The sequence below is a fragment of the Lactuca virosa genome, chromosome 9 (assembly GCF_052849685.1).
Source record: "Lactuca virosa cultivar CGN04683 chromosome 9, Lactuca_virosa_CGN04683_v6, whole genome shotgun sequence".
NCBI classification, from domain to species: domain Eukaryota; kingdom Viridiplantae; phylum Streptophyta; class Magnoliopsida; order Asterales; family Asteraceae; genus Lactuca; species Lactuca virosa.
The window spans coordinates 63378493-63450581 of record NC_136434.1 but is presented as its reverse complement, the minus strand read 5'-3'; the positions used below and the strand labels follow the sequence as shown (position 1 = coordinate 63450581).

The following is a 72089-nucleotide window of genomic DNA, read 5'->3' as shown; positions in this document are numbered from 1 at the left end:
TTGTGGTGTTTATATGTCAAATTCCTTGTCAATTGAAGATTATGGTTGTCAATTCTCTTCCTAATTGATGATCATAATCTCATCTTCATCTTCTTAGGAACCTTTGAAGGTTCATATGGTGAAATTTCACTTGTGTTGGGTGTTTATGATGGCTCAATTGCTGTCAAAATTTCTTACGAACACCTTCAACAATGTATCTTGTTATTCCACCAAATGCTATGTACTTTGAAGCATGAGGTGTGGTTGGAATTGTCATTTTTATTTCTTGACATGTTACTTCTATTAAGAAGTTATTTTTTATCTTTTTGGGTACTTTTGGTTATGACTTAATAGGTTAACTGGTCAAAAAGTCACTGAAATCCAAAGCTGTAAAATTCAGCAAAACTTACAAATCTGTCCCTGTATTGGAAAAATTATAGAAAAATCACCAGGAGTCGGATTAAAGATCCGTAAATTCTCAAAGTTTTAGATTTGAGTCTAGTTTTTCCATGAATTTTTCCAGGACCTGTTGTTGCGTCCAACTTAGGTTAAAATCGCCTTTATCACCAGCTGGTCAGAATTTAGCTTCATTGATAAGCAGTTTTGTAAAAATCATATAAAATTGTAGAAAAATCTTTTGGAACTTTAAAAGTACTTTTTGAAAAGCTAAAAATCTGATCTTCTGAATATGAAATAAAAATTGAAATTATACAGGTCCCAAAGGTTCTAAAACAGCTCTAAACAAGTGGTTGTTTTTGGTCCAAATCTGGGAACTTTGCTTGTTAGTTGATTTATGTGTTTGGGTTATGGATTTGTCATCTTTGGCGTTGTAGAACTCCAATAACCTTTTGTTTGTATTGTAATAGGGGCAAGGGCGATATTTCAACCCTTACAATACTTGAAGTGTGAGTTGGTCACATCTTTGGCAAAGGTGAGTCAACTTCTTAGTTTTTAAAAGTATATTGTTAAGAGTATCCCATAACTTAGATGGAATGGGATGAACCTAGTAATCTAGGATGTATGTTCCCTTTTGATGATTGAGTATTGTGCCATGAATGTTGAAATACCTTATGTGTAATTGTATTTAGGATGTTACAAGCTAGATTCCTCTTTTTTTTATGTGAGATATGAGCTAGGGTCATGCTAGATTGAGTGATGTGTATGAATATTATATGATGTGAGGATGTTAATTCTTATTGAAAATATTTGTTTAAAATATTTTAGGACAAACATGCTAGTGTTGTATTATCTTTATAGAAGTTTTGTGAATGAAAGTAGTGCGTGATGTAAAATGTAATAACTATATAAAATTACATGTTTGCATGGAATAAACCCTTAAAGAGATAATGTGTTAATAAAAGTAAAGTCATAAAACTTACATGATTACTTGAAAGGGTAAAAGTGTAACTCCTTATTTAATTAATCATTAATAAATTAATTAAAATGGGAATACACTAGCAGGGCGAAGGGTAGTGTTGGCTCCACGAGGAAAGCCAATTAGGGTTGGCTCCTCGGGGTAGCCAACTAAGGTTGGCTCTACGAGGAAAGCCAATAGGTGTTGGCACTACTAGGTTATCCAAGTGGTGTCGGCTCAACAAGGATAGTCGGTTAGGGATTAGTCGACGAGGAAAGTCAGTTAATGTTTGCTCTACGATGAAAGCCAGTCGGATGGTTATTCTAGGCGACCAGTCTGACACATGGTTCACCTAAAGATAGGTAAAACTGGAGTGATGTTGGCTCTACGAGGAAAGTCGGCACAGAACATTACGTGGGAATTGGGAGGTGTAACTTGATGGAATTGGCACCGCTCGTACCAATCTCTAACGACAACGCATGTATACGTATGTGCAAAGTCGGAGTAGCGAACGCAACACACCGGGAGCAATGATTACGGGTGAGAGTCGTGCCTCATCTAGTGAATTGGGTCGTGACGGTCACGTTAGTAGCGGGGTTCTTGCTTTGGGCGTTTGCGGTGAATAAATAGACCCTAAGTAGGAGGTATTACTTTAATAATTACAGCGATGGTAAGCGGTGAGTAATTATTAATGTAAAGCAGAGAAACAAAATATTATATATTAATATTTAAGCGGTGAATCGATAAAATAAAATTAGTTACAGCGGCGTTGAGGAGAGTAACTAATAAAAGAAGCGCTAAAAGAAGAACTAAAATAAATTAAGCTAAATGTGTGTTTGTGATACGGTGTGATGTTATATGTATTGCTTGTGAGTCTTTGACTGTGTGTGGATGATTTGTGTGAATCCATCTATGATATGTGTGTTCTCTTAACACTGTACTATATTGACTCACTTAGCTTATACTAACATTTGTTCTTTGCTTGTTGGTTTTTGTGCATTGGAACAGGTAGCTTGACATGATGCCTTGGTGAGGATGTGAACCACTGGGTAGTTTTATTTAGTATCTTTAGTTAAGATACCATATGGACATGTTGGGTTTTCATCATTATGTTTTTGTGAACTTTAAATTTTGATGGGTTTGTTTTAACATGAAAGAAACATTGGTGATGTTTTTGAAATAATCACAATAAGTCTTCCGCAACGTATTCTATTAAATAAATGTTTTAAAAATAAAAAAAATTGGGTGAAAAATCACGATGTTACATCTGAGGATCGTGGGAAGGCAAAGGTCTGATTGAACATACTCGTTGGGAGATTTGTTACTGAGCATTTTGTGGCACTCTGATATTTTGTGATGATGATTTGTATTTAATACTTGTGTTTTTCTGATGACTTGGTTTATGAACAATATTTTGGGTAATTTAAAAATGAAAATTTTTGTTTGAAATTTGAGGCATTACAATTTGGCATCAGAGCCCTGGTTTGTGGGATTTGGATGAACTCTAGAATAATTCCAAACTCAAACTAAGGATCTAAAGATTTTCACAAAAACTTTTCAAAGAAATAGAGATTTTTATAGGAGAAAAACCTAGTGAAGCAGTGTGTACAATCAATTAGAGCTCGAGCGACAGTTTCCAAAAATATCTCAATTTGTATTATGATTAATGTAGAGTTGATATTTTATGAGTTGATTGAACTACATGCTAGTTATTGTTAGGATATGGATCCTGCAGGAATGGTGTGATAGGGTTGCCTGATTTGTGATGCCTTTATCCTAGAAGTTTGTTCTTATGAGATTGAATATGTCATTGCTATTTGCTTGGTGTATGTTGTATAATTGTACATAGTTAGGATTTTATAGCCTTAGAAGGCGTGATTTAGCATTTCTTCTTGTTCCTTGTTTGGTTGTGGATTTGAGGTAGAATCATTTATTCGAATGTCTATCGAGTCTCGGATTGTGTACGATTGTCATGCACAAATCAAATGGCAAGGACTAGGGAGATCTTATGAGGCGGAGCAGTGCTAGGGAGCAGTCTAGAATGAGTGCCTAAATGCTTAGTAGTGGTTTTGAGGAACCTGCAGGGTGAGTGTATAGCTGATCTTGAGAAATAGAGTCCTTGTGACTTAGAGTCTTGAGAGGACGACTTGAGACAAATACGGGTTGGTGTGGAAGGTAGTAGTGGGCCCGAACTACTGAAAGCACCGGATCTATACACGACTCAAGAAGGAATCTTAAGGAACTAAGGAGCTTGGAGGAGTGTGTGGATGTTTTTGTATGCGCTTTACCCTGATCCTAATGGTTTTCTTGTGCGTTTCAGTATGGTGGTTACCCGAGGTTCAGGCTCATGCGACCCCGAGAGGTCGAGTGCCAGTAATGATGTGATCCGTAGGATTGTTCCTGCCGAGGTGGTCGCAGTAATCAGAGGTGCTATTCCAGAGATGTTTGGGGCTATTAAGACCATGCTGACTGAGACTTTTGATGAGTGCTATGCCGCCATCACTGAGGCTGCTGCTGCCGCAGCCACCACAGCTATTGCTGCTGCGAAACCGCAAGGGGGTGATTCATTGTGGTCCAAGATTTCAACAACATGAAGCCACCCGAGTTTGATGGGACCTAGGATCCGATTGCTGCGATGAGATGGATTTCTGATGTTGAGGTTTGTTTTTACACTTGCTCTTATCTGGAGAATATGAGGGTTCGTTTCGTACTGAATCTGCTTTGCTTAGGAGCGAAGGATTGGTGTAAATTTATGACAGCTGATTATACCCTTGTAGAGCATTCTGCGGTGACCTGGGAGAGATTAATGAGATGTTTAGAAATGAGTTTGTACTGGTGTTTGAGAAACAGAGGTTGGCCCAAGAGTTCATGTCTCTCAAGCAGAAGATGGAGACAGTGACTGAGATCACCAGGATGTTTCATGAGAGGGCCTTGTTTTGTCTTGAGCACGTGCCTACTAAGAAGGCACATGTGAGTCGGTATCTGAGTATTTTGAGGATGGATATCCGTGAGTTCGTGGTGAACACTTCGTATCGGCAATTGGCTGAGCTGCAGACCAATGCCAAGAGGAGAGAGACTGAGCAGGAGAACCAGGATAGAGAGGAGAGGGAGATCCAGATGAGAGAAAGGAGGCAGTGTAGTTGCAATTTGCGACTAAGAGTTCTAAGCCTGATAACTCGAGAGCTGGAGGCCAGAAAAGCCGCACTTGCGGTAAGTGCGACAAAGGGCGTGAGGGACCTTGTCAGTCAGGGACTGCTTGCAACATGTGTGGCAAGGAATGGAATTTGGCTTGGGATTGCCCGGATAGATTCCGGGTTTGATTCAATTGCAACCAGATGGGTCATTTGAGGACCGGGTGTCCTCAGCTTGCATCTAGGACAGTTCAGACTCCGGCTCCTGCAACCTTACGTATTACTGACGGCCGGCAGGGGAAGGCCGAGGCTTCGAGGGCTCAAGGAAGAGCATTTTAGTTGACAGTAGAGGAGGCCAAAGCATCTCCAGACATCATGGCTAGTATGTGTTCTTTATTTTTCTGCTAATTTATTTATGTTTCTTATGATATTGTTCATGTTAGGTACTTTCCTTATGAATTCCGTACATGCACTTGTGTTGTTTGACTCGGGTCTGAGTCGGTCTTTTGTGTAATCATCTTTTTTTCATGGATTTAGTATTGCACGGGAGGTATTGAGCAGGCCATTGAGAGTCTCTATACCTGATGAGCATCTGGTATCCACTACTTATATATATCAGGGTTGTGTACTTATTGTGGGCAAGGATTGGTTGAGCTGATTTGGGGATCTGATTGACTGTGAGAGGTAGTTGGTGACGATTCAAGATCCTAGTGTTGACCATCTACGGTGAGGGTACTTGAAGGTTTTTATCGATCGGATACACTTAAAGTATGAATAACAAACATAAAACTAATCTAAGCAAAATAATAAACAGAAATTAAATAACAAAAAGTTCTCCAAATTGTTCTTTCACCAAGAAAGAGTTTTGTCTTCACCAAGAAGACGAGTTTGTCACAAAGACTATTGACACAAAGCCACGATCACAACATTAGGGTTTTCCCTAATGTTGTATATATACTATTCTATACATTTATATCCCTTGATTGAAGGGATTGCATCTAATCTATACTAACAATCGATCTTATCACAAAGATACCAGATCTGTGATCTATTCTATGCTTATCTATATCATTACCTAATATACAAAAGATTACAATCGGATAACTGAACTGTAAGCTGACGCTGATAAGCTTGATACGCTGGCGCTATAGATATAGTAGACGCTGACGCTGATTTATCAGTGTGTCATGTGTTTGACTCATCAGATCATAAGGTGTGACCTTACAATCTCCCATATTTTATGATGTCAAGACTAAACTTCTTTTTTATATAAGCGAAATGATTTTCGCTCGTGCTCCCCCTGAGAGTAAGAATGAAATATTGTCTCTTGTAGTTTTAACAAATGCCCCCCTGAGAAGACGAATGACTTATCAAACATTTATGAATTGCAGCAGAAGATAGACAAATAGATAATGAGCTTGAGTTGAGCTGAGAACGTTGGCATCAGCTTGACTCGACTCCCCCTTAGAATGTGCTTTTTATGGTTCTAGCAATGAGATTGTCAGCTTCACCAAGATTTTCTTGCCCTTTTTGACATCAATAGTCAAGCAGAATAGAGTTTCAACTTGTAGTCTAATAAGATTGTAATGTCTCCTGATAACATGGGCTTAAACTACCATTCACTGACATAGTATTACGAGCTCTCATCAGCATATGGTTTCATACGCTGAATCATAAATCTCTTTTATTAGAAGAAAAATGGCAAGAGTGGATAGGTGCGTGTAATATATCACGGACAATGATATACCCATCGGCACATATTTGTCAAGTTCTCATTAGTGTATGGTACATTACGCTGAATCATAAAACTTTAAAGAAGAATGTAAGGGCAAGAATGGATTGGTGTGTGTGATAGCCTACGATACATATACTAACCATCAGCACAGACTTTCGAACTTTTATCAGTGTGTGGTTTTACACAGTGAATCATCAAGTTCTGTATTAGAAGACATGTGGAGAGAATGGATTGTTTTAGTCATACTGAGGTGAATTTGCGTGAATCATTAACAGTTTAACTCATCAACAAGAAGTGGTTTAAACTTTCGTATCATGGAGTAAGTTGCAATATAGATTCAAAGATTCACGGTTAAATCATAATGGTACCATGTCATACCTCAGACTAGGAGGTTAGGGACATGAACAACCCTTTGTCATTTAAGGACCTGACAAGTATCTCTTACGGTGATCACTATGCAATCAGGGTAAGCCATTGGGCTTTTGCTCAATGTTTCAGCTGAACATGAGACTTGATGCATACGGAAAGCATGCTTCCAAAGACAGGGTCAAGTAAAGATGATTAAATTAAAAATAAACACCCCAACCTTTTTATCAATATTTTTTTATTTGGACCAGGCAATCTCACTTTGAGAGTTTATACAATGCTAGACAATCAGCATGCACTACAAGAAAAAGACCCATTTACGACGCGCAAACCACGACACTCATTGATTTATGTTACGCAAAAGAGAGTGACATTAAAAAAGTGTCATCTCTTCAAAAAATTTAAGGATTTATGTCACGCATTATTGTGTGCCCTTAAATTAGTGTCTCTAGAAAAGAAACTAAAAACACGAAGGGTGCTTTATTTTAATCGTGCGTCCTCTATACATGTCGCTTTATAATTTTAATAAAACGCGCATTTAGTAGAGGGGGAAACGAAATCCCCAAAATTTTGAAAACTCGTCTTCTACCTTCATTCTATCTTTCATCTTCGCAGTCTACTCTCCCCTCTCCCTCCTTCGCTCTTCTCTCCGATCCACTTCTCCGCCACTCCTTAATACCTTGGAGGAATCTAAAAACTAGAAAACCCCGTCCTCACAAAGTCTAGGAAACTACGGTTTTTTTCATCCCTCAAAGAACGACCCACATCCTCCATAGATCGATCTCTATCGCTTCATTTCTCACAAGATATCGAACACTTTACATTCACAGGGCCACAAAATCGACTATTGCTTGAACTAGGGTTTCAAGTCCGTATCACATAACCCTCCCTCAATCTGTTCTCCCTGTTCAATCGATTCACTGGTTTTGCTCGACTCCCGCTCACGTCGACCATCGATGTTCAATCGTCGACCATCACCGCAACTATAAGTCTTTATCTTCAAGTATTTATCGAAGGTTTAATCAAAGGTTCATCTGTTATGTAAGTCTTTATTGATGTCCAATCGTCGCTCATGCCGACCATCGATGTTCAATCGATTTGTGTGTACTCAGAACTCAGGAAGACTGTAGACGCGGGTGAAGGCGGAGAGAAAGAGAGAGAGAGAGAGAGAGAGAGAGAGAGAGAGAGAGAGAGAGAGAGAGAGAGAGAGAGAGAGAGAGAGAGAGAGAGAGAGAGAGAGAGAGAGAGAGAGAGAGAGAGAGAGAGAGAGAGAGAGAGAGAGAGAGAGAGAGAGAGAGAGAGAGAGAGAGAGAGAGAGAGAGAGAGAGAGAGAGAGAGAGAGAGAGAGAGAGAGAGAGAGAGAGAGAGAGAGAGAGGGAGAGAGAGAGAGAGAGAGAGAGAGACTCTGCACTTCTCCATCGATGACGTCCGATGAAACTGAGTAAGTCTTACATCTTGTTTTCTCTTTTGAGTTCCATTTTGGTTTACACATGAAAAGAAATTAACAATATGATATTTTCATTATTGTTAGGTATTATGATTCTTCTGTTTGGATTACCAGTTCATACCTGAAGTGTGGATATGCAATTCATGTGTTTGTATATACTGTTGGGTTTTGAGCATTCTAACACTCCTAAGTGTACATGCAACCCTAAATACCTTGGATCTATGTTTTCTCTATTATACATGCAAATATGATTATCCAAGGTATTATCCTAACTAGCATATCAAAACATTGATACTAGGATACTTAAAATAGATAGAATACATACCTTGTTGTTGTTGCTTGACTCCATGAAGCTTGAGAGCCTAGTGCCCCAAGTGTGACACCTCAAATGGTTCACACAACATCATGAACTCTTGGAATAACCATGAGAAGAAGACATACATGTTCAAATTGGCTAGCCCTCTTACATATGTATCACTAGTGCCAATTTCTTGAACTAAAAGGGTTCTTATATAGTGTGGCTATTAGGGTTACACCATGTAACTCATGACTTTACCCATTCCTTATGCTCCATGGGTTTTAACCTCCATGGAGTATCCATGGATCACCACATGGGTTAAACCCAACATAAAGGAATCTTGGATCATAAGCCCACATATATAAGAATGAATGATTTACACAATCAATCCCCATATATTTAATTAGTCTCTTTTTGATCACTAAATTAAGTCCAAATTAATTCTTGATCAATACTAATTAAATAACATGATTTCATATTAATATATTAGAACTTATAATATATTAATATGTCACAAAATGTCTTTTCCTCATAAACGGTCTATCCAAATGTTCCGATGCCATGCAACCCAAATGGACCATGCCGAGTTGGGTCAAGTACATACCAATTATAGTTATGGACTTAGACACTAATCCAACAGTCTCCCACTTGGATAAGTCTAAAACTATTATTGCGTATGACTTCAGGAACCAACTGGCAATCGTAGCTCTCAAAAGCCGCTGTCGAACTCTGATCTTGTAGATGATCTCTGACCTTTATCAATGACTTGTCCATTAGATAAGGGATCATATATTCCTCCATTCTAGATATCATATGGACTGAGACATGGATTATAATCATTCTCTCTGTCCATTTGTTGTTTCCCGATTTCCGATTTATGACGATTGACTAATTGAACAAATCAAATCAGTCCAGGCCCGGCCGAGCACTTACATTTGTCATCACCAAATCATCGAGGGGCCCACAGATATCGCTTTTATCCCAAAGGTAAAAGGAATGGATAAACTTCGACTCATATGGCTTGTTCTACTACTTGTTGAATCATACACAAAGGCACGTTTTATAACACCGAGTTACCGAATGCGTTTTCGTGCAATCAATGTACAACCAACTCATAGTAACAACTCATATCTCTAGGTTTGAAGAATATAAGATATTATCGTCTCATGATCACTCGTGACAAAATCCATGAAGTGATTCTAATGAGCGCGGGTTGAATCCAATACTCAGAACTTATGAGCACTCATGAATGTTGTAGCAACTCTTGCTATGTCTAATGCACATTAGACAAATCATACAAGCCAAATTCATGACAGTCTTGATTCATATCTACTTCCAACATATGACTGACTGTGGATGGTTTGAATAACTTAGTCATTCAGGGAGAACGACCAAGTTATTCTGGAAGTCAAAACATGCAAAGTGAAACACAAAATAATACTAATCCTATATGGCCCCAACACTTTGAGTGTAAATAAAACATCTTTTATCTAAGCACCATATTGATTACTCATTATTCATGTTTCGATTAATCAACTTAATACTTGAATTGAAACAATAGTCATGCCATGCTCCAAGCATGCACACTATGTTTTCTAAACACTAGTCATGCCATACACCAAGTATGCATACTATGTTTGTCTATGATCTTCACTTTGTGAATTAGATCAATTGAACATAACTCCAATGATCCTCTTTCACAGTCCCAAATCCTTACTGCAAATGCAAGAATTCCAAATTCATGCCATTTACTGAAATCTGTTAGATTCAAAACTTATATGCATTGATCCTCCTGTAATGATTATGCACAGAGTCAGAAAGACTTGACAACAACCATTACAGAGCATTCCAAGGAGATCAACTCCTTGGAAACATCCTTCTTGCATTAAGTTTCCTAATCTTACACAGATTGAATAATTTGAAACATTTCCTTATTCCATTTTGACTATCACCTCTGAACAAGAGTTGCATCCTTACAGATTATGTCAATATGGTCCTTCCAGAATTAACACTATACTTCCAACTGTCCTTGAGCAATCAATCTTTGGTAAACCTTAGATTGTCCTCGACAATTGCTTAATCCTTTTAGTCATATCCAGTTCTAGACCTTTTCCGTTCTTAATGCCCCAGGCATTTGGAAAATTTTAGAAAGGATAAATATAGCACATGTAATCGATCCTATATCCGAAGCATATGGGACACGAGTCATGATGTCTCACATAAAGACTAAACCAGTCTTTTGCTATAACATTTCCATTTCTATTTGCCAAGTTCTCATAATTCAGATTATGAAAAGGGATGCCGTAATCATAATCGAATTTTAGAACGCAAATAATGGACCCATATATAGAATTTCCTTATGTTGAGCCATTCCAACATGAAATTCATATATATATCCTTGACTAAATACGATTAAAATCTCAATCTAAGCTTTTAGAATTGAAATGAAGTATAATTTTCTCTCCCTTAATTATAGCAAAACAACTCTTTCAACCCCTGCAGCCTCACGAATTGAAACTTTTGTTTTCTATAATTAACATTGCTAACTTGCAACCTTTATCATAATTATCATGCTCCCACTAACATGATGATTATTAGCATAACACTTATGCTCCCACTAGCTTTGACATGTAATCAGAAATCAGCTGGACTTCTAGAAATCAATACTTTATTGACTTTCTTACCAAAGTTCAGATTTCTGATACTAGATTGCTTTGATAAAACTTTATCAATATCATACACCTTATCTTAGATAGCTCACAGGTGTGTCTAAACAATTTTAAGAACTATGAAAAGGGATGCCGTAATCATAGTCTCGATTGTTTAGACCTTTACCACTTCTCACAAGTCCATGTTAGTGTGCCGGTTAACCATACACGCTCCACTAACGACTTTGAGAATGCAAATATCACAATTGCTATCTAGCTCAAATCTACTTAGTGAAAGTGTTTCCTCACCATCATTTTCATGAATCGGAGAGAAACCTTATGACACTTAGATTTTATGGTGTATGAGTTCCTATCCATATGAATTTTTTGTCAAAACCATAATCACAAGACAAGGTTACTGACAAATCAACACTTATATGGATTAAACTTGTGCAATCTTAAATCCTTGCCATTTGGCAGCTCAAGGGCCTGCCATTGCTTCCAAGTAGCTGTGCAACCAGTTGAGAACTCTCAGAACTCCTATGCAAAGCCAACTTGAATAGGCACATACATGTCGACACGATAGGTTATAAACCTCAAGTCGTGTGCTAGTGAAGAACTTCAGGTTTTATTCTTGATTAGTTCTTGAGACTTTCAAGACCTTTAAGACTCCCACTGTCCTCTTGACATATAAGACTTTCTTGTCAGATATTCAAGAGATAGTGTGGATTCTAATCAAGACAAACACTTCACACAATTGGCCTTAGTTGGTCTTTGTTTTATCCAAAACATCATAACTTACCAATTCCAAATGTACAAGAGTAGAAAACTTTTACTCTTACATTTGACAAGTGTTTTAAACCTTCTTTAAGACATGTCACTCAAGTTACAATCTTAGAGTATAACTCTAAGAATTGTTTTTGGAACGAAGTATGACTCATCTTCTTGATTTAACCATTTCAACAATTCAAGATTCCTCTTCTTAGTCATAAGAATGCACTAAGATTTCCTTAGAGAACTAATTGTGCCATGGTTTCTAAATCATTAAGATGATCACAAAAACTGATACTAAAGTACTCTCCCATCTTTTCGGATTTGAGAAACTTTTATCTTTCTGCCTAATTTGATTCTTCTTATTCGCTCTGCCATACATTGGATCTTTTCTAATGTTTCAGAACTACACTTTAGCTTGTAAGTGTAACCATATTTACTAAACTTTAGTAAATAATGACGAATAGTCTTAACGATCTTTTGTGGTGGACTTGACCAGTGCACAAGAATGTGTACTCGATCCCTTAGTCCTTCACTTGACTCACATATACATGTGAACAAGGAACTAGTCTTAATTTTCCAAAGATGAAAAATTCTCATCCATCATACTATACAACTTGCATGATTCCAAGTTTCGGTCCAATTGAAACTTGGGTGGTGAGGATCTTTCCTTATTTGGTAAATTTAGACACTACCACAAATGAAAGAATCAAATTCATATTTCCACTCTTCCCCTTAATGGAATCTTATAAGCAACAAAAATTTTCACAAATGCCATTGTAAGGATATTTTAAAATAAATAAAATCAAAATTTTTTTTCTTTTATTTTAAAACTTTGCGGAAAAACTATCCTTACAATGTAAAAGCACATGAAAACTTTGTTGTTATTTATTCCTAAGCAATATATCATAACTCTTAAGAAGTAGCTCAAGAATCCGATCTTCAAACTATGCGATAGAAATCCATCTATGCCATCAGATTCAGCATATTCTTTCTTTAAGTTTCTTCACTTTTCCTTTGATTCTTAAAACATCAACATGTGACCCAGTCACATCATGTATCAAGAATCTCAGAATAGAAACTTAGCAGAGTTAGATAGTGGACTTTACCCGAAGTAGAGTCAAACTTATTGACTTTAATATCCTTAGGTAAATTTGGCAGCTTCGCAACCAATGCCCCTTTCTTTGGCAATGGACCATTGATAATGGGACTATCTCAGACTTAGCCTTTCTCTTTACCATTTGGTCAACCGAGTTGACTATGGCCGATCCCTTTCCATTGGGAAGAGAGAGCTTTACTGGATATCTAATGTCATCATTGTCAAGGTCCATAAAGTTTTAGGAAGTTGATCTTAGCAAATAGATAAGATCATTAAGGGTCTTGTCATAGTCTGTTTCATAGGAGTCCTAAAGGAACTCACTATGTGACTTAGAAAGTGATTGATCATCAGCTTCCTCTAGACTTTGACACCCAACTCTCCCGGCTTGTCAATATGTGACTACATCTCCAAGATGTGATCACACATAGACCTTTGCTTGCCAATAGGGCTTGAGTGACCTTAAACTTTTCAGGGACTTGTGGGTTAGGGAGAATAATTGGAGGAGGTGAAAGAAGTATGATTTCCATGGGACATCATCTTCATTTAGGAAAGCTTGTTTCAAGAGATTTGGGAAGATCATAGATGTCTGAACTCAGACATCTCTTGGGAGATATTCAAGTTAGTTGATTTAGAGTCCTTAATATAACACCCAATATGAAATATTAAGGCTAGGACCCAATAACCTATTTATAACTGGAAGAGGGATGCCGTAATCCAAGTTATAAAATAGTTAAAGGTAGGTAAATGACGATTTACCAATTTCCACCATAGAAAAACGAAATATAATTAAGTTTTAATTGGATTTGAAACTCCTAGATCTTTTGAGATACATTGAACTTTCAATGGCATGTTTGAATCTCGATTGTGCCCTCTCAAGTTTGTGACTGGGATGCCGAGGATCACAAACAAGGTGTGAATAACCATACAAATTGACTTGGTACCCTCAACAATATTACCTAATCGATGTGCCGGTTAACCACACACGCTCCACCGATCTATAATAAAGTTAAGTTACCCTTTTCCACTCTTACTAGTCCATGTTAGTGTGCCGGTTAATCACACACGCTCCACTAACGACTTGGTAAGGTACAAAGTGTAATTTTATGGGCTAGCACCAATTTCACATTTTCCTAAGTAACTAAGAATTGGGAATTTATAAATGTTTAGTTACTTAGTATTTATCATTAATACTTTTAATGAAGGGAGAATTATAGTCCTTTCCTACCCGTTCGGCTAACGACCCTCCACCGGTCAAGGAAGCGGTGGGTGAGAGTGGACACCCATTAAACTGCCATTTTATAGGCAGTAACCTTATACCCCCCTTATAGACCGGCTTCGTGAATGAGGCCTACTAACGGTAAGATTGACTTTATCTTATACATATCTATCTAATTAAAATTATAATAATAGTATAAGGGTTTGAATTTTAACTTTTAAAATTCTAAGGGCTAACTTGGAATTAAAGTATTCATAAGTGAAACTTTTCAAATTCCAAAACTTGAGGGCAAGTTTGGAAACTATTCAAAACTAATTAATTCCATGACTTATATGTTTAAAGCAGTTTTAATTAAAAGACTCTTCAAGTTCCATAACTTGAGGACAAGTTATGGAAGACTTTAAACTAATAAAAGAATGTAACTTTTCTTTATTTTATAACTTATGGAATTAATTAAGGTTACACATTTTATTACTTAATGAAGTGACTCTTGAACCTCCATAACTTGAGGACAAGACTCTTCATTTTTGTAACCATTGCCAACTTTTATGAGTTTTATGAAACTTAAATGTGACTTTTCATATAACTTGAGGACAAGTTACAAAAACACATTTTAGAATCAACTCTTAGATTAAAATGGATTGAAAACACATAATCAATTAACTTTTCTATTAATCTAAGCAACTCATAAGAACAAGATAATTCAAATCAAACTTTTTCATGTAATTAGCCTAATCACTAAACTAATACAAAACATGAATCTATTGACAATTATCTTTGAAATTGGATTAGCATGAACATTACCACATCAAAAACAAGTTTATAAGTCCAAAAACAGCTTAGGGTAATGTTCCTAGTCCATTTCTAGCCAAAAACCTCGAAAATATGCTGTCTGGGGCTCCTACTCGTCGAGTGTATCAACCTACTCGCCGAGTAGGATGATTTTCTTCATGTACTCGGCGAGTTCATCAGTGGACTCGGCGAGTATAGTGCCCAGAATGCCCGAAATTCGACTTTTTCAGCATTTTTCAGCAATTTGCATCAAGTATAATTGAAAACAAACCTGGCTCTGATACCACTGTTGGGTTTTGAGCATTCTAACACTCCTAAGTGTACATGCAACCCTAAATACCTTGGATCTATGTTTTCTCTATTATACATGCAAATATGATTATCCAAGGTATTATCCTAACTATCATATCAAAACATTGATACTAGGATACTTAAAATAGATAGAATACATACCTTGTTGTTGTTGCTTGACTCCATGAAGCTTGAGAGCCTAGTGCCCCAAGTGTGACACCTCAAATGGTTCACACAACATCATGAACTCTTGGAATAACCATGAGAAGAAGACATACATGTTCAAATTGGCTAGCCCTCTTACATATGTATCACTAGTGCCAATTTCTTGAACTAAAGGGGTTCTTATATAGTGTGGCTATTAGGGTTACACCATGTAACTCATGACTTTACCCATTCCTTATGCTCCATGGGTTTTAACCTCCATGGAGTATCCATGGATCACCACATGGGTTAAACCCAACATAAAGGAATCTTGGATCATAAGCCCACATATATAAGAATGAATGATTTACACAATCAATCCCCATATATTTAATTAGTCTCTTTTTGATCACTAAATTAAGTCCAAATTAATTCTTGATCAATACTAATTAAATAACATGATTTCATATTAATATATTAGAACTTATAATATATTAATATGTCACAAAATGTCTTTTCCTCATAAACGGTCTATCCAAATGTTCCGATGCCATGCAACCCAAATGGACCATGCCGAGTCGGGTCAAGTACATACCAATTATAGTTATGGACTTAGACACTAATCCAACATATACATACTGACATTTAGGAGTTGTACTAGGTTGGACATGTAACCAGGGAAGAGAAGATGATTGCAGCATATCATTTGATCGGAAACAGCTACACAAACTAAGAAAAAGAGAACCGTTTATTATAAAACCATACGCTGGAGGATGTTTTGCCCCTTTTGCATGCAACCATAAGCTGGAGGATGTTGTATCTCTTGAAGATGCAGTCAATGTTTGATTTTGAGGATTGGATGTGAAATTGTGTATGATGAAGATGGTGAACCACAAATACAAACAGATGGAACCGGATTCATATCTGAAGATCTATCTGGCTTAATCCCATGTGACTTAATCCCATGGGTCCCGCCAAAATTTACAATAAAACCTGCTTTTCTTTTTGTCTTAGGTTCCTGAGCTGTTTTACCTTCCAGAGATATTATTAAATGAGAATTCAATTGATTTTGGTACCACACAACTTGGAGATAAGCTAGGTATGGACTATGAACTTTAATTATTTTTTTTCTGTTTTTAAAGGGTTGTAATTTGATTCTATTGCTTACTTTTCAGATTGTGTTAAGTTTCCTCCTTAGATCGAAAATCCTGTTGATTTTGTGCATAAGCATCGCATGGCTCTTGAGAGTGAGCATGTCCCTGCACATTTACATGAATGGATAGATCTCATATTCGAGTGAGCCCTAATTCATTCATATTCTAATATCGGTGGGTTTTAATTATTTTGTTTTGATGCTTTTGACTTTGTAAAAGGTTGAAATAAACCAATTTGGATGATAATCAGAATTTTTCCCGAAACACATCATAACTGATTATTTAGTTTAAATGCATATCCAAACGCCCTGTAAATACTGTGTAGACAACATGACATTTACATAAATTTTTTGTATGTCAGGTATAAGCAGCGAGGAAAAGAAGCTATTTCAACAAACAATGTATTCTTTTACATCACATATGAAGGGACTGTAGATATAGATAAAATCACTTATCCAGTAAATCTTCTTGTTATTTGATTAATTAAGTTCTTTTTTTATGTTTCTTTTCTTGATTCTTTTATTTTTTATCATGAAAAGGTCCAATAACGCACTATGCAAGATCAAATTGCTTACTTTGGACAAACCCCGTCACAACTTTTAACTACTCCTCACATAAAAAAGATGCCACATCCAAATGTTCTTCAAATGCAGGTAAAGTTATTAATGTTGTCACTAATATAATTTCCATAACCTTTGTATATTCCTAAGGACATGCATTTGTTTATTACACTTCTACTTTTTCCTATTACAGTATTATAGAAAAATCTACAAAATTGACATATTTTGTTTTTGCAGGATAAAGTAACTTCTGGAAAACAGGGACTTGGTATTAGCAGGCGTTCGTTTTCAAGGGACAAAAACGACTTTTAGTGATAGTGAGAGGGAGGAAAATAGCAGGGGTTACGTTTGCCAGTGATTTGATTAAGCAGATGAATGAGATTGAGCAACAGATAAGTGGGGTTACAAATGGAATGGTTGTTTCCAAAGCTGAGGGTCCGGTCAGTAAAGCGAATAAAAGGAAGGGAATCATAGGTGGGAGTCCGAGATTGGCAAGACGGAATCAGAGGCGGGAGTCCGGGGTTACGGGATTTGCCTTCGGCTTTGAGGTCTTCCATGTTGTTTTGTTTACAGTTGTTGTTAAGACTGTTTCCTGTAATCTGTGCTGATGGGTAAGTTTTTTATTTTATTTATTTATTTATAACTTAAATATGTTGATTGCATCTCATCTCATGTGTTTGAATATGTAGGGATCCATCATCTCGTAGCATGGGGCACATGCTAGCTTTAGTGATCCTTCGTCTACTTGGAAACATAGTTGTACATGAAGATGCAGATCTTTCTAGCCCAGCTTCAAGATTTTCCATCAAGAGAGAAGTGGAGTCCATGATTGAATCATCTGGGACCGTTGATCTTGATGGAAGTCTTTTTGACCGTTTATTATTGGTGCTGCATGCACTCTTGAGTGGGTGTCAGCCACACTGGATGAAACCCAAAACTCTCTCCAAGTCCACCATTGAAGCCACCACCACCACAAATTTATATGACAGTGAATTCTCCGAAAGCTTCCAGGTATAAATAAATCTATAAACAAAAATAGCAACCTACTTTTGTTTATTTACTTGCTATAACTAATAAATAAATATTAATATATTGATAAAAAATGGTGCAAAATGAGCTGGACAATATGCAACTTTGGGAAGTGGTGAGGTGGCGTCTTCCTGTTGTGGTGAGCAAAACGGTGGAGTAACTTACATAGATTGTACAACTGGACTTGGAAGAGCTCCTGCAACTGTTGTATGCTGAAAAATCTGATCTTAAGTTACATTTATGCCCTTTTACCTACTTTTGCATTATGTATAAATTATAATGATGAAATTATTGATGTGGTTTCTACTCATATGATAGTTGGCATACATGTTTTGGGTTCACGGTTATAAGCTCAATGATGCACTCAGTCTACTCTTGGTAATTTATGACCATTTTGATATGTGCAGAAAGAACATTGTGCTTCTCATGCTACTCTGACTGTTGATATGTGTAACTACTTATGTTATTTCTTATTTTATCAATTGTTTTTCATCAGATCCATTTCATGAAGTTGAGAGGAAAAGAGATAAAAAGAAGGAGGTTTGTATTCCTAACTTTTCATATTCATGCTTTCTTTCTGAAAATAAAGAAGTGAAGTCTAATTCTTGAATTGTTTTGATATCAACGTTGGATGTTTGTGTACGAGATCATTTAAATTAGATAATGTGGACCACCAACCCACCTCTTGCATGAATTTAGGTATCTTTTTGGCATGACATATCCATCTTACAATACAAAACAAAATCACAATAGAGGTTAGAATAATGTCTTTTTAATAATAATATATAGATTTGTACTACTACAAGTAACAAAATTGAGACACAATATTATATATTTTATTCATTCTGTTTACAAAGTGTTCAATTATTATTTCATCATGAATTATAAAATGTGTTTTTATATTTATTTATTTATTTTGGGTGTATTTACATTTTACACTGGATTGGAGGTGTCTAAAAAGATGAAAAATCATACATGCTTATTGTTTTAATATTTTATACAGGTATGGGATGTATTGAAGCCTAGATTCTTGGAAAAAGGTATTTTAGTACATGTGTATTAAATTTTAATATTTTATAACATAGATTGATGAGGCTTAAAGCCTTTCTGAATACTAATGTGTTGATGATGAAAACAAGTATCATGTGGAAATAGAAGCATAACATTAAGAAGTAGAAACAAGAAGGTGTTCCTTAATAGCAATATAGTATTAGGTTATATAGTTAGGAAAACCCTCTTAATAACAATGTACAATCAGATCCCCTTAATACCAATGTATTACAATTTTTTGACATGATGTTATTGGATGAAATTGATTGTTTTGGTATATATTTGTTTCCATATTTTTGTATTATGCGTAAATGAGTATCGTAAAGACGCATTGTAAATGTATATCGTAAATGGTTGTTGAAGTTTATGACACGTAAATGCGTGTAATCTTCATTTATGACAGGGGCTTTAATGATACGCAATGCGTGTCCTAAATGCGCGTCGTAAGGTTACGACACGCAAATGCGTGTCATCTTCCTTTATGGCAGGGCCTTCCTTGATACGGATTACGTGTCATAAATGAGCGTCATAAATGCGTGTCGTAAATGCGCATCGTAAATGCGCGTCGTAAATAGAAGACGCGCAAAAGCGTGTCGTCTCTCATTAAGAAAGGGCCTTCCTTGACACGTATTGCGCGTCGTAAAAGGTTGTTTTTCTAGTAGTGATGAGAGGGTGACTTAATGTTCTCAGCAGATGGTCTCCCTGATGAGAAACGTAGAGAGATTTTGTCACATACGACAACATGCTTCTAGGGATGATGATGTGTCAAAAGTTGCATACTAGGCTCAAAATTGCCACTGTCGGATTCCTTTACAAAATGGTATAAAAGAATAAACAATATAAGAATACAAACAAAAGAATTAGTCAAACAAGAAAATAGTTTAAACAGGGAAAAATGTGAAGCTTTTTTAGAAAGGTGATAAAGACTAGTTCCATCAAATCTATGGAATTGAACGGTCATTAATGCATTTCCATTCTCTAAGATATCTACCCCTTGAATTTTTTGGCTATAGAAGAGAACACAGCTGGTAAAGATAATCTAATCAGTATAACACACATCTTACTTCAAATCAAGAGTGATGAAGCCATTTATCATTGAAGTGTTTACAGATGGACACTAAGCTTCATATTCATCAAGAACAGGAGAGAAGCAGAGATCGGTCTTTGTAACCAACGAGTTAACTGGCTTAAATCCATAAAACCATCATCTCTTCAAGATCAACATGAGGGCATTGAAGGTTTTATAGGATCATAATTCAGTAGATGAAAAGAAGACTTATTGCATTGATGGTTGCTCTTTGCATCCATAACAGTAAGTGAAGGAGAAAGAAGGTATCTCAAGAAGAAGAGGACATGATGCCACTCTTTTTCTTAACACCAAGAGCATTGAGATCCTTCAAGAAAGCTCCAGTCCTTACAAATTTTGAAGCAATAAGATGTAGATAAATCTTAGATAGGCTTGAATGAAGATAAATGTAAATACTAAATGTAAGATTTTGCATTCATAATAAAAGAATCACTTGTTTTTGAGTTTTTCATAAGTAAGATAACAGTTAGAAAATGATTAAGACATTAAAATCATGCCAAGATCTACATATAATTTGTTCAAACTATTTTTGTCCAAGCCTTCCTGAAGATGTCAGCCAACTGATCAGTGGATGGAATGTAGAACAATTCCACTTTTCCCTTTTGAACTATGTCCCTGATGAAATGATGACGGGTGTCGATGTGCTTGATCTTGGAATGTTGCACTGGATTTTGTATCATATGAATGGCATTGGTGTTGTCACAACAGATGGGTGTCTTTGAGAGGTTTAGACAATAATCCAAGAGTTGATTCTGAATCCATAGAATCTGAGCACAACACCTTCCAGCGGCAACATATTCAGCCTCAACAGTAGAATAAGCCACTAATGTCTGCTTTTTGCTGGACCAGCTTACCAATCTATTTCCAAGAATTTGAGCTCCTCCTAAAGTGCTTTTATGATCAATGCCACAACCTCCATGATCAGAGTCAGTGTATCCCACCAACATGAAATTAGAGTCATGAGGATACCATACCCAAATATTGGGTGTATGTTTTAAGTACCATAAAATCCTTTTGCTAGCATGAAGATGAGATTCCTTAGGACTGGCTTGATAGAGAGCACACAATATGGTGGAAAACATAATGTCAGGGCGACTAGCTCTAAGAGAGAGTAGAGATCCTATCATTCCTCGAAACAGAGTTGCATTAACATCAGTGCCACTTGGATCAGTGCCGATAGACGCTGATGAACACATCAGAGTATTTGTCGGTTTGCAATCAGAGAGATCATACTTCTTCAGCATATCTGCAATATATTTAGCTTGATAAACAAAAATACCATCAGTTAGTTGTTTGACCTGCAAGCCCAAAAAGAAAGTTAGTTCACCCATCATGCTCATCTTGAATTTCTTGGCCATGACCTCCGCAAATTCTGAGCTTAGCTTTTTCATCAGTGGATCCGAAGATAATATCATCCACATAAATTTGAGCAAGAATGATATGAGATCATGATTGCTTTATGAACAGAGTGTTATCGATCTTTCCTTGTTTGTATCCACTTGAGAGAAATAGCTTGCCAACGTGTCATACCATGTCCTAGGAGCCTGCTTTAAGCCATAGACAACTTTATAAAGACAATACACATGATCTGGAAACTATTTATTTTAAAACCATGGAGGTTTTTTTAGAAAGACTTCTTCTTAAAGATCTCCATGTAGAAAGGCGGTCTTGATGTCCATTTGGAAGACTTTGAAGTTTTTGAAAGAGGCAAAAGCTAGAAATAGACGAATTGCTTCAAGTCTTGCAGCTGGAGCAAATGTTTCATCATATTATAACCCTTCAAGCTGATAGAATCCTTGAGCTACAAGCTAATCATTGTTTCTTATGATGATTCCATCTTCATCCATTTTGTTCCCGAAAACCCAGCGAGTTCCACTGATAGTCTTTCCTTGATATTTAGGAACAAGAGTCCACACACGATGACGTTCGAATTCATTTAGCTCATCCTGCATGGCCTTAATCCAGTCAGCTTCTTTCAAGGCATCAACAATATTCTTTGGTTCGATTATTGAGACGGAGTTTAAAAACAGGCAGAAGTTGCTACTGACTCTGCTGCGAGTGAGAATCCCAAAATTTACATCTCCAATGATTTGAGATTCAGGATGATCTTGAAGGATTCTTGGATTAGAACTTTCATTTGTATTGCTATGGGCAGAGACTTCCTGATTTGATGATTTAGCTTCTTCAGGGATATCAAGCTGATCTTTAGAGATAGGTTGAGAACTGATTAATTGATCAACATTGGGAACAATGGGACTAGAATCATTTGACAAGAGCTTAGGAACAGGGTCTGAAGAACTGTAAGTAAGTTTATTTAGAAATGACGAGGGGTGATCAACTCGATCATGAATGAATGAGTCCTCATCAAAGGTGACATGAATTTTTTCTTCAATAATTTGCCTTGAAAGATTAAATACTCTTAAAGCCTTAGATATACTGGAGTATCCTAGGAACACTCCTTCATCAAATTTAGCCTCAAACTTCGAACGTTGATCTATTTGATTCAAGATGTAACAAACACATCCAAACACATGAAAATAAGAGATGTCTGGTTTCCTTCCTTTCAGTAGCTCATAACCAGTTTTCCCATGACGTTTAACAATAATAGACTAGTTTTAGGTATAACACGCTGTATTGAGAGCTTCAGCCCAAAATGACAATGAAAGACCAGCTTCAACAACCGTAGTTCTTCTAGCTTCAATGAGAGTTTTGTTTCTTCTTTCTGTAATACCATTTTTTTGGGGAGTTCTAACTGCCAAAAAGTTCTAACATATTCCTGAGACTGAGCAAAAATCTTCCAGAGAGGTGTTTCTGAATTCAGTTCCATGATCACTATATAATTGCCTTACATTGTGATCATAGAGGACTTCCCACTGCTTAATGAGAGCAATGACTTCATCAGCGGCATGACTCTTCTTTCTTGAAAAGACTACCAACGTAAACCTAGAAAATTCATCCACAATGACAAGAGTATATTTCTTCCCAACTCTTGACTTAATTGGAACTTGTCCAAAATGGTCAATATGAAGGAGATGAAGAGGTTTGATGATTGAAGAACAAGAATTTGGCTTGAATGAAGACTTGGTTTTCTTCCTTTTTCCACACATTGAGCCCCGTTTGTCCTTAACAAATTGCATCTTAGGAATTCTAATGTGTGCTTATTTAGTTATATATCTCATACATTATCTTTATATTTTATGCTACATTTTGTGTTAATTCTAGAAAAAAGATACTTATTATGTTTGAAATATGTTTTGTAGCAGTGAAGACATGATCGGGACAAAAAGGAAGCATGCGAGAAGCTGGAAGTAGGAAAACGGGAGATAAAGCAAAAAGAAGAGAAAGAATGATGTTGTTGGACAACTTGACCCCTCGTTAGTGTTTTGGCCATATTTCATGACTCGTAACTCTGATTAACAAGATTCAAAATGTTCTGAAAACTAGATGAAATTTCGGACGACTTTCATGTTTTGAGAAAATGATGATTCATAACAAACAAGCCGTGTTTATCAACAAAACGCCATGGTGAATAGAAGCTTCGCGGTTCTTAATGCTGACTTGGGGAGTACGGGCTTTTAATGACAAACACGCCGTGTTGGCCAGATTTTAGGTAAGTATATATATCCAAGCATTAGGTCGAATTGGGGGACTTCCAGCCGACTTTCTGGAGAAATATTGTGACATAAACCCTCTGGAAAACCCTTGGAAGAGTAGAAATCGTTTGGAGCTCAAGCGTTGAAGAGATCTAGAAGAAAACAACATTGATTATTTTTGTTTGCTAGTTTTAATCATGTCTATTCTTATTTGCATTGATTCTTTGTGTGTTTCTTTCTTAATTATGGGCTAATCACCCTAAACTTATGTTAGGGATTATGAACCTCGACCCTATGTGTTGATTTTATGCTTCTATGGCAATTTATTTGGCTTTTCTTGTGTTTGATGAATTATAAACCTAGCATGTTAAAGTTTTAGCTTTCATTGCCTTCCATTCAAGTTATGTGTAGTAGATGAACATTATTGCTGCATTAACTTGGTTCTAGTTGTTTATGACCATTAAATAATTAGATCTTGTGATTGACCAAATCATAGAGTTAGGTAAATTAATTTGATAGCTTTGACTGTGTTAGAGAGCATTAATTATCCATGTTAAGTGCTTGAATTATTGTCTTGACCACATATTAGTAATTCTCGATTTCATCATTCATATTCCAATCCATCTTATTATCAGTTGTGTGTTTCACCCGTGCTTGACCATTGCATGGTAATTCATAAATTGATATATCTAGGTATTTGATCATAATAACTAGTAAATAAATTGGAAGCCAACATAATTTGTCTATTATATATCATCCAAAGGAGAAAACGGATTCGGAACTAACGGAAGTGCTCTTTAATCTTGAAGTAAAATTCGTTTTCTTTGCTTGTTTAATTGTTTGGTTACTTGTTATTTGATTTAAGTTCTTCTGATCTTGCAAAATCAGTAAAACAAACCCCCAATTTACTTTTTTATTTAGTTTAGCTATTAGTAGTTATATTATTAAATAGAATTTCGTTCCCTGTGATCGACACCTGACTTACCAAGCTATTGTATAATCCGACTAGGTACAGTGGTACACTGCATATAGGTGCATAGTTAGTTTAATTAGTTAGGTTTATAAATTTAAAACTAATAGTTACATATATGCACATCATGTTTTTGGCACCGTTGCCGGGGAACGGCTTATCTTATTATTTAGTTTAATTGTTTTTAGCTATTTGATCCTTTTTATGGGGTAAAAACCACAGGAAGTTATTTTTCAGCATTACTTAAATTTTTATATCTGAACAGTAAACACGACGTGGTCATCTTCACCAAGTCGTGGTCACGGTGCAGTTAGTTTATCGTTTAACTTGTTTTTTTTGTTTTACGCGTTTTTGTTTTTGTTCCAGTGTTTATGACCAGGGGATCCACTTTCAATATCGTGCCATCACTTAAGGATCCAAAATCTGCATTTCACAAGAAGAAGGATACAAAGTTCGGGGAATCAAGTAGCAAATTCCAAAAAGACAAATTTGAAAGCTTCGAAAAAACTCACGACAAGGAAGCGGATCACGAGCCCGAGACACCTAAATCTGAAATGAAGGGTGAACCCGAACCAGAAATAGTAATGGCAGTCATTGGAGACATACCAATGGAGACATACAAGAAGCGGATACGTGACGATATTGGGCCAGGTCTTGTGTAACCCGCAATTCCAGAAACAACAAACTTCAAACTAAAAGGTCACATACTCGCCCAACTGAAGGATATCCCATTCTACGGGAAAGATCACGAGGATGCCTACAAGCACATTGATGAGGTCAATGATATCGCCAACTATTTCAACATTCCAAATGTGCCACACGAGACAGTGCTACTACACATGCTACCGGTTACATTCAGAGGAGTCGCAAAAGATTGGTTAAAGTCACTCCCTCAATAATCAATAACAACATGGCCACCATTGCGTGAAGATTTCATACAACAATTTTGCCCATCATCGAAAGTCACAAAGTTAAAGAAAGCAATTACAAATTTTGAACACTGGGAGGCAAATCACTTTATGAGGCATGGGAGAGATACAAGGGCTTGCTGAGAAATTGCCCCCAGAATGACATTAATGTACAACAAGAGGTCTCCATTTTCTATGATGGGGTAAAGGTAACAACCAGGAAGCTCCTTGATTCCAAAGGACCACTCACGAAGAAAGCACCAGCTATAATAAAGGGATTGATTGAAGAATTCTCTAAACATTCAAGAGAATATCATAATCCTCGTAATGACACAACTAAAGGAACGGTGAACGCAGCTTATGATGATATGGCAGCAGTAATGGCCAAGTTGGATAGCATGGATCATAGGATGACAAAGATTGACCAATCCATCCATGCCATTCGTGTGGGGTGTGATAATTGTAGCGGTCCACATCTAACAAAGGATTGCGACCTTGATGAGAATGGAAATCGGAAAGCTCAAGCATGTTTCTCAAGTGGGGATTGTTATGATGAAGATTATAGGAAATCCAAAAAGGAATGGTTACCCTATGATGAGTACAAGAAGGCCATGGAGGAGAAGTACAATCAAAATGCAAGAGGGTTCTATAAAAAAGAAGAACTGACACCCGAAAAGAAAACGGATTTTGAAGCAATGCTCGCCCATTTTGTAGCCGCATTAGAAAAGAGGCATGATGAAACCGATGCAACAATGAGATATCAGCAAGATTTAATGAGAAATAAGCAAGTTTCAATCCATCACATCGAGACTCAATTGGGTCTATTGGCTAAAGTCGTAAATGAGAGATTACTTCCTAAAAATCTCGATCCTCAACCACAACCTAATGTTATGGCAATATACATCGAGAATGAGGAAGACTTTGAGCCTTTGGAGATGCACGTTACAAGTACCGAAAGCGTCGGTCCGTATTTGGAAGGAGAAAAGATAAAAAGAATATCATAATTGGATTCTGCCCAGTCACCACGTCGCGGTGATCTCACCACGACGTGTTCACCGGAGGAAATTAAACCTTCATTTTTGAAAACTTATCAGCCTCCTCTACCATTCTCATCTAGAGCTTTTAAGCATAATCTGGAGCCAGAACAGAACAAGTTCTCTCTATCTCTCTCGCTCTCTCTCTCTCCATTAATTCCCCATTCCTCAAATCCATGGCTAAAATTCCAAATTTTGCTAAGGATGTGATGGCAAACCGCAAGGAGTTGAAAAAAAGCATCTACAATCGTGCTTAGTGAGCTATGTTCAATTGCAATCATCAGTGGGTTACCAATCAAGATGGGAGATTCGGGACGATTGACTTTTCGTTGTGAATTTGGAAATTTTACTTCTATTAATGTTTTAGCCGATTAGGGGGATAACATTAATCTTATGCCATATTCTTTCTACAAGAAGCTCGGTTTACCAAGGCTCCAATACACAAAGATGACACTTAGAATGGTGGATCACACAATCACTAAACCACATGGAATCATTAAAGACTTATTGGTAAATGTGGAAAAATTTGTTTTTCCAGTTGATTTTGTGGTATTAGATATTAAGGAGGATGAAGAGCTTCCCATTATTTTGGGAAGACCATTTTTGAGTACCGCAAGAGATCTTGTTGACATCCATGACTCCAAGCTCACCCTTCGTGTAGAAGATGACGAAATAACTTTTGACATGAACCAAAAAGTGGAAGTAAACGAGCCAAGAGATGAAGTGTCAAAGATGGATGTTATAGAAGAAAATGTTGATGAGTTAAATGAAATAGAGAAGCTAATAGATGAAGAGTTGAAGACTTGGGAGAAGCCTCACGTAGAGAAAGTAGAACGTACCAAGCCTCGCGCCTCAGCTCCAATAATTTTTGAAGTTTTCGCCTTTACAAAACCAAAGTCTCAAGTGAATGAAGAAAGTGAAGAAGAAAAATTGATTTCAAGTGATGATGAAGAAGTGAATAAAAAGGAGATCAACATTGACACGATGGAAGTGGAAACCAAGGGACAAGAAAAAGAAGAAATGAAGACAAAACCTATTGGAAGAAGCAAGGGGACGAAATGAAAACATGAAGAAAGCACCACTCAAAAGAAAAAGGAAAACTCGAAAAAGGCATACAAAATAAGAGTACAAGCTTACAAGAGAAGATGGAAGGAACAAAAGGTGAAAATGTAGATCACAATCCCAACCGGCACAACGTAGAATGGGAAGGAGTCCGGCTCACGACTCCATAAAACGAAGCGCTTCTCGGGAGGCAACCCGATGTTTATAGTTTGCATTTTCTTTTCTTATTAATTTCATTTTAGTTTTAGTTTTTATTTCTAGTTTTATTTTAGTTTAGCCAAATGATCATGTGTTTCTCTAGATTTTGATCTTATTTTTGTAGTGTTGAAAGAAAGTAAAGCAATGAAGGAGCTTAATTGGAAAAGGCCGAGAGATCTTAGAAGACTAGAACCCATGAGCCGCATTTTTGAATAAGCGTGGGGTACATATTGGGAAGAGTTTGGAAGAAGACTATTTTGTAAAGATACCATGGGGTGGTCATCATCACCACGCCGTTGCAATTTAGATTTCCGCGATCAAACACATCCAGACTCAACACCACAGCATGGTCATCTTTTACCACGACGTGGTATTTCCACTTTTCGCGACCAGATTTTTCCATCAACTACACTACGACATGGCATTACATTATCACGCCGTGGTCGGACGTGAGTACACTGTTTTGACGTTTTCTGCACCATACTTTTCGAAGATGCTAGTCTTCTGTTCACATTTTTTCCGTAACATTTTCAAGCAGTTGTTTGGGTCCAGTTTCATGTTACATATTACGAGATGTACAAGTCTTCCAACACATTTAGAGGCAACATTCTAGTTTCCAGTCTTCCAACAATTTTCGGAGAAACTTTTAGCAGCCCCATTCGATCTCGCCACTACTATCCCAGGGGAGTCTGTTCCAATTCTCTATCTTTAATTTTATGTTCTTTATTTGTTTTAGCATGCAATGGGAACATTGCATCATTTAAGTGTGGGGTAAGGGGTCGAATATAGGAATACAAGCTTACTGATAAATTAAAATTTTGAAAAATGACTAGGATTTAAAATTATTAGAAAGATTTGAAACAATAATCTAAAACAGAGTCTAGTGAAAAAAAAATTATTGTGTTGAGATTTAGGTTGCTAGCGTTGTTTGGGACGATTCGATGCGAGTTTTAATGTTTATTTGAGCCAATATATGTTATAGTGTATTTGTGGCTTCCCTATCCTAGTGAAATTATGTAACAAAAACGCGACCTTGCTTAGTTTGGGGGACACAATATGTTTAGCATCGTGTACCAGAAATGTATGGTGGAGAGAAAAGAAAAAAATTGAAAATAATAATAATAATAATAATAATAATAATAATAAGGTTGAAAAAAAAAGAGAAAGTTGAAACTTTTGAAAGAGTCTACAAAGCTATTAAGACGAAGAAATATCAACATCAAAGATTCAAAGGCGAAAGTTGTTAAGTTAGTTATTGTATTTTTTATTTTCTAGGTTATTTTTCCATATGTATTTTGGGGGTTTAACCAAAAATACCGTGAGGTTAAGAAAGTTTTTTGGGGATAGATTCAGAGGGATGCATAAAACGAGCGTTGCTCAAAAGAAGTGGGCAAGTGTTTATGAAGATTATGAGTATTTAGGATTGGGGAGGTTCTTAGGAAAAATTAGACACAAATACATGCAATGCGGTCTTGGAGTAATGGAGAGGCTCAAAATGGATTGTCTTGTGCGATGTTGGTAGCTAAAGTCTTGATATGATAAAAATAAAATCAGTTTTGCTTAGGGGCAAACAAAAGTCAAGTGTGGGGTATTTTTATTGTGTGCTTATTTAGTTATATATCCCATACATTATCTTTATATTTTATGCTACATTTTGTGTTAATTCTAGAAAAAAATGTACTTATTATGTTTGATATATGTTTTGTAGCAGCGAAGACATGCTCGGGACAAATAGGAAGCATACGCGTAGCTGGAAGTAGGAAAACGGGAGATAAAGCAAATAGAAAACAAAGAAGGATGTTGCTGGAGAGCTTGACCCCTCATAAGTGTTTTGGCCATATATCATGACTCGTAAGTCCAATTGACGAGATTCAAAATGTTCTGAAAACTAGACACAATTTCGGACGACTTTCGTGTTTTGAGAAAATGTTGATTCGTAACAAACACTCCGTGTTTATCGCCAACACACCGTGCTGAATAGAAATTTTGTGGTTCTTGACGCTGACTTGGGGGATACGGGATTTTAATGACAAAAACGTTGTGTTGGCCAGATTTCACGCAAGTATATATATCCGAACATTAGGTCAAATTGGGAGACTTCCAGCTGACGTTCTGGAGAAGTATTGCGAAAACAACCCTCTGTAAAACCCTTGGAAGAGAAGAAATCATTTGGAGCTCAGGAGTAGAAGAGATCTAGAAGAAAAAAACATTGATTATTTCGGTTTGCTGGTTCTAATCATGTCTAGTCTTATTTGCATTGATTCTTTGTGTGTTTCTTTCTTAGTTATGGGCTAATCACCCTAAACTTTTGTTAGGGATGATGAACCTCGACCCTATGTGTTGATTTTATGCTTCTATGACAATTTATTTGGCTTTTCTTGTGTTTGATGAATTATAAACCTAGCATGTTAAAGTTTTAGCTTTTATTGCCTTCCATTCAAGTTATGTGTAGTAGATGAACATTATTGTTGCATTAACTTGGTTCTAGATGTTTATGACCATTAAATAATTAGATCTTGTGATTGACCAAATCATAGAGTTAGGTAAATAAAGTTGATAGCTTTGACTGTGTTAGAGTGAATTACTTATCCATGTTAAGTGGTTGAATTATTGTCTTGACCACAAATTAGTAATTCTCGATTTCATCATTCATAATCCAATCTATCTTATTATCAGTTGTGTGTTTCACATATGCTTGACCATTGCATGGTAATTCATAAATTGATATATCTAGGTATTTGATCATAATAACTAGTAAATAAATTGGAAGCCAACATAATTTGTCTAGTATAAATCATCCATAGGAGAAAAGGGATTCGGAACTAATGGAAGTGCTCTTTAATCTTGAAGTAAAATTCGTTTTCTTTGTTTGTTTAATTGTTTGCTTACTTGTTATTTCAGTAGAAAACATATCCAGAACATAGATGTCGTTTTGTCGATTTGCAGTAAAAATAGTGATGCTCTTTTTATCAACAACTTTTCATTCTCTCTTGTTAAAGAGAACTTCATAGCCAGTGTCACACAGTTGACTGATAGAAATGAGATTATGCTGAAGACCTTTCACATAAGAGACATTTTTTTAAAACAACAAAATTGCACTTTATGGATCCATATTCATTTGTAGCTCCATTGACATTATCTCTATATGTAACTGACTGACCATCCTTCTTTATGAAAACCTCCAGCAGAGAATTGAATCTTGTCACAGTCTTGAGCAACTACTGTCTAAATACCAAATATTCTTTTTACCCTGAAACTAAAATGTACAATAACTCCAAAAAAATACACTGACCCACTTGCAAAGGATCACTAAAACATGTTATAACAATCATCAGGGAGATAGTTCAACGAGTTTCCCTTTTTGATCCACTTATCATTTCGAGTCGTGATATTATCAGTGTGAATGGTGTTCTTTTCAAAACTGCCCTCATTGATTTTGTGAGAGGCGTCACCACATCGATAACAAATTTTAATTCTAGGATTCCTTCCTTTAACATTATATTTTGATTTCTTTCTAACTGCTGAATCTGAAGAACTTTGATCATTTGACTTAAGAGTTCTTGATTTAGTTCTGGAACAAGGAATGTTATCAATGGCATGCTCATATACTACCTTTTCATGAGACTTATGATCCTTTGAAGAGTTATCAGGAGTCGAAGGCTTTGATTGATCTTCAGGTTCAGAATTGCTAACTGAGCACTGAGGAAACATGCTAAGAATTTTTCTTTGAGAATATTTAGCTCAAGACTGAGAGAAAATTTTTCTTTATTTGAGATCAATAAATTGAAACTTAAGAGGTCGATTATGTCATCTTTTTCGATATTATCAATAGAGGAAAGATTAACATGATTTTTTACCTGATACGCTAACGTACCGTCCCATTATGACTTGAGGTCTTTAGCAATGTGAAGAGAATCAACGTTAAGGATCCAAACGTTGTCATGTGAAGTGTTAGCGTGAGATTCAACAATATGAGCCATGAGACACTTAACTTCATCGCCTGAAGAGTTTTCCTTTTCAAAAGCAGATGATAGAGCGGTCATCATCTCTTAAGCAGTTGAGCAGTTTTGGACCAAATGATAGACATAAAAATGGAGTGAGTTTCAAATAGCAATTCTAGCCTTTACATCGAGATTCAGCATCATTTTCTCTTCCTTGTTGTAACCAGAAACAAATTTCCCTTTCAGCTTACTGCCAGATGCACCATCATTGGATCATTGATGCATAACAGCTATAGGACCTTTGTTGACGACGTCGTGCATATCGAAATCCATGAACTGTAGAACTTCCATGGCCTTTGATTTTCAATCAGAGAAACTGTGTTTGTCAAACGGAGGGATCTTGTTACAGACAGTTGACTTTGGAATGAAAGAAGTCGACGTGATTAGTTGAGTGTATCACAAACCCGCTCTGATACCAATTAAAGGTTTGTATCGATCATATACACTTCAAGTATGAATAACAAACATAAAAATAACCTAGCAAAATAATAAACAAAAAGTAAATAACACAGAAGTTCTCCAAATTGTTCTTTCACCAATAAAGAGTTTTGTCTTCACCAAGAAGATGATTGAAACAAAGCCACGATCACAACATTAGGGTTTTCTCCAATGTTGTATATATAATAATCTATACATGTATATCCCTTGATTGATGGGATTACGTATAACCTATACTAAGAACCGATCTTATCACAAAGATACCGGATTTCTGATCTACTCTATACTTATCTATATCATTACCTAATATACAAAAGATTACAATCGGATAACTAAACTGTAAGCTGAAGATGATAAGATTGATATGTTGGCGCTATAGATGTAGTAGACGTTGATGCTGATCTATCAGTGTGTCATGTGTTTGACTCATCAGATCATAAGGTGCAACCTTACAGTATGCAGGAGTTATCCTCTCAGCTTCAGGAGCTGTTAGGAAAAGGGTTTATTCGGCCGAGCAATTCTCCTTGGGGAGCACCGATTCTTTTTTCCAGAAAGAAGGATGGTTCACACCAGATGTGTATTGAATTACCAGGAGTTGAACAAGCTGACGGTGAAGAACCGTTATCCATTTTCGAGGATTGATGATCTCTTCGATCAGTTGCAGGGGGCATCTTGGTTTTCCAAGATCAATTTGAGGTTTGGCTATCATCAAATGAGGGTGCGAGAGGAGGATATTCAGAAGACAGCCTTCCAAACTCATTATGGGCATTACGAGTTTGTGGTGATGCCTTTTGGAGTCACCAATGTGCCGACGATGTTCATGGATCTCATGAATCGGGTGTGTAGGCCTATGTTGGATCAGTTAGTGATTGTCTTCATCGATGACATCTTGGTCTATTCAAAGACAAGAGAGAAGCATAAGGAGCATTTTCATGAGATTATTGGGGTTTTTTGAGGATGGAGAGGTTGTACGTCAAGTTCTCCAAGTGTGATTTCTGGTTGTGTGAGGTTCAGTTTCTGGGACACCTCGTTAACCAGAATGGTATCTTGGTCGACCCAGCCAAGATAGAGGCGGTGATACAGTGGGAAGTGTCGAAGTCTCCATCAAAGATTCAGAGCTTCCTCGATTTGGTGGGATATTATCGAAGATTCATTCGAGACTTCTCCAAGATTGTTGTTCCTCTCACTAAGTTGAAGAGGAAGGATGTTGTGTTCAGTTGGGGGCCTGAGTAGTAGGCACCATTCGAGACTCTTCGCCAGAGACTGTGTGAGGCACCAGTACTTGCCCTTCCTGAGGGAGTTGAGGATTTTGTGGTCTACTGCAATTCATCCATTTCAAGGTTGGGTGTTGTGTTGATGCAGAGGGAGCATGTGATTGCATACGATTCGAGACAGCTCATGAAGCGAAGTATCCCACTCATGATTTGGAGTTGGGGGCGGTGGTTTTCGCTCTCAAGATTTGTTGCCACTATCTTTATGGTGTTCGGTGTACCATCTACACTGACCATAAGATCTTGAGATATCTTATGGATCAGCCTAACCTGAACATGAGGCAGAGGAGGTGGTTGGATGTAGTGAAAGATTATGACTGTGAGATTTTGTATCATTCGGGCAAGGCTAATGTGGTGGCCGACGCCTTGAGCCGGAGGGCGGTCAGTACCCTAATTCAGGATGTGTGTATGAGGATGACTTTGATGACCCTAGTGTTGGAAACGATCAAAGAAGCACAGTCGGTGGCCATAAAGGAAGAAAGTCAGAAAAGTGAGCAGGTGATTGGTTAGATTTCAGCATTTGATATTGACAGTAGGGGATTTTGACTCTTCACAGGCAGGTTTGGGTTCCTTATGTTGGTGGGGCTCGACGGGTATTTATGGAGGAGGCCAACAAGTCGATATTTTCCATTCATCTAGGGGCTACCAAGATGTATCGTGACCTGAAGCATAGTTACTGGTGGTCGTGTATGAAGAGGGATGTGGCCTAGTTTGTAGAGCGATGTGTGACCTGCCAGAAGGTCAAGGCCGAGCACTAGCGCCCTCACGGCAAGGTGAAGCCCTTAGAGGTTCCACTATGGAAGTAGGAGCAGATCACCATGGATTTCATTACAAATTTGCCGAAGACTGCGAGGGGTTTTGATGCCATTTGGGTGATATTGGATCGTTTGACGAAGAGTGCTCACTTCCTAGCCATAAGCGAGGACTCTTCTGCAGAGAAGCTTGTTGAGATTTATGTCCGAGAGGTGGTGGCTTGACATGGGGTGCCGACTTCAATTGTGTCGGACTGTTATGTTCGGTTTACTTCCAGATTTTGGAAGAGGTTTCACGAAACGTTGGGCACCCGGTTGCATTTCAATACTGCCTATGATTCGTAGACCGATGGACAGAGATGGCGGACTATTCATACGCTCAAGGATATGTTGCATGCCTGCATCATTGATTTTGGTGGGAGCTGGGACTCCTATCTCCCGTTGGCTGAGTTTTCTTATAACAACAACCATCATGCCAACATTGGCATGCCTTTCTTTGATCTTCTGTATGGGAGGAAGTGTCAGACTCCTACTTGTTGGGGCGAGGTCGGCAAGAGTGTCATGGGGAGCACGAAGATAGTGCTCAAGATGATCGACCTTATCCAGTAAGTTAGATAGAGATTGATGGCGGTCCAGAGCTGCCAGAAGAGTTATGTGGATCAGTGACACTCTGAGCTAGAGTTTCAGGTGGGAGATTTGGTGCTTTTGAAGGTATCACCCTGGTGTTGGATTAGTGTCTAAGTCCATAACTATTGAGGTATGTACTTGACCCGGTTGTGAGCATGGTCCTTTTGGGTTGCCTTCACCATAGCAATATGTAGGATGAATTAAGGAGAGAAAGGTTTAATTATGATTTATTAATATATTATGAGAATAATATATTAAAGGATAAATCATATTGTTTAATTAATATTAGTCAAGAATTAATTAAGAATTAATTTTGTGGCTAAAAGAGATTAATTAAACTTAGGGGACTGGAATTGTAATTATAAGATAATTGCAACTGGGCTATGGATCACCTTGGAATATAGGTTGGACGAATTCTATGGGGAAACCCATTAGAAATCGTCCAAGGCATGTTCCAGAAGGGGTCCATGGGCTGCTTAGGGCTTAAGCAGTCAAATTAGGGTTTCCTTGTTAGATAACCCTAATTGCCTACTTATTTAAGGAGCCCCTAAGCCCCAAAAACGTGGTGAATGATTCCCTTAGGGTTTCTGGACGATTTTGGGCAGCCACTTCTCTTCTCCTCTTCATCCAATTGCTTAGTGGTGTTTGTGACTCCATTAGAGGTGCAACACTTGAGGCACTAAGCTTTCTGAAGCCAAGGAATTGATTGTTATTGCTACATAACAATCAAGGTAAGATCCAAACCCTAGTTTACATGTTTATTTGATTAATTGTATGCTAGATCTAAGGTTTATAAGTCTTGGAGGTTTATTGCATGTTCAAAGTAGAAAAACTAGATCCAAGCAATTAGGGTGCATGAACACCATAGGAATGTTGTTATGCTCAAAACCCATCAGTGGTATCAGAGCCTAGGTTGTTTTTCTATTGAATAGAATCATAATTGAACTGCCAAAAATCAAAAATTCGAAAGTTTTTGCTGTCTGGAGCAGGAACTCGATGAGTTCTATATGAACTCGACGAGTTGGTAATGAACTCTACGATATCTATACTCAACTCGACGAGTTTTCGAGTCTGTTGCCGGATTTTTCGAATTTTTGAGTAGATTTTGCTAAGGATAATTGCAATAACTCGTTTTTATTGCCTAAAATCGATTTTTCATGTTTGGAATGTTTATCCTTGTCAAAATTAATGGATTTGGTTAAATATGGATAATATAGGATTATTATTAAATATATATTTGACCTAGTAAGTTTGAAAAGTTTCAATTTACACCCTTTAGGTTTAATAATTTAAATTTGAATTTAAAAGTTTCTATTTTTTGAAATTTAAATAGTTAAACCTTAATGTTTTGAAAGGTTTCAAAGCTTGTCCTCGAGTTTTGGAATTTAAATTTTGATTAAAAGTTTAATTTTGAAATAATTAAATTCTAAACCCTAAGTTTGAAAAAGTTTCAAAACTTGCCCTCAAGTTTTGGATTTTAAAATTTAATTAAAAGTCTTAATTTGAAGTTTTTAAAATCTAAAACTCAAGTGCTTTGAAAAGTTCAAATTACACCCTTATGGTTTTATTAATTAATTAAAGTGTATGATTAAAAGAGATTTAATAAATCCATAAAGTTTTGGTTTACATTTAATTAAATTAAAAGTATAATTTATTAGATTAAACCACCTAGTATTTTAAAAGTGTAAAATACACCCTATATTATATATAACATTAAAAGTCTAATATTATATATATGTATGAGTAAACAGTCAGTCTTACCGTTAGTAGGCCTCATTCACGAAGCTGGTCTATAAGGGGTGTTTAAGGAAATTGCCTATAAAATGGCGATTGAATGGGTATCCACTCTTACCCACCGCACTCTTGACTAGTGGAGGGTCGTTAGCCGAACGGGTAGGATAGGGCGAAACCTTCCATTATAAGTATAATGAAGTACAAAGTAACTACATGCTTTTACAAATTCCCAAATCATAGTTACTTTAGGAAAAATGTAGAATTGTATGCTAATCCATGGAATTACACTTTGTACCCTTGTCGAAACGTTAGTGGAGCGTGTGTGGTTAACCGGCACATTAATTTGGGTTTGGCATTGGTGGCGAAGTGTGGCTCGATGTTTATCATAGATCAATGGAGCGTGTGTGGCTAACCGACACATTGATTAGGTGATAGTATCATTGAGTGCATCACGTGATTCGTATGGTTATTCACACCTTATTTGTGATCCTCGGCATCCCAGTCACAAATAGAAGGGCATAATCGAGATTAAACATGTCATTGAAAAGTTCAATGAATCTCAAAAGATCTAGGAGTTTCAATTCATTTAAAACTTAAATTTCTTTTTCGTTTTTCATGGTGGAAATTGGTAAATCGTCATTTACCTACCTTCAAAGATTCTACAACTAGATTACGGCATCCCTCTTCTAGGTTGTAGAGTATTGTGTTGGATCCCAGCCTTGATGTTTCATTTGGGTGTTACATCAAGGATTCTTTTATCAACTAACTTGATTTTTCTCCCGTTTTGTAGATGTCTAAATCTTACAATGGTCTTCCCAAGTCCCTTGGAACAAGCTTTCCAAATGAAGATGACGTTCCACGATACGATCAAGGAAATGAGAGTCATGCTTCACTTCCTCCACCTCCTCCAATTAATCTCCCTAACCCACAAGTTCAAAGGCTTGAAAAGTTCAAGCTCACTCAAGCCCTTTGGCAAGTAAACACGAAGATGGAAGACTTGTGTGTGCGCACATCTTAGAGATGAAGTCACACATTGATAGGTTAATGATGATGGGTGTCGATATCTCAGAAATGTTGGCTGTTGACTGGGTTCTTCAGTCACTTCCTGAATCATATAGTGAGTTCGTTAGAGAGTACTATATGATGGACCATGACGTGACCCTCATTGATTTGACCTATTTGCTTATAGCTGCTAAATCAGAAATGATTTGGCGTGCTGATCAAGCAAATTTGTCTGGCAAATCAAACTCCCAAACTTCAATGGACATTGAAAATGGTGACATTGGAAATCCAGAAAAGGTAAATTCTGAGAGAGTTCCTTGTGCCATTCCAAAAGAGTCCATATGCTTCTACTGCCAAGAGAAGGGGCATTGGAGACGAAGCTGCCCTGTTTATCTGAGAGATCTAAGAGATGGGAGAGTCAAGACGTATGGCTCTACTTCAGGTAAAATCCATTAACTAACTCTATAAGTTCCAATTTTTGATTCTTAATACATGATGTGATAAGATTACATTTTGATGTTTTGCAGGATCGAAGAAAAGAAAGGAAACTTAAGGAAGAAGCGTGCTGAATCTGATCACGAAGAAATGGATTTCGATCGCATGGATTCAAAGATTGGATTTTTGAGCTGCTACTTTAGAGTTAGGATAGATTTCTAAGAAATATGTAATAGCATAGTTTTTTCAGTTGAATTGCATTGTAAGGACAAAGTTTTTCCGCAATAAAATAAAATTTGTTTTTGTCTTATTTATTTATCCTTGCAATGGCATGTATGAAAAATTGATGTTTGAATGTTTCTTCTATTAGCAATAATGGATTTGATTATTAATTGTGTTATTTGTGGAAATGTCGAGAATTTACCAAATAGGGAGAGTTTCTCATCACCCAAGTTTCAATTAGACAGAAACTTGGAATCGTGCAAACTGCATTGTGTGATGAATGAGAAACTTCATATTTGAAAAATTAGACTAATTCCTTGACAAAGTGTCAAGTGAAGGACTAAGAGATCGAGTACACTAGGTTGTGCGTCGATCAAGTCCACCACAAGAGTAATAAAGATATTCGTCATGATTTACTAAAGTTTAGTAAATATGGTTATACTTATAAGATTGAGTATAATTCTAAGTTGATTGAAAGAGTTTCAATCAATAGCAGAACGAATAAGAAGAATCTAGTAGGCAGAAAGATAAAAGTTTCTCTATTCTAAGAAGAAGGGAGAGTACATTTTATTGTGTTTTATGATAAGTCTTAATGATTAAGAACCATATCTCAATTGATCCTCCAAGTGAGTCTTAGTGTAATTGCATGTCTAAGAAGAGGAATCGAGAATTGTAGAAATGGTTAAATCAAGAAGTCAATCATACTTCGTTCCAATATCAAGTCTTAAAGTCTAAGATTGTGACTTGAGTGACAAGTCTTAAGAAGGTTTATGGCACTCATCAAATGTGGAATTTGGAAAAGTTTTCATATTCTTGCACATTTGAAATTGGTAAGTTGTGATGTCTTGGATAAGTCAAAGACCAACTAAGACCAATTGTTTGAAGTGTTAAGCTTGATAAGAAGCTACACTAACTCTTGATTATTTGTTTGTCAAGAAATGTTTCTTGACAAGAGAACCTTTTATGTCAAGGAGTCAGTGGGAGTCTTAATGGTCTTGAAAAGGTTCAAGAATAAATCAAGAATAAACCTAATTGATCATCACTAGCGCACGACTTGAGGTTTGTAACCTATCGTGGATGAAAATTTTGTTTTCTGCGCTATTCCAGTTAAGTTAGTTATGCTTCTGAGTTCTATGAGTTCTCATCTGTATGCATAAAGGCAAGCACCTTGATCAATGGACGATACATTGATATGTAAGGGTGAGTTGCTAAACTACTTGGAAGACATGGTGGGCACTCGTGTTACCATGAGACAAGAAATCAAGATTGAGAAAGTCCAGTCCATATGTTTTTGGATTTGTCGCAAACCTTCGTTTTGGCAAATTCACATGGATAGGAACACATACACCATAAAATCTAAGTGACATAAGGTTTCCCTCCTTCATGAAAATGATTGTGAGGAAATGCTTTCACTAAGAGAGATTTTAAGAAGATAGCAATTGTGAAAATTGTATTCTCAAATTCGATTATGATTACGGCATCCCTCTTCATAGTTCGAATTGTGACATTTGGCAATTAGTCTGAACATTTGGGACTTAGTTCTGAATTTGTCTAGACACACATATGAGCTTTCTAAGGCAAAGGTGTATGAGTTTAAGAAGCTTAGATAAAGGCTTATCAAAGCATCAAGTATTTAGAAATATGAACTTAAGGATTTCAATAAGCATTGTTTTCTGGAAGTTCAGATGTTTTCTAGATATATGTCAAAGCTAGTGGGAGTATAAGTGTTATGCTTGTATTGTAATAATCATCGTGTTAGTGGGAGCATGATTATTATTTCAAGTATTGCGAGTTAGCAATATTAATTATAGAAAACAAAGATTAACTTTGCAAAGCTGTAGGGGTTAAAAAGTTGTTTTGCTATAATTAAGGGAGAGAATATTATACTTCGTTTCAATATCTAAAGCTTAGATTGAGAAATTTTAATAAATTTAGTCAAAGGATACATAGTGTGTTCTCAAATTTCGATTATGATTACGGCATCCCTCTTCATAGTTCGAATTGTGAGAACGTGACACATAAAATATTATGACAGAAGATTGATAAAGTATCATATCTTTATGTAAGACATTATGCATCGTGTCCCATACGCTTAGGGTATAGGATCGATTGCAAATGCTATAACATTTGACCATTCTAATATTTTCCAAATGCCTAGGGCATTAAGAGGGAAAAAGGGACTAGAACTGGATTTGACTAAAATAATTAAACAACTATCAAAGGACGATCTAAGGTTCGCCAAGGAATTGTTGCTTGTGAGTAGTTGGAAGTATAGTAGTGGATGGACTATATTGACATTATTATGAATAGATAAGATTCTATTAAGAATGAGTTGTCATATGACAAATATGGAAATGTTTCCATTAATGGGAGTTGGATATTAAGAAATATGTCTAGATTAAAAACTTTTATGCGAGAAGGATGTTCAAAGGAATGTACTTTGAGTGAGAGACATCACATCTATATAATTGTTTTATGACAATTTCTGATAGAGTACTTTGTGATTTCATTGGCCAAGTCTTGGTGACTTTTGTGCTATGACTTTACGAAAGGATCGTTGCATAAAATGTTAGAATCTAACATATTCTAAAAGTGGCAAGAATTTGGTATTCTTACACTAATGATAAGGATTGGGGATTGTGAAATGAGTTTCATTGGAAAAGTTTTTCAATTGATCTATTTCACAAAGTATGGACCATAGGAAACCAAAGTGTGCATGCTTGGAGCATGGGACAATTGTGGTTATAATTCGAGTAATAAGTTGATTTTCTGAAACAGTAAGCAATGAATAATGAGTAATCAATATGGTGTTTAAATAAAAGTGTTTTATTTACGCTCAAAAGTTTTGGGGTCATATAGGATTAAGTATTATCGTTGTGTTTCATTTTGCATGTTTTGACTTCCAGAATAACTGGGTTATTCGAACCTCCACAGTCGGTCATACGTTGGAAGTAGGTATGAAGGAAGACTGTCATGAATCTGTCTGTAGATTGTCTAAGTGCTTAGACATAGCACAAGTTTGCTGCATAGTTCATGAGTGCTTTGATAAGATTAAAGTATTGGATTAAACCCACGCTCATTTGAATCACTTCATGGTTTTTATCATGAGTAATTGTGAGACGATAACATTGTATATTCTTGAAACCGAGACGTGTGAGTTGTTATTTGTTGGTCGGTTGCGCATTGATAATAAGAAAACGCACCAGTAACTTGGTGTTATAAAACTTATTGTTGTGTGTGATTTGATCAGTAAATGCAAGCAAGCATTTGAGTCGAAGTTTATCCATTCCTTTTACCCAAAGTGGGATAAAAGCGATATCTGTGGGCCTCTCGATGATTTAGTGATGACACCCTAAGTGCTTGGCCAAGTCGGGACTAAGTTGATGTGTTCAATTGTAGTCTGTTGTCAGTCGTCATAAATCGGAAGTCGGGAAACAGTATAGAGAGAATGATCAAATTCATGTCTTGTGTCTATACGATATCTTGAGAATGGAGGAATATATAATCCCTTATCTAAAGGACAGGCGTATCTGATAAGATCAGAGTTGACAGCGGCTTTTGAAAGCTACGATTGCTGATCAGGTTCTGAAGTTATGCAAAATAGTTATTAGACTTATCCAAGTGGGAGACAGTTGGATTAGTGTCTAAGTCCATAACTATTGAGGTATGTACTTGGCCCGATTGTGAGCATGGTCCTTTTGGGTTGCCTTCACCATAGCAATATGTAGGATGAATTAAGGAGAGAAAGGTTTAATTATGATTTATTAATATATTATGAGAATAATATATTAAAGGAGAAATCATATTGTTTAATTAATATTAGTCAAGAATTAATTAAGAATTAATTTTGTGGCTAAAAGAGATTAATTAAACTTAGGGGACTGGAATTGTAATTATAAGATAATTGCAATTGGGCTATGGATCACCTTGGAATATAGGTTGGACGAATTCTATGGGGAAACCCATTAGAAATCGTCCAAGGCATGTTCCAAAAGGGGTCCATGGGCTGCTTAGGGCTTAAGCAGTCAAATTAGGGTTTCCTTGTTAGATAACCCTAATTGCCTACTTATTTAAGGAGCCCCTAAGCCCCAAAAACATGGTGAATGATTCCCTTAGGGTTTCTGGACGATTTTGGGTAGCCACTTCTCTTCTCCTCTTCATCCAATTGCTTAGTGGTGTTTGTGACTCCATTAGAGGTGCAACACTTGAGGCACTAAGCTTTCTGAAGCCAAGGAATTGATTGTTATTGCTACATAACAATCAAGGTAAGATCCAAACCCTAGTTTACATGTTTATTTGATTAATTGTATGCTAGATATAAGGTTTATAAGTCTTGGAGGTTTATTGCATGTTCAAAGTAGAAAAACTAGATCCAAGCAATTAGGGTGCATGAACACCATAGGAATGTTGTTATGCTCAAAACCCATCACCTGGAAGGGTGTTATCTGCTTCAGGAAGTAGGGAAAGTTGTGCCCTAGGTTTATTGGCCCTTTCAGAGTGTTGGCCCATGTAGGCGAGGTGGATTACCGGTTGGAACTACCGGAGGAGTTAAGGCAGATTCATGATACCTTCCATGTTTCCCAGTTGAGGAAGTGCATGTATAGTTGACGAGACAGATATGGTTCCTTTGTAGGACATTCAGGTCGATGATCCCCTAAATTACATCGAGAGGCCTGTGGCAATTCTGGATCGAAGAGTGAAGACTTTGAGGAACAAAGTAGTGAACTTGATCAAAGTTCAGTGGCAACACTGGAAAGGCTCGGAGTGGACCTAGGAGCCCGAGGCTGAGATGCGCAAGCACTACCCTGATCTGTTTTCCGAGGCTGACTTCGAGGGCGAAGTCTGATTCTAGTGGGGGAGAATTGTAACATCCGATTTTCAAGTATTTCTATTTTAGCCCTTGGCCTAATTAAAGTTTACATTATTGGTCCCTTGTTGTTAAAAGACTTGCACTTCATCACGTACGTTGGGCGTATGTGAGGTACGCATAACGTACTTGTGAGAGACCTAGAATACGAAATCCATGCAAGTACGTTGGGCATATATGTGGTACGTAGGGCATACTAGCTCAACCTATAAACCCTAAACTTTAGGGTTTCACCCATATATAAAGACATTAACTCACCCTTGGACCTCCCATAATCAGCCTCCACTCCCTTTTAGCCTTAATATCGAACCCTAGCCTTGAGAATGAAGATCTTGGAGTCTTTTTGGTGATTTTGTGCATTTTTGTTGAGAAAGAAGGTCCTTGAGGAAGGTGGTGTTGCATGCAAGCTTGTGGATCCAGAAACTCTTTCATCTTTTTCATATTTTGAAGGTATAAATTCCATACCTTGCTAATGTTCTTCTTAGATCTATTTAGATGGGTTTTTATGATCTTTTTGTCCTAAAGCTTGGACCTTTGTTACTATGGGTTACTCCAGAGTATTTTGGCTGTCCTTTTAGATGTATTATAGTGCTTAGATTCATAAAAATGGTTGATTGATGGTCCTTTTCCAACCATGCAAGAGTTTGGTGGTGTTGAGTATGGATTAAGTTAGGGTTTTAAGGTTTAAGCTCTTTTCAGCCATGCAAAGGCTTAAAGTTATGGGCTTTATGGAATAAGACGTTCTATGGAGGTCAAATCTATGTTTGGATTTCATGTCTTAATGATTAAGAAATTTGGGAGTGATTTTTGGGATTAGACGATGTACACCCAACGTACTTCTAGCTATGCCCAGCATAGCAAGGCCTGACCCCGACCCACTTGATTCTTCGAGTATGTCGCACATAGGAGAAGTGTATGCCCAACATACGCGTTAGGTAGTTGACTTTTGCTGACTTTAGACTATTAGTCAAGGTTTAGGGTTTTGGACCATGAAAGGGGCAAAAATGGTCTTTTTTCCCTTAAGGGGCATAGTTGTGGGATTTGGACTTGTGAGTTGAGTTATGGACCTTAATTATTAATTACGGTTAATTATGGTGTTATTAGGCGGAGTCTAGTTCCGACAGTCCGGGTGTGGGATTTATCTGCCATCAGTATCAGGTGAGTCTACGCACTTATTTTTACCTGTGTGGTAGAATAGTTGTATCTGTGATTACCAGTTAGGTCTAGCTGTTATTATGGTGTTATGTTGTTTATGTGTGACTGAGACTTCGGGTAGTCTCCAGGGTTGCCGATATCCTACAGGGCGTGCTGTTTTCCCACTGTGACTGCTAATAGTCCCCAGAGTTGTTTATAACCCATATTTGTTTATTTATGTTGTATTGTATGTGGTATCTTTGTGAAATTACTAATCTTCGTGCTTACAGTTGTCGATTATATGTGTTTCAGGTACTTCTGAGGATCGCAGGAAGGCGAAGGTCTGATTATACACACTCGCTGGGAGATTTGTTACTGAGCATTTTGTGGCACTCTGATATTTTGTGATGATGATTTGTATTTGACATTTGTGTTTTTCTGATGACTTGGTTTATGAACAATATTTTAGGTAATTAAAAAATGAATTTTTTTTTTGAAATTTGAGGCGTTATATATGACATGGTTCCCGGTCTGTTTCTCAACCATCGTCTTCCACTCCTTGAACCGCCTAAACACTTCATCTTGGTCCTTTGTCTTCAGAAAATACACCTAGGTCTTCCTTGATTAATCATCGATAAAAGTCACAAAGTATTGACATCCACCATGAGACTTCACAGGAGAAGGACTCCATAGATCTGAGTGAACACACTCGAGAATCTCCTTGCTTGAGTGTTAAACTAACATGAACTTCACCCTGCTTTGTATCTATTGAACATAAGCTTCACCAGGTTCATCTTTTCTAGTTGCATCTCCACCAAACAATCCCTTCTTGCTCATATGTCCCAACTTATGATACCACAACTTTCTTTCACCATTATACTGATCCAAGGATTGGGATACAGTCACTGTTCCCCCAATCGTACAGCCATCCAAAATATAAATCTCATAAGGATTCATCATTCCCTTCATAACTAAAAGAGCACCCTTTGAGACTCTTAACCAATCACCCTCTCCAGAATAATTCAATCCATCCTTCGCCAAAGTGCCAAGAGAAATCAAATTCTTTTGAAGTTCCAGGACGAACCAGTAATCCAGTTTGCTCACCAAATCATCACCCATCTTGACTGTGCCATTCCACTCTTTGAAGGATTCGAATCGGTCGCGATTGCATGCCATATGATAGGATGCTCCATAGTCCAAGACCCAAGCATCAACAAAACTAGATGTACAAATTGTCAAAACTTCACCATCATCCCTTTCATCAGAATTTCCTTGAACCACAAGAACATTGTTGTTGCTTAGTCCAAGACCATTATTACGTTTCTTCAGCAATGGACATCTCTTCTGAAGTGTCCCTTTTCCTTGAAATTATAACATTTTATATCGGCTTTAGATTCAGAATTTGACTTCCCTATGTTACCTCTACCTCTATCTGATGTTCTTCCTCTGTCTGCGAACAAACCGGAACTGGAAACTTCTTCTCCAACTGAAACTTTTCTTTTCAGTTCCTTGGACATTAAAGAATCCTTCACATTATTCACAGTGATCTTTTTCCTACCATACAACATGGTATCAACGAAATTCTCATAAGAATTCGGCAGTGAACATAATAGGATAAGTGCTTGATCTTCATCTTCAATCTTTACATTCACACCTTGTAAATCCAATATGATCCTATTAAAGTTATCTTGATGATCCTTCACTTGGGTGCTTTTTGATATCCTAAGAGTGAACAAACGTTGCTTCTGGTATAACATGTTCGTTATAGAATTGTTCTAATACTTGTAACACGACTTCTCCCAAAGCCCATCAACACTTGTTTGATCTACGACCTCTCTCAGTACTTTGTATGTAAAACTCAACATAATAGCGCTATGTGCTCTTTGCAGAATATTCACCTTCCTTTCATCCGCCATGTCCTTTGGCAGTTTGCTTCTCCTTCCAGTGTAGTTGCACATCCTTGTGGAACCAGGAGAGCCTTCATCTTCATCGTCCATAAAGTGAAATCATTCGAACCATTGAACATCTCCAAATCGAACTTGTGAAATTCCATCTTCAATCAACAGAACACCAACCGCAGCTCTGATACCACTTGTTAGGAAAACAAGCGATACTTGTCAAGACTCAGAACAAGTCTGATGCCACTTACCATGTTCTGATGACCCTTGTTAGGAAGTAATGTGGATAACAAGAAAAACTATAAGCACACAAGACATAGTATTTATGTGGTTCGGTCAAGGTGACGAACATCCACGAGCAGAAGGGGGGTATTCTTTATTGTAGAGCTTTCAAATAGAGGTTATAAGTACAATTTTCACAGAGATTCTCCTAACACCTAGAATTAAAGATATAAGACACACCAATTGACTCTGCATGCATCCTTATTTATACTTGAGGGATCAGACCTAAAAGCCGCCCATAGGCCCATGAAATGTGTCAACCAATCACAATCTACCATGCAACATCTTCTGAAACATTCATCATTGCATGTGCAACAACAACACACATGATGGAGCATCATGATCCATAGTGGCATATCATGATGCAAGAGTGGCAAATCAGGATCACCATGGCATATCAACCATCATGGTGGCACATCATGCAATAATCCTTGAGCATCTTCAACGCTTGAGCTTCCGTGAACAATCTTGAGCATTATAGGGGACTTCATAGCATACGGCTCATCAAGGGATACCTTGGCATATCAAGGAACCAAGTGACGTATCCTTGCAGCTAGATGGTGCATCAGGCATAAGGATGACACATCTTGATCAAGGGATAACACATCCTCTCCAAGGTTGGCATATCTAGACATCCACTCCACAATGGCGCATCCACCTCATGAATGACATATCATGTCACTTGGTGGCATATCCTGTCACTTGATGGGATATCAAATCACTTCGTGGCATATCAAGTCACTTCGTGACATATCAAGTCACTTCGTGTCATATCAAGTTCCAATAGTGACGCACCTTGACTTTTAAGTGGCTCATCCAAGCATACGATGCTCCACTCCACTTCCAGGTGCTCCATACCTCCTTTTAGAGAGTTTGTTCCTCTGTTACTTGATCCGTTCTTTTGTCATGAGATATGTTCTTTTCTTAATTGATCCGTTCCTTTGTTACATGCTCCATAAACCTCAAGTGTTCCATTGAGTTTCAAGTGCTCCATTGAACTCAAATGCTTCATACGAATGCTCCAAATGCTCGAGTCGCATTTAAAACAAACAATTACAATTTAATCGACAACAATCCCATATCAAAAAAAATTCAACACATGTAAACATATATTTTAACAAAATGTCAAAATTTAGTGTTAAATTCAAGCATTAAAAGTAGAACATTTTTAGAAAGTAGAACTCAATATTGGAAAACATCCACGATACATTGTAACCAACAATTTTCTTTCTTATCGATCAAATCATTATCAATACAACTTTTCGAATAATAGTTAAAACATCATATCAAAATATGACCAAATATCTTGGATGTCTTGTAGAATTTTGAAATAATATATATATATATATATATATATATATATATATATATATATATATATATATATATATATATATATATGTTTGAAACCTTGAAGTAATCACCAAAGTGATTATACGCAAAAGTCATATATAATAAATGGTAGTATTTTTATTAATCTCATAAAAAATCTTATATTTTATGTTTTTTTCGGATTAAACTTCAAATTTATTTTTTGTCTGAAAAAAACCTTATATTTTTTCATTTTTTTCGATTTGGTCCTCTTAGTCAATTTTTCCATTTTTTTTTAATGTGAGGTTTTTCTTTCGAGAAAAACTAAAAATATTGAAGGTTTATTTGGAAGCAGTTAGAAGGTCGATGGTTTTTTCGAAAAAAAGAGACAAAGTTGAGGGTTTTTTTTTCGGAAAAATGAAAAAATACAAAGTCGACAGTAAATAAAGTTGAGGTTTAATCCAGAAAAAACATAAAATATAACATGTTTTATGAGATTCACCCTATTTTTTATTATATTTTTTAGAAGACATGTCATTCCAAAGTTTAAAACATTATTTTGAAAATTCTCCAATTAAAAACAATGTAATCTCATATGATATCAACTAATTTTAACTATAAATGTTTGTTTAAAAAAATTATGATGATGGTAATGCTCAATTTAAGAATGAAATATTATAAGTTTTGAATATTGTAACCTCACTTGTCACAATTGATGAGACTCTACACTTACTGTATTTTCTTCTGGAGTAATACGAAGGTTATTGGGCTCAAATTCACACAAAATTATTGGAAATATGAAGTATTATGCAATCCATCTGCAGTAATTTTGTCTTGGTCAAACAAGTGATAATATTGTAGCATGATAGTAAGGTAACATGTGAGATGAAGACGAAGGATTTTTTTGCCCATGAGATCAGATTAAATGGTCGATTACACCCAATACGAAGAAAGAACAAAAAATATAACTTCCAACTTCTTAATTAATCAATGAAAAACTGTGACAAGAACACGAAACGAAATACTTATGAGGAGAAGAACATAAACATCCTTCTTTAGGAATTGTACAAAATGTAAGTTAAGTTCTACAGTAAATTATACGAATGGTCTATGTGGTTTGGGGTAATTTACACGTTTGATCTCTAACTTAATTTTTTAACTCGGAAGGTCCCTACAGTTTGTTTTTTGCGCTTTTGGTCCCTGTCTTACCTAAAAATACTATTTTGCCCTTGATTTTTTAATTTATTTAAATAACATGGGGTAGGTAAGGTAAGGTAATGTGAGGTGAAAGTGGGGTTGAGGGTGTGTTTATTTAAATAAATTAAAAAATCAATGTCAAAATAGTCTTTTTATGTAAGACGGGGACCAAGCGCGCAACAAAAAAAACATCAGGGACTTTTCGAGTTTAAAAAATAAGTTAGGGACCAAACGTGCAAATTACCCCAAACCATAAGGACCATTTGTGTAATTATGCACTTCTATTTTTTTTTCTTTTGTTATTTTGCATCTGCCTTAATTGATCATTTATAATAACTGAAATGCCCCATAACGTTTAATATTTATTACAAAATTGGTCCCTAAACTATCTCTATATATATTAAAAGAGAAACCTGATGACATCATTTTCAACCAGGTCATTCATTATGTTTCCTTGATTAATTTCAACCCTTGGATTATTTTGATGATGTCATCCTAAAATAAAATAAAATTAAATTAATTTGACTAAATTTAAAAGTTTAACTAACTGATTTAATATTAACGTCATTTATAAAATTAATTTATTCAACTCATTTAAACCTCATCATAATTTTTGAAAGTAAATTGCATTCATTCCTAATTAAAATCATGTTCTTAGCTGGCGCCTTTCAATTCACATCTATTATATGAATCATATCTACAAGATTATGAGATATCGTCGCTCAATTCAAAGAATCAAAGAATTCGAAATTTGATATTATTTCCATAATCATTGTTGAAAGTTATGTATAAATCATGTTCTGTTGTTCGTACATTATGTTTTCTTCAGACCCTTTGCAACATCACGTTCGAACAGCATCACCCTTTGCAGCATCATGTTCGTCATCCAGACTCCTTCTTTAATATGACGTTCTTAATTTTAATTAATTGTATTCGATTTTTGATTATCATTAGTGTTGTATTTGACTGTGATCTTTGAATGTATGAATAATCTTGATTATAAATCTAAGTATTAGTTTTTCAATCTTTTACTTTTGTCTTTTTAACTTTGCATTTGATGTTGCACTCTACATGTTTGATAAAATGTCTATGAGAAAAGCATAGTGACTTTTGATTAACTGTATTTATGTATGTGTCTCTTATGTAATTAAGTTTTTCTAAGATTGTTTGGGTTGCACGGTAGTTGATGATTGAAAACTACCATTTACCGTTCACTGTTTTTAATTATCAATATTATACTGCTATATAATTCTTGGTTTTTAACAGATTTAGTTAATAACAATGTACTTTGACTTTAATCTATAATGTTTTGAATTGCAATTTCTAAATTTATTTTTAGTTGGTGTAACTGTGTTCAGTGGATACCCACCGGTAACGGGCTCTTACAGGATAAATGATGATTTGGCTTAACACCAACAAACTATACTTGTAGAGAACTCTTGCTTTAGAGTTTCATGCCACATTTCATCAACTTTCAACCTCCCATGATATTCAAAGTCTTCAAAGGTTGTTATGTTTTCCCTTCTATGGTTGTTTTAATCTTTCTAACTCTTGCAAAATGATTCTTGGTGGGTAAAATAGTTTTAGTTTTATTCAACATTTTTAAAGCTTCCGTTGTCATTTATACCTGTTATGAAACCGGATTTTTGAATAAAAACCCAACAGACATTTCATTACTATTGTGATAATTTAGTTTATATATTGCATTTTTACTAATGTTAGCAGTCTTATTTTTTTTCTAATAACCGTAACGCTTTTACTAATTATACTTTTTACAAATCTCCTAATATTTTATAATTTTTTATATTACTTTATAATTTTTCATAACTATGCTATTTTCAAGATTGATCTTCTTAATTACGAAACTTTGTTCACTGATTTCGACCAAAAAGAGTTTCTCATGACCGAGATATGACCTTCAAAGATAGGGACAAATTAGGGAAAAATACTGAAATGAGAGCTTTGACTTTTTAAACAAAAAAAAACCACATACACACATTGCTATTAACTAAATATGTTAGAAACAAAATAGAAATTACAATGCATTTTGTATCCGCTGAACATAGGTACAACAACTCAAACGAAATTTAGAAATTGCAATTCAAAACATTATAGATTAAAGTCAAAGTACATTGCTATTAACTAAATCTATTAAAAACCAAGAATTATGGGCAAATATCTCAAATTAATAGCAATATAATATCGATAATTAAAAACACTGAAGGGTAAATGGTAGTTTTCAATCATCAACTACTGTGCAATCCAAACAATCTAAAAAAAGTTTAATTACGTAAGACACACATACATACATATAGTTAACCAAAAGTCACTGTGCTTTTCTTTTATCAAACATGTAGAGTGCAACATCAAATGCAAGGTTAAAAAAACAAAAGTAAAATATTGAAAAACTAATACTAACATTTATAATCAAGATTATCCATGCATTCAAAGATCATAGTCAAATATAACACTTATGAGAATCAAAAAATCGAATACAATTAATAAAATTTAAGAACACATATTAAAGAAGGAACTTGGATGACGAACGTGATGCTGCAAAGGGTGACGTTGTTTGAACATGGTGCTGCAAAGAGTCTGAAGAAAACATAATGTACGAACAACAACACATGATTTATACATAACTTTTAACAATGATTATGGAAAGGATATCAAATTTCGAATTCGTTGATTCTTTGAAATTAAGCGACGATATCCCGTAATCTTGTAGATACGTTTCATATAATACATGTGAATTGAAAGAATATACGAAAGGTACCAGCTAAGAACATAATTTTAATTAGGAAGGAACGTAATTTACTTTCAAAAATTATGATGAGGTTTAAATGAGTTGAGTACATTCCTTTTATAAATGACGTTAACATTAAATCAGTTAGTCAATCTCTCAAATTTAGTTAATATTAATTTAATTTTATTTCAGTTTAGGATGACATCATCAAAATGATCTAAGGGTTGAAATTAATCATTGAAACACAATGATGTCATCATTTAACCTGTAAGAGCCAGTTACCGGTGGGTAATATTTGAACAAAACATATAGTTTGTTGGTGTTTTTTGTAGAAAAAAGTTTACTTGGATGGTTTTTTTGAACATACCAAACTTGAATGATGTTTTTTCAACGATTTTGAAACATAGTTACCCCTTTGAGTCATTTCTCTTGTTTTTTGCCTTTACTTATTTTTTACCGGTAATTATCGGTTACCACAAGGTCAAATTTGAACAAAGAATGTACTTCGTTGGTGTTTTTTGTACAAATGTTTTACTTCGATGATGTTTTTTGGACACACCAAACTTGAATGGTATTTTTTGAACGATTTGGAAGCATAGTTACTCATACAAGTCATTTTCCCTAAGCTTGCTAGAGAATAAAATGTTATATCTAAAATGCGCGCTTTAATAATAATAATCATTGTTCACCTCCTCATAAGGACATTATTATTCGATAACACTCAAAATACTAATGGGTGTTTGGGATTACTTTTTTAGTTTAAAATTTTCTTTTGTAAAAGTTCTTTTTGAGTTGAACTTTTGAGGAGATAAAAGCCAAAAATAGTTTTTAAAAAGTGTTTGTGTAACATCCATAAAAATCATGCCAAATTTAAACTTTTAAAATATTTCAAAACCAATCATTATTACAAAACGTGTTTTCAAAATATTATAATATCAGAGTATCCCAGAATCAAATCATAAAACATGAAATATGAGAACCTGTACGATCACGCCTTCGCCTTCCCGCGATCATCAGAAGTACCTGAAACAATAATCGATAAATATAAGCTCGAAGGCTTAGTGAGTTACTCCAAAATACCAATGACATAAAACATGTCAATAACGTATAAGCAAACAACATGCATAATGAGCCATTAGTCTGACTGGACTGCCCGCACCGGGCCGTCAGTCTATCTGGACCGCTCTCCAAGCCTTCGGCAGGTTTGGACCGCCTCTCAGGGCCTTTAGCCTATCTGGACCGCTCGCCGGGCCTTCCGCCTAACTATATGCCATCCCGGGTCTGCAGTCTATCCGATCCGCCCTGGGTATCTTAGCCTACAACACAAAGCAGGACCAGCCTCAACCCAATCCCCCAAACTAACAAACATGTGCACATAATATCATACGCTAGCATGCAAGTACAAATAGTCATATAGATCTAACGGATCACTAACATGGCAACCATCCTATAACTAGGATACCGACCTACCAGGTCACTAAGCATATCACCATACTAACTACCAAGATGTAAATCAATAAGCATATCATGCAATAAACCCGGATGCAAATCCGATAAGGGTCGACATTAGGGTTTCATCCTCCAGCTCCAACTTGTCGAGTTGTGACCTCCAACTTGTCGAGTTGTGACCTCCAACTCGTCGAGTTGGTCACTTAAGACAGCGGCTAAGTTCGTTCCTACTCGACGAGTCAGGGCATCCAACTCGTCGAGTAGACCTTTCAAACTGAATATAAGGTTGTAAAGTTTATACCTGAGAGTCAGGGTGTTACAATTCTCCCCCACTTGAACTAGAATTCGTCCTCGAAGTCTGCTGCGGTGAACAACTCCGGGTAATGCTCCCGCATCTCAGCCTCCGGCTCCCAAGTCCACTCAGATCCCCTCCGGTGCTCCCATTGTACCTTTACCAAACGTACTTCCTTGTTCCGTAGAACCTTCACTTTCCTCTCCATAACGGTCACTGGCCTCTCTACGTAATTCAGGCGCTCTTCGACTTGTATGTCATCCAATGACACCACTGCTTCCTCATCTAATACGCACTTTTGCAACTATGACACATGGAACGTGCTATGGATCTGAGTAAACTCCTCTGGTAGATCTAGTCTATACGCCACCTTGCCAACCCTGACAATGATCCTGAACGGCCCGATGTATTGGGGACCCAACTTCCCCCTCTTCCTGAAGCGAATCACACCCTTCCAGGGTGAGACCTTCAGGAGTACCATGTCACCGACCTGAAACTCCAACTCAGATCGGCGCCGGTCGGCATAGCTCTTCTGCCGACTCTGTGCGGTCTGCAGTCGCTGTCTAATCTGCTGAATCTTCTTAGTAGTCTGCAGGACTACCTCAGTTCGACCCAGCACTCTGTGACCCACCTCGCCCCAACAGACTGGGGTGAAGCATCTTCATCCATACAACAACTCATAAGGTGGAGAACCAATGTTGGAGTGAAATATGTTGTTATAGGAGAACTCTGCAAGGGGTAGGTAGGAGTCCCAGCTCCCACCGAAGTCAATAACGTAGGCTCTCAACATATCCTCAAGAGTCTGTATGGCCCGCTCACTCTGGTCGTCCGTCTGCGGATGATAGGTTGTACTGAAGTGCAGTCGTGTGCCCAATTCCTCGTGGAACTTCTGCCAGAAACGGGAGGTGAACTGACCATCACGGTCTGAAATGATAGAGACCGGGACCCCATTGCGAGCGACAATCTCGCATATATACACATCGTCCAGCTTCTCGGCCGATGAGCTCTCCCGAATGGGCAGAAAATGAGCACTCTTGGTCAATCGGTCCACGATGACCCAAATAGCGCCGAATCCCTTTGCCGTTTTTGGAAGCTTGGTGATGAAGTCCATCGTGATCTGCACCCATTTCCACATGGTAATCTCTAGAGGCTGCAGCTTTCCATGCGGCCTCTAGTGCTTGGCCTTGACCATCCTGCAGGTCAAGCACCTCTCAACATACCAAGCGATCTCTCGCTTCATGCACGACCACCAGTCCTCTCTGCATGAGGACCGCTCCCAGTCCTGTGATGGATGCATCATAGAAAAATACAAAATTCTCAACTCCCTCTGGGAGAGTCAAGACTGGAGCCTTGCATAGTCGCTGTCGGAGGGTCTCAAATGCCCTTTGCTGCTCGGCGCCCCACCGGAAATCCACCCCCTTCCTCGTCAGACGGGTGAGGGGTACTGCAATCTTGGATAAATCCTATATGAATCTCCGGTAGTACCCTGCCAATCCGAAGAAGCTCCTGATATTCGAGGGGGATTTCGAAACCTCCCACTGCATAACCGCCTCGATTTTGGCCGGATCGACCAAAATCCCCTCCTGGTTAATGAGATGTCCCAGGAACTGGACCTCTCGTAACCAAAACTCGCACTTTGAGAACTTGGAATAAAGCCAATTTCGCCTCAGAACTCCTAATTGTTCTTGTAGATGCTCCTTATGTTGTTCTCGGGTCTTGGAGTACACCAAGATATCATCTATGAACACTATGACCGAGCGATCGAGCATCGGTCTGCAGACTCGATTCATCAGGTCCATCAATACTGGTGGCGCGTTGGTGAGCCCAAACGGCATCACCACGAACTCGTAGTGTCCATAACGAGTCCGGAACGCGGTCTTTTCCACGTCCTCCTCCCTAACCCTGACCTGATGGTACCCGGACCTCGGGTCTATCTTGGAGAACCAAGATGCTCCCTGCAACTAATCGAAAAGATCATCTATCCTCGGGAGTGGATGACGGTTTTTCACCATCAAATTGTTCAACTCCCGTTAATCAATGCACATCCGGTGTGAACCATCCTTCTTCCTGACGAAGAGAATCGGCGCTCCCCATGGAGAACTGCTCGGACGAATGAACTGCTTTCCCAGCAGTTCCTGCAGCTGTGATGACAACTCCTGCATATCTGGTGGTGTCAACCGGTACGACGCCTTGGCGATAGGGGCCACACCTGGCACAAGGTCGATCCTGAACTCGACCTGCCTCTCTGGAGGCACTCCGTGTAACTCCTCCGGAAACACGTCAGCAAACTCTCTGACAACTGGAACCTCTGATGCTGAAACCTGATCCCAGACCCGCGTATCAACCACATACGCTAAATAACCCGCACACCCGTGTTGAATGTACTGTCGAGCCCTGGCAGCCGAACAAAACCCTGATCCCAATCTGGTGCCCTCGCCGTAAACGATCAGTTCTCCCCCACTTGGGGTTCGAACTACTACCCGCTGACCCTCGCAGTCAATCATCGCACCGAAGCGACTAAGCCAGTCCATACCCACAATCACACATACCTCCCCCATGGGAATCGGGATCAGGTCTATCGGGAAAGATACCCTGAAGATCTCCAATACGCAACCCCGATAGACCGAAAAAGCGGAAATCTCGTGTTCATTAGCGATAAAGACTCGCAACGGACACTTTAGCTCTCCCACTGAAAATCCGAACTCCCCACTGAAAAGACTTAGAAACAAACAACCGACTCGCCCCCGAGTCGTATAATACCAAAGCAGGTAAAGAGTTCACTAAAAACGTACCTAATCACGGGTACAACATATAAGCATAAAACATATATAATTAGTAATATAAGGGATTTAAACATACCAGCAAGCACGTCTGGTGCTGCTCTAGCCCCTTCTACTGTAAGCTGGAAGGCGCGTCCCTGAGCCCTCGGGGGCGCTGCTCGACCCTGACTCCCGTCAGTAATCATCAATGTGGCCGGCGCTGGAGCCTATGCTGGTCTGACTGCGAGCTGTAGACAGTTGGTCTTCATGTGACCAACCTGATGACAGTGGTAGCAGATCCTCATATCCTGAACAGGGGCTGTCTGGCGACAATCCCTCACAAAATACCCCTCCTTGCCGTATTTGCGGCACCCGCTACCCGATCTACAAACCACCGAGTGACCCTTCCCGAACTTGCCACAATTGCGGCCCTGCTGTCCCTTCTGATCTGGAATCAGCGGTCTTAGACCGCTTCGGCGTCGGCTGTGACTGTGTCGGGGCCTGCCGCTGCTCCCTCAACTGCAGCTCAATCTCCAACTCACGCCGCCTAACGGCCTCCTATAACTCCATCAAAGTATCACATCGTTGGGTAGCAACAAACTGACGGATGTCGGTCTTGAGCATGCTCAGATAACGTGTCATCTGAGCCTGCTCAGAAGCAAACTCCGGGCAGAACATCGCCCTCTCCGTGAACATGCGGGTGATCTCCGTCACTGTCTCACCATCCTGTCTCAAATCCAGAAACTCCTGAGCTAACCGTTCCCGCTCAACTCGTGGAATGTAGCGGACGCGGAACATATCCATGAACTGCTCCCAAGTAACTGCAACTCTCTAATCATCCGAGTACGATCCAATCATCAACCTCCACCAGTCCTTTTCCCCAATCCTCAGCAGGTTCAGGGCACATCTGACCTTCTGTTCAGTAGAACATGAGAACGTGAAGAAACACCCATCTACGTCAGATAGCCACCGCATGGCTTTGATGGGGTCCTGAGTCCCATCAGAAGTAGGGGGCTTCGTATTGTCGAAGTCCCGATACTGAAAAGCCCGACTGGCTCCCAACCTTGTCGCCGTTACAACTGTTGTGGCTGTTGCGGCAGCCGCCTCAGTGAGGGTTGCATAGCGATCATCGAAATACTCCACCATGGCGGTCTTGATAGACCCAAACTTCTCCGGTAACTGAGCCCGGAACATAGCAGCAACCTCATCATGTAGGATCTCCCGAATCCTGGCGTCCATCCCGTCTGGCTCCATATGGCCGATAGTCTCGGGCGCTGTCGCCACCTCCTGTCCGCCCCCTCCTGATCCTGAACTAGATCCAGTCACAAATCGTCAAGTAACCACCATGCTGAAAATATACCAGAAAGATATCAGATAATCCACACAACAATCCGGGAACCAACTCACAACAAAACCCTAGGGGGTTGTGACTTCCTTGCTACGCGTATGGTTCCTATGCTTTTCAGTAGTATGGGCCCATACTACCTTCCACACCTACCCATATTTGTCTCAAGTATTATCACAACGCCCTAAACTATACGTAAGCATGGAATGCACTCATTCCTCACTCCTAGAGGAAGGCAAAATATCTCATAACTGGCGGACTCCTCCCAAACAATCCATCCATGAAACTTCCACCAACCCTGCAGCACTCGTGTATGCTAGCCATACATAACACTGGACCCTATAGACTTTTGAATACCTGATCCTACCCTAAGCCCTTCATCAAACAAGAACAGGAAATAAGGCCAAACCAAACATTCTCAGGCTATAAAATCTTAATTATGTACAACCATAATGCATACACTAAGCAACTACACTAATGATGTCAATTTCATATAAGGAAAACCCTAAGCTATCAGACATCATATAATCAGGTCTTTCTATCATGCAATTCCTGAAGATCCCTAGCCTAGTACTAGCATGTTGTTCTAACATATCACATAAAGCAAATAATTTGTAAGGTATTTCGGGGTCTATCCGCGAGCTCCGGCTGATCGTACACTTACATCCTCCTTTATTATTTTGAAAACATTTTAAGAAAATCGTTTTAAAATCTTGTCCTTAGTTTGAGACTGGATACACGCGAGTGTTTCCTCCAATTCACTCAAACCAAGGCTCTGATACCAACTTGTAACATCCATAAAAATCATGCCAAATTTAAAACTTTTTAAAATATTTCAAAACCAATGATTATTACAAAACGTGTTTTCAAAATATTATAATGTCAGAGTATCCCAGAATCAAATCATAAAATCATGAAATATGAGGAGTTTAACGATCACACCTTCGCCTTCTCGCGATCATCAGAAGTACCTGAAACAATAATCGATAAATGTAAGCTCGAAGGCTTAGTGAGTTACCCTCAAAATACTAACACCATAAAACATGTCAATAACGTATAAGCAAACAACATGCATAATGAGCCATCAGTATGACTGGACTGCCCACACCGTGCCGTCAGTCTATCTGGACCGCTCTCCGAGCCTTCGACATGTCTGGACCGCCTCTCAGGGCCTTCAGCCTATCCGGACCGCTCGTCGGGCCTTCAGCCTGACTATATGCCCTCCCGGGTCTGCAGTCTATCCGGTCTGCCCTGGGTATCTTGGCCTACAGCACAAAGCAGGACCTATAACATACACGTTCGGTTATCTTGTTTTGTAACTTTTAAAAGTGAATAATATTAAGAAATATTATATGATATTAAGCGTTGAGTTCTAACAAGATAGTTTTTACGAGATTTGATGTAAAACTATGTTTAGAATCATTCGGAAAGTATTGGAAGTCTTATGGGATTCCAATCAAAAGTCAAATATCGAAATTAACGAAAATATAAAGTTGGAAATAAGTAAAAATAATGTTTTTAAAAGTTGTAAAGAATATCGTTAGAAACATTTAGGCGAAAACCTCATCGAAATCCGAGTTATAACGAAGTAGTTATGACTTATTGAAGTTTCGCGACAGAACCGGCACGACGCCATAAGACGTAAAAAGTGAGTTTTCGATAAACTACTTTTTAGCCTTTATATTATAAAGAAATTCCTAGTATTCGTTAAACCGAGAATTTTCATAAAAAGAACGTCCAAATCTGACTTCGTATAAGGAAGTTATGATTTTTCTACGTTTCGGAATAGCAGTAGACAGCTAAAAACTCGAAATAAAGATCGAGTGATTTTAGCCGACACAACCTAAACGAGAATCGAAGGTCTCGTCAATAGTAGTACAACGGAAAAAAGACAGACGAAAACGGACATCGAATGGAGAAGTTATGAATTTTTAACGGATTTTCCTGTCCCGGCCTGTTAAAAATATTATATTAAAAATGAAGTCAAAATTAGCCGATGGAGTCTAAACGAAAGTTGTAGATAATAATTTCACCTACGCGTGGATATAATTAACGTCAAAAAGGGAGCTCGTATGCAAAAGATATGAATTTTTGAAGTTTTTAAATAAAAATTCGAGACTTATCCGAGCAGGTACGCCCCGCGTAAAGGATTACGCCCAACGTTCGCATGGTAGGACCTCAGATTGACCACGTCGCCGGTCTTCGCATGATGGCCATGTAGCAGACACATCCAAGCCAGGTGCCCCCTTCGGAGAATCGTACACGTAGCCTCGTACGCCCCACGTACAGCAAGACTACGCCCCGCGTAGTAAGCTGCTTCGGACCCTATAAAAAGGATGCGAGGCTGTCCGTATTTTGGTTGCCATTTTTCAATTCCTTTCACTCTAAAACCCCTCTCTAGCCTACTTTTAACCCCCGAAGTCCCAGTATCATCCCCGACACCCGAAGCAAGCCCCGACGTTCCGAAGTTCCCGCGAAAATCATATTTTCAAGTTGAAACTTTGCCCGAGTAAGGCCGGTTTCAACTAAAATCCCCGGTTTCATCACAGAAAGTCATATTTAAAGTCGAAGTGCTGCCCGAATTAATACTTTAATCCCCAGATATTTCACGGTGAGTTCAATGTAAAGGAACAATTATATGTTATGTGTTATATGTGTTATGTGCTTTTCCGTGTTATCATCTTGTGTTATTATTTCTGCTATTTTGATCGCAAAGTTGTACCTTTGGCCATGTGATCAGTGAAAGGACTTAGATTCACAGTAGTATTGGTATGTAGCCTTTGGCCGTGTAGAGCATGTCTCGCAAGAAAATGACTTCTACCCCTATGGCATTGGCAGAAGGTTTGATAGGCCTGAAAGCCTGAAATCTACCAAAATGTTTAATCAGAAATTGTATGTCATCTGTGTCATTTGGGCCGAAGCGTTATTGATGTATATCAAGTATTGAAATTGTTATGTCTCATTGATTATTATGGAAAGCATGCCGCATGATTCACATATGCCTTTGTTGTTCTTTGTTCCCTTTGTTTCTGCCATATTGAAGTATATATATGGCATAACATTATATTGTATCTATTATTGAACTCACTAAGCGTCATCGCTTACCCCTCTCAGTGTTTAACAAATACAGGTGATAAGCATCCAGTATAGTCATATACTGTTAGAAGATTTTGAATAGTTAAAAACTATTACTTTTGTATTTAGTACTCATGTATGTATAAAACTTTAATATCCTGGGTATTTATGTAATATATAACACTTTGTAATAGTCTAAATAGTCGGTTTGTATCAAGTCTTTTGTAATCAAAATTATCAATGTAAAATATTATTTATGAATATGCATGTAGCATGTTTTGGAGTGACTTGGAGTAAAAATGTCTTTAGTATGAAAGTTTGGGTCTTTCAGGACCTGCCTCAACCCAATCCCCCAAACTAACAAACATGTGCACATAATATCATACGCTAGCATGCAAGTACAGATAGTCATATAGATCAAACAGATCACTAACATGGCAACCATCCTATAACCAGGATACCGACCTACTAGGTCACTAAGCATATCACCATCCTAACTACCAAGATGTAAATCAATAAGCATATCATGCAATAAACCCGGATGTAAATCCGATAAGGGTCGGCATAAAGCAAATAATATGTAAGGTACTAGCAATTCCTGAAGATCCCTAGCCTAGTACTAGCATGTTGTTCTAACATATCACATAAAGCAAATAATCCGTAAGGTATTTTGGGGTCTATCCGCGAGCTCCGGCTGATCGTACACTTACATCCTCCTTTATTATTTTGAAAACATTTTAAGAAAATCATTTTAAAATCTTGTCCTCAATTTGAGATTGGATACACGCGAGTGTTTCCTCCAATTCACTCAAACCAAGGCTCTGATACTTACTTGTAACATCCATAAAAATCATGCCAAATTTAAAACTTTTTAAAATATTTCAAAACCAATGATTATTACAAAACGTGTTTTGAAAATATTATAATGTCAGAGTATCCCAGAATCAAATCATAAATTCATGAAATATGAGGAGTTGTACGATCACACCTTCGCCTTCCCGCGATCATCAGAAGTACCTGAAACAATAATCGATAAATGTAAGCTCGAAGGCTTAGTGAGTTACCCCAAAATACCAATGCCATAAAACATGTCAATAACGTATAAGCAAACAACATGCATAATGAGCCATCAGTCTGACTGGACTTCCCGCACCGGGCCGTCAGTCTATCTGGACCACTCTCCAAGCCTTCGGCAGGTCTGGACCGCCTCTCAGGGCCTTTAGCCTATCTGGACCGCTCGTCAGGCCTTCGGCCTGACTATATGCCCTCCCGGGTCTGCAGTCTATCCGATCCGCCCTGGGTATCTTGGCCTACAGCACAAAGCAGGACCTGCCTCAACCCAATCCCCCAAACTAACAAACATGTGCACATAATATCATACGCTAGCATGTAAGTACAAATAGTCATATAGATCTAACGGATCACTAACATGGCAACCATCCTATAACTAGTATACCGACCTACCAGGTCACTAAGCATATCACCATCCTAACTACCAAGATGTAAATCAATAAGCATATCATGCAATAAACCCGGATGCAAATCCGATAAGGGTCGACATTGGTGCCTTAGACCCTATTGATATAGTGAGGAGAACTCACCTCACAAGTGTCGAACTGTAGCTATAAGATCAACTCTTGAATCACTGTCACGAACCTCACGACCTATAACCACCATATGACCAAGTCCATCAGAATCCCAATTTACCAAAATACCCTCAAAAGTCCAACTGGTCAACCCTTGGTCAAGGTCGAAGTCAAAGGTCAATGTCAACGGTCCATGTTGACCCGACTCATCGAGTGCATCTAGCAACTCGTTGAGTTCTTCAAGATCTCAGAAAGTCATAAAACCCTCACTGACTCGCCGAGTTTCCAACCAACTTGTCGAGTCTATGCGTATCCAGAAGTCGGGGAAAACCCTTACTGACTCATCGAGTCCCCTTACTGACTCGCTGAGTTCATGCAGAACACACCCACAGTAAATCTTCATCGGACTCGCCGAGTCGTCTATGCGACTCGTCGAGTTAATGTAGTCCATTTCTTATACAATCGTCTTTAAGCCACCCCAGAGCTCCATATTGCAGATCCAACCTCCTAGGGCATGTTTTCCACGTAAAGTTGCAAACTTTTACGTGCATGCAAGTGTTGGGTTAGGTGTCTAAGCCCATAACTATTATTGGTATGTATTCGACCCGAGAGTAGCATGGTCCATTTGGGTTGCATATCATCAGGACAATTTGTTAGGATGGACTTTTGAGAGAAGAGATTATATATGATTTATTAATATATTATAAGTTCTAATATATTAATATGAAATCATATGTTTTAATTAGTATTGATCAAGGATTGATTTGGAATTAATTTAGTGATCAAAAGAGACTAATTAAAACTATGGGGACTAATTATGGTAATTAGTTATACTTGTATGTGTTGGGCTTATGATCCATGTTGGACCAAGTTTATGTATGGATACATAAAGAGTTGGGCCACATGAACCATGGATCATAAGACCCATAGATATGGGTTTGGGTTGTACCCATGACTCTTAGACTTCAACCCATATAAATACATATGTTATGACCTAAAAACCGCCAACCACTAGTGTGTGTGCATGTTCTTGGAGTTCATGAAGGTTTTAGAGTGCATGAAGATTCTCTCTCAAGTCCTATCTTTGTCCTTGATGTGTTGTGACTTCATTTGAGGCTTCCACACTATTGGGGCTAAGTTCTTAAGGCCAAATACATCAAGACTTCCAGCCACACAAAAGGTATGTTACTCTATCTAGTATTTTATGTAGTTTGTATGACAATTGCATGCTAGCTGTAGGTTCAATACCTTGGAAACCATTTGCATGTATAATTAGTGAAAACATAGATCCAAGGTATTTAGGGTTGTATGTGCACCATAGGATGTTGTATTATACCAAATCCCAACAGCAAGGTCTTAAGAGCCAAAACTAGGCTAAAGAAGAAGCTTAAGGCAAGGAGAAGGCCATAGCTTGACAAAGACTAGAACTTTGTGACAATAAGGGGCTAAAGGAGTCCAGATCTGAAGTTACAACCTCAGATCTTGCCCCAAATATGGAAATACCACAACAATACACTATAAAAGGTTCTAAACCCATGTATGAAGAGATCTAGCTAATGGAGAGCCAAGGTAACGACTTTTTACCTTCAAAGTGATGCTAAGATGGAGTAGAATTCGGATCCACAACTTCTCCTTGTTCCAAGCTCCTTGGACTTCAAGCTCTTCTCACCAAAATCCACCTTCCAAGCTTAATAACACACAAATATGGAGAGTAAATACGATTTAGGGTTTCTGAGCTCAAGGGGGCTGTAAGGGAGGCTAATGACCCTTTAAATAGGGTGCAAAACCTTGGAAATTAGGGTTTCATCCTCCAGCTCCAATTCGTCGAGTTGTGTCCTCCAACTCGTCTAGTTGGTCACTTAAGACACGCGGCCAAGTCCGTTCCTACTCGACGAGTCAGGGCATTCAACTCGTCGAGTAGACCTTTCAAAATGAATATAAGGCTGTAAAGTTTATACATGAGAGTCGGGGTGTTACAGTTTGGGTTGCATTTCTTGATATTTAAATGTAATTTAGGTTTAAATTGCTAAAAGTCACAAAAAATCACATTTTTCTGACTTCTGAAAACCCACCTTTTTCTTCTTTACAAATATTATTTTGAAAAGAACTTTTGTATCTCCCAAACATCTTTTTGACTTTTTAAAAAAATTAAAAGCCAAAAGTCATTTCAAAAGTAATCTCAAACATCCTCTAAGACTGCTTAAAACGTTCTTTTGACTTTCATGTCTCAACATGATGGTGCCAATTATGTATATGATTATATTGTCAAGATGAAAACCGTGATCAAGAAAGATCCTTTGTAATTATTGTTATGAACATCCTATAGTCATGTAAGGCGATGCTCAATTCTACTTTATTTTCCTTAATAGTCATTTTAAGCTACTTGTTGATCATTTATTGCTTACAAAATTAAAAAAAAATGTCAAAAGTGATGAATTCAATTCAATCAATAGAAAAGAATCTATCAATTAACATGTCATCATATGTTCCTGACGTTCTGTTCATACCGGTCTAGAGAAAATTTGGTGAAAAGAAGCATTGATATTCATTCTATGTTATGCCCTATGTGCCCTCTTTAGAGTGAAGATTGTAGTCATGTGTTTATGAAGTTTGAAATAGCTAATCAGATTTGGGATAAGGTTTTTAAGTGGCTGGATCTTTCATTCCCATTGTTTAATGATCTGTTGGAGTTGTTTATTTGGATTGATTCCTTGAGAATAAAAAAGAAAAAGAAGAATGTTGTAGAGGTTATTTGTATCACACTTATTTGGGTGTTGTGACAATATTGGAACAGTGTTGTGTTTCAAACGTTCAAAATGCATAAGAGTCATATTTTTGAAAGTATCATTATTCATGCTTTTAATTGGTTCTCTAAAAGGAGTAGTAGATGTAAATTTTCTTGGATTCAATGGATGAAAAATCCTATTATATAAGACACTTTGTTATTGTTTTTTTCTCATTAGCTTATAGCTAGTTTTTTTTTTTTTTTTTTTTTTTTTTTTTTTTTAATGTTTATAAAATTTAGTTGCTTAAAGAAAAATAGCGGTCTGCTGGCTCCTTGCTAGATTTATGTTTTAATTAATCTTAATATCTTCTATATTCTACACAGTACATCAGTTCACAACATCTGGTTAATTCGTCAAATATGATGTTCTTCATATGTCAAGTGTTTTATCTTCTTTCAATCTTATATTGGGTTTTGTATTGTAGACCTCTTATTGCTATTTGGCTCAAGAACCATTAATTTGTAATTATCGAAGCAACCACTTTTGTTTTATCGGTTATCATGCCACATGGAATCTTACGTGGGTTTGTCACAACCATGTCATCCAGGGTTTTGAATTTGTGGATCCTATTTGGCGCTTGAAACGTGTTAAACAGATCAAGTCACGAAATTAGCAGGCAAAAATGGAGTTAATGTAAAAAAAAACACGAGGGACATTTTAAACCAAAAACCAATAGTTCGTAAGGTTTTAGTGATATTACTAGGTTATAACCCGTGGAAACCACGGTCGGTATATTTAAAAATTTTATATAGATAAAAAAAATAGTAAATGTCAAAAAAAAAAAAAACCAAGATATTATCGATTTTAAGTAATTATGAATTAATTTGTTAAACAAAATAATCATAATAATGTTATTAGGATATGATTTTGTATTTTCAAAATTTTAATTGAATTTGATTTGTTACTAAAAAAGGAAATAATAAAAATCATAGAAAAATATCACGTGTCAAAGAAACATTTTAAAAAACTAACACGTGTCATTTTTAGGTTTCATTTATTAAAAGAGGTAGATCTCTTTTGTTAAATATTAAGCTAACCAATATCAACATAATGCATAAGCAAATAACACTTAGGTGGTGTTTGGCTAAGCTTTTTAAAACAACTTATTATGGTTGGGAACCGCTAATAAGTCATTTTTTCATAAGTTACCCTACACTTACTTATTAACTTATAAGCTAATAAGTTATAAGTTATAAGCTAATAAACAATGCCAAACACCCCGTTACAATAAAATTTCAACAAATTTATCATAATTAAAAACATTTTTTTTAACACGGAGACCAACTTAGTATGTTTTGAATCATACATCCTTAGTTTTCTAGCATTTCAATATGAATTTGAGTCAAAAGTCTATTACAAATAGAATACAATAACTTCAATTATTTTCACCATTACAACATGAACTTTAGGAAAAAAAAAAAACTCATCTTGTTTGAAAAACATATTATGTCTAAAGTCTTATAACTTCAAATAAGTGAGGAATGATATTTCTCACGATATGTAAAATATATGGTCAGCTTCAACTTCAAATGTAACTTATCAACCTCTAGATTTTTGGTACTGCAGTTTATGTCCAACTTTAATCGTAAAGTTGAAGTCAGCCGATGAAACATAACTCTTTTATTCTCATATTCAACATGACTATCCTTGTAGTAGAAGCTCACAAAAAATGGACAATGTAAAAACTTAGTGACAAGTTATAAAGGTCAAAGGTCGGAGTAGAAATGTCGACAAATGTTCGATTGTATACAAAGTCGTGCTGATTGAATGAATTGCAATTACCAAGATAGGAACGTCGTGATAATTTGGTTAATCATAAAGTTCAATTTATAGATTTAAGTTCGTGAAAATTTATAATTTTATGAACAGTTTACTAAATTCATATTTAAGAATAGAATTTCATACGTGAAGTGAAATCAATTTATTAAAAAAATTCAATTCTCATATTTTACCAAATCTAATCATCAATATATTTAAATTCAGTTAAATATAATTTTTACTATCGAAAGGAGAAGTAGATTTAAGTAAGATCAGTAGAGACGGCTGTATGATTAAGATGACAGCTGGGTTAACAAAGGCTGTACGAAAGGAAACTCCAAAAATGAATTGTCATGTCGGGGAAGGCGGTTGCCGACGTTGCAGAAGGAAATGGGGGCTGTCATTTTAGCTTTATTCGGCAAACAGTCGCCAGCCACTATATGACCAGAAGACCTTTTGTTGTATATTCCAGCTTGGATTCCTTCCAACTGTCTAGTCTGCCTGCCCATCTTTTTTGTAATGGATAACCATATTATTTTATTAATTTTAATATAAACTTTATAATAATAAACAATTCCATAACAAACATAATTGTCAAACTGGATATTGGTTTTAGAGTAAATAACATGAGTCGTCCTTGTGGTTTGAATAATTTACGGGTTTGGTTTCTAATTATTTTTTAAACTCGAATTATCTTTATGAATCTGTTTTGTTCACGTTTTATCCATATAAGACTTCAAATGACCGTTAATATTTTAGTAATATTAATTTAAATGGATACTTTAACCCCCACCCTTTTCTTCCTCTCAAAGTTAAATAGCAAGTGCAACCCAACCCCACCCGTTTCATCTCCAACAACCAAATCAAAAAAACCAAAACCAAAATCACATCTGAAATCAAAATCAAAACCAAACAAAAATAAAGCTTGAAACCGATGAATACAAAATCAAAACCAAACAAAATTAAAGCTTGAAACCGATGAAATCAAAAGAATCCTAGAATATTTATTGCTCCAATTGTTTTTTTTTTCCAATATCAAGATGCATTACATCATTTGAATTCACCCACACCCACAACACAATCAAAACCCCAAATAACAACAATAACGACAACCAAACATGTGAAACATTCCTATTTTTATCTTATTAGATAGATTGTTTTAAAAATCATTTACAATTTTTAAGATCATCTTTTGTGAAAATAAGCAGAAGTATTAGTTTCAAATAGAATACGATTTAAAACTTTAAAGTTCCTGGGTGTTTAACATAATATCTACAATAATAAATGAAAATAATTTTGTCAAATGTCATCTTCTCGTTCTATTTGACACATGTCATTTTCTAAGATTTTTTTTATTTTTTTTTCCATTTGTCATTTTCTTATTTTTTTCATTATCTTAAAATTTAAAATGAACTTTTTAATAATGGTTTATATATGGTAGATACATTAAATTTATTAATCTTGTGAATAAATGTTTTAGTTGTTTATTTCCTTAGTAAAGGTTTATAGATGATAGGTGCTTAATACACATTTCAAGGGATTAACATTAAACATTTTTAAGTCATCTATTTAGGTATATGTTTTTTTATTTCAATATAAATTTATATTTACCTATATATACATATATTTTCCTATATTGTCCTAAATATACTTAGGAAAATACTAAGTATTTTATCTATCTATAATATTTTTTATACGTTATATATGACAATTAAGTAGTATATATATTTTATATTTTATACATATAATTCATATAGAAACAATGAATAAAATGTGAATTTACATTTTACTAAACTCAATTCATGTAAAATATGTAGTGATTAACAATCTTTATATATATTAAAAGATAAACATTATGACATCATCTGCAACAATCAAGACCATTTATTGTGTTTCTTGATTAATTTCAACATTTGGATCATTTTGATGATGTCATCCTAAAATAAAATTAAATTAAATTAATATTGACTAAATTTAAAAGTTTGACTAATTGATTTAATGTTAATATAATTTATAAAAGGAATGTATTCAACTCATTTAAACCTCATCATAATTTTTGAAAGTAAATTTCGTTCCTTCCTAATTAAAATCACGTTCTTAACTATAAGGTATATATTCTTTCAATTCATATCTACTTTAGGAAACGTATCTATAAGATTACGGGATATCGTTGCTCAATTTCAAAGAATTAAAGAATTCGAAATTTGATATCCTTTCCATAATCATTGTTAAAAGTTACATATAAATCATGTGCTACTGTCCGTATTATGTTTTCTTCGGACCCTTTGCAACATCACCCTTTGCAGCATCACGTTCATCATCCATGTTCCTTCTTCAATATGATGTTCTTAATTTTTATTAATTGTATTTGATTTTTTGATTCTCATTAGTGTTGTATTTGACTGTGATCTTTGAATGCATGAATAATCTTGATTATAAATGTTAGTATTAGTTTTTCAATCTTTTACTTTTGTCTTTTTAATCTTGCATTTGATGTTGCACTCTACATGTTTGATAAAATGTCCATGAGAAAAGCATAGTGAATTCTGATTAACTGTATGTATGTATGTGTGTCTTACGTAATTAAGTTTTCTGAGATTGTTTGGATTGCACGGTACTTGATGATTAAAAACTACCATTTACCCTTCAGTGTTTTTAATTATCAATATTACACTGCTATTAATTTGACATATTTGCCCATAATTCTTGGTTTTTAACAGATTTAGTTAATAATAATGTACTTTGACTTTAATCTATAATGTTTTGAATTGCAATTTCTAAATTTCTTTTGAGTTGTTGTAACTGTGTTCAGTGGATACAAAGTGCATTGTAATTTCTATTTTGTTTTTAACATGTTTAGTTACTAGCAATGTGCGTATGTGTTTTTTTATTTAAAAAGTCAAAGCTTTTATTTCAACATTTTTCCCTAATCTGTCTATGTCCTTGAAAGGTCATATCTCGGTCATGGGAAACCCTTTTTGGTCGAAATCAGTTAACAAAGTTTCGTATTTAAGACAATCAATCTTGAAAATAGCATAGTTATGAAAAATTATAAAGTAAGATAAAAATTATAATATATTAAGAGATTTGTAAAATGTACAATTAGTAAAAGCGTTACGGTTATTAGAAAAAAATAAGACCGTTAACATTAGTAAAAATGTAATATATAAACTAAATTATCACAATAGTAATGAAATGTCATTATTTGATGTTTCATATAATTGAAAGATATATACCAAATTACATGATATACCAATATTATTCAAAGTTGCGCCAAGTCTAATGCAAAGTTCTTGCGAACACCAAATAAATAATAGCAAACATAAATGCTAGCACTTATATTCATAATCAATTTAAAATAAACCAATCATGATTTAGAAAAGAATTTTCGTTGATGATATAGTAAATCAAAATTCATATAACATTTAACATTCCATAAATTATATTCTATTACTTTATTTGAATAAATGAAATAGTTCTTAATATTTAATGCAGTGAAAAAACGGTATATTGGTTGTCAATATAAGTTTAAATTAAGTAATCTTATTATGGAATGAACGTCTAATTAGAATGTTTATGCTTATATAACAATATAATTAGGTAACATTTTTAAATAACTGAAAAATATAGAATAATGGCAAGTGAAAAATAATTAATTCAAAAATACCAAAAATTGTCATGTGACAAAATGAATGAGAAAATAACATGTGGCAAAATGATTCTTATTTATTAGGATATTTTTTTTTGTTTTATCTTATTTTTTATTGTGTTGACTATTTATAACTTTATATGTATTTTTTTATATATTTCCCCGCATTTAAAATTTTATATTTTGACGACTTACGCATTTCCTTTATCAAATTCAAACTTTCCAAAATCTGATTCCGATTGTAACCTACCAATTTAATCGTCATTAATTTCATCTATAATTTCACCCAATTTAAATTTGTATTTCCCTTATATAAACTTTTTTAACGATCTCGATTTTTTCCTCTAAAAATATTTCAAGCATTTATTTCTTAAGCGTTCCTTTATCAAATTCAAATTTGTATTTTCCTTATATCCATAAAAAAATTTATTTTGATAACTTACACGTTTCCTTTATTAAATTTAAACTTTCCAAAATTGGATTCAGTCGTAACCTATCAATTTATTCGTCATTAATTTCATCCACAATTTCAAACCCAATTTAAATTTTTATTTTCCATATATAAATTTTTTTAGTGATCCCGATGACCCGATTTCGAATTTTGTCATATTATTATACCTTACAAAATACAATTCTCTCCAAAATAATATTCGTCAATAATTCATACACAATTTCACCAAATCTAAATTTGTATTTTCCTTATATAAATTTTTTTAATGATCCCGATTTTTTCCCTCCAAAAATATTTCAAGCATTTATTTTTTAGATAATGTTGCCCCATTATAATTATTACTTTTCTCATATAAAATAGTAAACTTACCAATATGCCTATATATTTATATTTAACTTTTATAAGCAACATGAACACTAAAACAAAGTGATACATCTTCTTCAAGAAAAAGAAAAAAGTTAAATGTCTTGTTCCTAACGTTTTACCTATAATCTTTCGTCAAATTACCCTAATGTAATTATCTATGATTTTGAAGGTACTCATATGTGATGAAGAATGTCGTTCAACTAATAAAACAAAAAAATGTTGTGTACAAAAAGGTTCTTCAACAATTATAGATATTTATATATTTCAATGTATCTTCTGCATATTTCAATAATACCAGTAACCATAACTTTTTTTAATAATTATTATGTAATATCTGTAAACATTTGTATATCTTTTTTATATGTTCCCCGCGTTTAACGCGGGTTATAATCTAGTATTTCTATATAGCTATACATTTAAATTTATAATGTCTCAATTTTAATAATTGAACTTTTAAAATTTGATAACATTTTTTCATCATTGTTTTATTTTAAGATCATTATTGTTTTAAAGATAAAAACATAATAAGGATTCAAATGACCCTAAAGACAAACAAAAACATATAAAATTATATTTAAATAAAAAAATTTCAATGTTATTTCTACCATGTCAATAGTTTTTTTATTAGTATACATTCAACTACCTAATTATTATCATTTCGTTTGTATTTATTTCAAAAGTTTACTTTAAAAAAAAATTAATGTTTACATCTTAATTTTCAACATCATTTTTAAAATATG

The 72089-nt window shown here is 36.4% G+C and overlaps 1 long non-coding RNA gene and 1 other non-coding gene across 2 annotated transcripts in view; one reads left to right on the top strand and one right to left on the bottom strand.

Moving 5' to 3' along the window:
- Positions 1-2482, top strand: part of LOC145136587 (uncharacterized) — a 2645-nt gene extending 163 nt beyond the window's left edge. Inside the window, exons 2-3 of the long non-coding RNA XR_013720552.1 lie at positions 846-910; positions 2342-2482. This is a non-coding gene — a long non-coding RNA (uncharacterized LOC145136587). The remainder of the gene's footprint in view (positions 1-845; positions 911-2341) is intronic.
- Positions 2483-25682: 23200 nt separating this feature from the next.
- Positions 25683-25788, bottom strand: LOC145141467 (small nucleolar RNA R71). The gene has a single exon (XR_013722676.1). It is a non-coding gene; the product is annotated as a small nucleolar RNA R71 (small nucleolar RNA).
- Positions 25789-72089: the final 46301 nt, after the last annotated feature.